This window comes from Lathyrus oleraceus, chromosome 5 (assembly GCF_024323335.1).
Source record: "Lathyrus oleraceus cultivar Zhongwan6 chromosome 5, CAAS_Psat_ZW6_1.0, whole genome shotgun sequence".
In the NCBI taxonomy this organism is placed as follows: Eukaryota; Viridiplantae; Streptophyta; class Magnoliopsida; order Fabales; family Fabaceae; genus Lathyrus; species Lathyrus oleraceus.
This window is the reverse complement of record NC_066583.1, coordinates 449722138-449794226: the sequence shown is the minus strand read 5'-3', so window position 1 is coordinate 449794226 and position 72089 is coordinate 449722138. Positions and strand designations below refer to the sequence as shown.

The following is a 72089-nucleotide window of genomic DNA, read 5'->3' as shown; positions in this document are numbered from 1 at the left end:
GTTCCATAACCAACAATAAAACAATTAAACATCCCGTCCCGATGTTACATCTATCAGAGCATGACCCACTAAAACCACTCTAGACTTCGAGCACTAGCTTCTACTCAACTCACTGCTCGTTACCTGAAAAATATAACTGTAAGGGTGAGTTCCTCAATCGATATAACAAATATTATAAATCATCATGTTATGTTAAGTAACTTTACACGTTAATCACCCACATCATATCATGCATTCAGTAGCAGCATATTCAACTCAACATCATATTCAAACACAACGTAAATGCAACTCAAATGAGACTCGACTCTTCATGCATGTGGTACCATTTGGAGTAAAACTCCCAACTTAAAATCATTGCCAGTTTAGTGGGCATCAAGGCATAAGCCTTCAACTTTCAACTTAAAAATTTGCCAATCCAGGCCAACGTGGTGTGAGCAAAAGCCCCATAATTTTGCCAATCCAGGCCAACGTGGTGTGAGCAAAAGCCCCATAATTTTGCCAATCCAGGCCAACGTGGTGTGAGCAAAAGCCCCGACTTAATGCATATGAATGTATATGGCATGTACGACTTGAAAGTTCAACAACATAAAACAACGACAACATAACAGCGTTTCCAGCAACAACAACTTAAAATCAACTTTGGCTCCTCAGCCTACAACTCAGCATTTTCAACAAAACAACTTATATTCAACTTTGGCTCATCAGCCTACAACTTAATATTTTCCACAAAAGCAACTTATCAACATATTTGCATCAACATTTCACAACATAGACTCCACGAATTTATTTATCACAATTGGATACAATAGGCCAATCACCAATTACACTTACATCATAAAAATCAACCATTTTTACATACTGCAACAGTGTTAACCGGTTAACGCTATAGGTTAACCGGTTAACGCAGGAAAATTACACTTCCAGGCAAAACGCAACAGTGTTAACCGGTTAACGCTATAGGTTAACCGGTTAACGCAGGCAAAACTCAACATTTTTCACAATTTATAACAGTGTTAACCGGTTAACACCCTGGGTTAACCGGTTAACGCAGGCGAAACAACAGTTCCTGCGCTAACACAAGGCAGAATGCAGAGTTTCCGCATTTTCCGCCGTTGGAGGACTTCCGGACCTCCGATTCAACTTCCGTAAAAAGCTATACGCTCAGAAATTCACAATACACTCAAACACAAATTCAATTTCAGCTTTAATACAACTTATTCAACATAATTTCTCAGCATTCTAAATCCCAATTAGGGTCAATCGACGGCTTATCACTACCCATTACATGTTAATCGATAATACCCATTAAACGACGATAAACCCCCCTTACCTGAGATAATCCGGCAAATCTCTAAGCTTTAGCTTCTCCGTTCCTCAACCGTGCTTTTCGGCTCTTTGCCCTTCTTCCTCTTCTCTGCAGCTTCTCTGTTTCTCCCGTGAAACCTTTTCCAAAAAAAATGAAACCCTTTCCTTATTCCAACTTATATATTTTTCCAATAATTATTATTAATAATAATAATAATCCAATAATTCAATTTTATTTAATTAAATTAATAAATATATTATCAACTTAATTAAATAATTCTTTTTCTTTATTTGGGGTGTTACAGTGACCACCTTCGCCGGGAGCGACTTCCGGTGTGGTGGCCCGTGGCGTGTCCGGTGAAGCACTTAGGATAGGGAGAGCGCGCGTATTCAGCGTTCAAAATCGGTTGACTTGGCCAGTCAACACCTCTGGTATTGGATTTGGTTGTGGTTGGGCTTTGGTCATTCCAAGCCCAGTGAAACTGCTTACTCACACACGTTTCACACTTACACCCCATGGCCAAAACGGATTGTGGTTTGGGCTTGGCAGATGTCTCACTACGCCAGGTTTCACCTTTGCACACCTTTTCAGTGTCTGCACCCCCCTTGTCCCATGTTCTTTAATTACCATCAATTCCTTTTTTTATTTTTGTTTTGATATTTTGTTAATTGTTTTTTAGCATTTTTTAATTGGTTTAATTAGGAAATTAAGCTAATTAGGCTTTTGTGGTTAGATTAATTTTAATTAGAATTTAGGGCTTAAGTATTTTTTTTAATTAGATCTTAATATAGTTTTAATTAGATTAGAAATTAGAAAGTAATTAGATTTTGGTTAATTTTAGAATTTAGTCAATTTTTGAACATTAGGTTAAAGTAGATTTTAGGACTTAATCAATTTGTAGTTCTAATTAGATTTTAATTAGAAATAAATTTGTGTTCATGATTGGATATTATTGTGAAAAGACCTTTTTACCCTTTAGTGTGATTCTTATCCCGTAACTATCAAGTTTATTCCACTCTTTCAATCAATCCACCATCTCCTATTTCCTCCTTAATCATCTTATTTTCAGCCCTAGTGGGATGAACTACGAAAGCTCTAATTTCCTTATTGCACTATAAGGATATGTAGGCAAGAGAACCCAGATTCTTCGCGAGCTACCCTATTTATTAATCCATCATTCTTTCACCAATCAATACCATCTTTTTGAGATCGAATATCACTTTTCCTTGGTTTTCATGCTCATCCTTTTAGGACGCCTAATGAATAGTCTGCCTTGTGAACCAAGAGTTGTTTGCCTTATTGCCAGACATTTAATTCCTTATTTTTGGTTATTCCACTACAGTGATACCATGCCTCAGGCCCTTCAGTTGTTGGTTTACCTTTACTCTTCGGTTCAGAGTTTATTCTTGATGGATCCAAGATATCATTCCCTTTGATCTCAAATTGTTTGTTCCCCAACAAGAGATATATTATTTCCTTGTGCCAATCAATACTTCCCTTTGGGTTCCATACTCACCCTTTTAGGACGCCCTAATCAATGTTCATCTTTGTATCAAGAGTTGTTTGGCTTATTGCCATACATTTAACTCTCTTTATTTCCAATCATTCAATGACAATGATACCATGCTTCGGGCCCCTCACTTATTGGTTTGTCTGTTTACTCTTTGATTCAAAGCCAATTTGCCTTTGTGGATTTCCCACATTACCATTCTGTTGGTATAAGTTACATTGTTCATCACTTCAATCATACCTTTTTAGTTGTTTGTCTTGTTAGACCTCGTTGCTTAGACAAACACTATTTTGCTTCTCTTTGTTTTTATGGTTCCAGGAACTACGATTGCTCTGACTTTCTCATTGCACAATGTGAATACGTATGCACGAGGATGCGAATCCTTAGCGAGCATACTTCTAATTACTCCCTCCTCCGCCTTAGGGCATCATCCATATCTTTCATGATCCATTATCTACCTTCGATCATAAATCACTCACCCCAATTACACTTTGTTTCTTTGAAATCAGATGCACTTTCTTTGGATACCCACATATACCCTTTTAGGACGCCTAGTGAAAAGTCCGCGTTTGTACCTAGAGTTGTTTGGCTTGTACCCAGACATTTAATTCCTTCTTTTTTCGGCCCAACCATATAGTGATACCATGTCTTAGACCCCTCACTTGTGGACCATGCCATGTTTCCCTCTATGGAACAAATCTCATTTCTCCTATGGATTCCATTACATCTTTTCCTTCGGTTTCAAATTATACATCTAGTCACTCATTCCCAAATCTTCAATTATGTGGCTTTGGACACTTCATTCCATTCATCTCCATGACACATTCACATTCTACCTTCATTCACTTCATGTGATATACCCTTGTTTTTTAGCGAAATACGGTATACCTTTGAGCTCCATTTTGTGCCCTTTGTGAACCAAGAGCAGTTCTGTTTGTCTTGTCAAACCTTCTAGCTTAGTGTCGCAACTGCGAAAAAAACAACTGGCCGGAAAAGAACAGAAGAGTCGCCACCGTTCGTTATTTATCCCAAAGGAGGGAAAGGAAACGATCGAAGAAAACCTGAAGAGAAGGAAAAGACAAGGTCTCGCAACCAAATCTAAGGTTCGGGAGTCGATTATGCGAAGGAAAGGTATTAGCACCCCTACGCATCCGTAGTACTCTACGGGATCCACTCTTGTTGTTCTAGTCTAAAGGGTGTATGTATATCTAAAGTACTATCTGCTAAAGGAAGGTCGAAAGAAAATGACTCGCAAGGATGTCGCATCCACTGCCTACGTATCTCACCTGAGTATGAGAATCAGAGTCTTCGTAGCTCGGCTACCTATGGGCTAAAGATAAGTGTGCTCGATAAGACATCGCGTCTTATGCCTACGTATCTCATCTGGAATGAGAATCAGAGCAAAACGTAGTTCAGCTAACTACGGGAACAAGGGTCTCGATTGCAACTAGGGCAAGAGAAAGGGAAGGTCTCGATCGCAACGAGGGCGAGAGAGAAGAATCGCAGCAAGGGCGAAAACAAGCAAAGATTAGTTGTTAGTCATCAGTCAAAACTCGGCAAGACATCGCATCTCGTGCCTACGTATCTCATTTGAACATGAGAATCAGAGTTTTCGTAGTTCGACTAACTACGGGTTAAGGATTGCCATCTGAACATGGACTTACAAAAGAGGACACCAGTTGTGTCAAAGGAAAGTGGGCAATATGTTCAACGTCCTAGCAGTAGGTGTCGCAGATCGCTGAATCAAGTCTTAGGCAGTTACCTCTTTGCAATAGAACGGACTGACATGTCACAAGATCGGAGATGCACGGGAGGTCTAAAAGTGGGGAAGCTCTGCCCTAGAGTTGTCATGCAATGTGGACCTATGTGTTAGGATTTACAAATGGGAACATCTACCTAATGTTAGCATGCAAATAATAAGGGAATTCTACCTATGTTATCATACAAAGGGTTCTACCTAATGGGTGCTATCTAAACGGAACAAGAGTCGACGGATGGAGCAAGGAGAGGAGCCACGGATAAGGGTAGATGGCGATGCCTGAGACAATCGACTTACAGGTAGATGGAGATGTCTGAGGCAATCGACTTACAAGAGGATGGATGAATGCGTGCTGGTTCTGTTAAGTTTTGAAAATGATTACTCGACGTTGGATCGAGCTTTTGATCTTGTTTTGAAATGATTATCAGATGTTCGTTTTAATTCTTGTATTAACAGACGAATAAAGAATGAAAGAATAAATATTATACACTTTATGGGATAGGGGTACATTTGTTACGAATGGGGATGGTTCATGCCAATCAAACAATAAGAATATATGTCTCAATCAACATATAAGTAGGCAACAGTTATCAATCAAATCAGATAAGTAAACAGGTATATAATCAAATCAAAGAATCAAAGAATGAAATAATGGAGCATTAAACAAGTCATGGAAAGTATGAACATGTTAAACAATCAAGCAATAGTGAGCATGGATGAAAGAAACAAGTGTAACAGATAACAGATGAATCAGACGGATGAAAAGATGCACAAAAAGGGTCCACTGAAATAATTAAATCAGGAAATGAGGTAAGGATCAAATAAAATCAAGATAAAAGGCCTCTAATACATGGCATATGAGATGAACAAGGGAGGATCAAAAGATCTCTTCAATTGCCATAAGCAACCCCTAAGTCAAACATTGATCATAAAGAAATCAACTAAAAATTCGAGCCAAATTAAAAAATATCAAATAAATAGAAATTTAATCAAGAAAATTATGAAAAATTAAACTAAGTAAGGTGGGGTCAGGACATCATCATCCCCCAAAACGATTTTTAAAATAATGAAAATTGGTACATGAATCAGTTGAAATAAAATAGAGGTCAAACCAAAAGTCAACCAACCAAACTAGGTTAAAATTAAATCAAAAATAAAATGAAAAATGTGAAATAAAAATCCAAGAAAAAGTCAGGTTGACCATGGGGCAGTGGTCAACCTTCATCCCAAAAATCAGAAGCTAAAATTAATTTTAAGTTATAAAAATAAAATCAAGAATTTAATGTATGCTAAAATAGACACTTAGAATAAACAATTAAAATAAAATATTAATATTAAATAAATGCAAAAATAAAAATTAAATAAAATTAAATAAGGCATCAAGAAATACGGAAAATATTTTTGGATATTTTTATGAACAAAGAAAATATTTTAAATAATTAAAATCGAACCAGAAATAAAAAATGGGAATTAAAATGAACATGAAAAGAGGGGGGTGTATCAGTATTTTGATTGAACTGGAAAATAAATGATGCTAATGGGCCATGAAAGAGGGGGTGCAAAGCGAACAGTAGAAGCCCATAGTCCAAACCAAATATTAAATCAGGCGTGACACAATGAAATAACGTTTTATTAAAATAATCATGTGAACATGTTATCAATTGGTCACATTTACTTAAAACACTAAAAGACAAAAAATGAGCGGATGGTCGAGATTAAAACATACGCGCTGGATCCAACGGTTCTCAAGATGACACGCGGTCATCTTCTTCATGGAACCAAACCCTAGCGCCATGTTCATGCAGAAACGCGGGCAATGCAGTGGGTTTCTCTCAACTTCAACAACAAAATGCGACCACCATAGTGCATCAAAAGACACGAAATAAGGCCCAGATCTCAAGTATAAAATGCAAGGATTAACATGGTAACTTTGTTTAACTGAAATTGTAGCTTAATCATGGAGAAAAGTTGACAACAAAGTGTCAACATGAACACGGGTATGAGCAGAAAATTAACAACACAAACTCAACATCATGAACATTGCCTCGTGTTAAGGGCTTCAGAAATAAGCACAAGCATATGATTGGCATGGTAAACAGTAATGAAGAAAGCATGATAATGGCATAGATGTGTCAATAAATGGCTATGGAAAAGGGACAAGAAAGTTACCTAGTGGAAGTCTAGTCCACTGCTTCTTGATTGTGGAGAGAATGGAAGGAAATGGTGTTGCCTTGGTGCTTCAACTTGAGACCTTTGCTGAGAAATGGAAGTTGACTTCAATGAACTTGCCTTACTTGCTCGAAAATTCCCAGCCTTCCTTTCATGTTTAGGGTTTATGGCTTTAAGCATGGTGGGTCAAAGATTTCTTAATGGGCTCTGAAATAATGATTTGTCCATGAGGTGAGCACATGAGGTAAGTTGGTTGCAATTGGTGAGGTGTATGAGAAATAGAAAGAGGGCAGGTGAGATGTTGTTATTTTGGGCAAAACTTAAGTGAATGAGAATATGTTGCATGGCTAAATGAGGCAAACAAAATATGGGTTGTGTAATCTTGCAGCATGGCTTGGTCTGGTTTGGCAAGCAAGAAATCAACTCAAAGGGGTGACTTTGTGGCAACCTAACTTGATGAACAAACCACCAATTGATGAGATAATGCAAACAGTAGAAAGATATTATGGAGCTTGGCATGTTTCATGTTGAGCGTAAGTGGAAATAATGAATGGAAGAAGATGAAAAATGGCCTCAAGTTCATGTCACACCATTGCAAGATTGGTTGGGCAAGTTAGGCATAAAATCTGCCTAGAAATTTCAAGTCATGGTGCCAACTTTAAGTGAATGTATCTCTCAAACCATAGATCCAAATGAGATGATTCCAAAGTGAGGTGAAAGAGGACATGAAAAGGTATAATTGTTGTGAAGAAAATATTTTCAATTGGTGCCTTGAAGTGCAAGAAAACTGGCCAAGAAGTTTTTACAAAACTTGAAGAGTTTTTAAAATTAGAAATTTTTCTAAGTGTCCTAAGAATATGCCTTACTTTGACCAAGCATAACTTTCTCAATTTTAATCCAAATGGAGCAAACTTTATATTTCTAGAAAGCTTTGAACAAGAGGAACAAATTTCATGTTGGAGAAATTTTCAAATGGAGCTTTTATCTTGATGGAAAATGGGCTTGAAGTGAGTGAAAAAACCATAAAAACTTGCCCAAAATGGAAAGTCAACCATTTCCAAATTAAGTAACTCTTCCAATTCCTGATTAAATGATGAATCCCTGATCCAACCTTGATCAAATTTCACATGTAGGCTCCCCTAGGCATGAATTTTGAGATTCCACTCTCAAAAAGTCAGGAGTTGACTTTTTTGGCCCCATAGTTGACTTTTCCCAAACTATCTGATTCCTGATTCCAGTGATCAATTGAAGCACTTCTGGCTCAAATAAAAAGCCGATTTTTTGTATGTAGACCCTTGTAGACATATGGAGGGCCATGGAAAAGAGTTTCACCCAAAGAATCAGAAATAAATTGATTTTATACCAAACCCTAATTTCAGGGCAAAGTTGATCGGGAACTGATTGCACTGCTTGCCAATGGATCTTTCTGTGATAATTGTGAGTCTTCCTAGGCCAAGCTGCCTCTCCAATCATGACATGGATGAGCTCCTCTACTTCCAACCAAACATTTCCTGTTGCAGGTAGCCATGAAACCCTAATTTCACTGATGGATTAAGGATCATAATAAGATGCCTAGAGCCACCTGAGACCCTTGAGACTTGTATACTTAGAGAATGAAGTCCAATTCTCAGTCTTGCTTTGTGTGGGGTCCTTCTGTTAAGGAGTGATCAATCAAAACCTGATTTCCATGTCACTAATGCAGTATGCAATGAGTATGACCTAGTATGATGCCAATGAAGTGTGAACATAATCCCATGCTTCCAGGAAAAATTGTAGGGTAAATTTTGGGGTATTACAGTTGCCCCTATTCAATCAACTGGAAACCCGAAATGAAGATAGCAACGGCTTTCGCATTTTCGAGGTATCAAGGGATTGAATACAATAAAAACCCGAAAATTTACACTGAAGTAGGAAAGTGAAAAATAAAGTAATAATGCCTGTCAGGATCGGCAAAGAGGTGGTCTTGAGAAAAGAATTCGTCTGGTACGGTGAGAGTCGGTCTAAACACCGAAAAAAGAAAGTTAGCCTGAATACCAAAATAAATGGTAACACAGAAATAACCATGGCCTGAATGCCGCTCATCAATCTAAATACTGGAAATGACTTTGATCTGAGGATCGGAAGATACTAGATTATCAAACATCGGTCTGAACACCGGGAAATTGGCCTGAGCGCCACTTCGATCTGAATATCGGAAACTGGCGTGAATGCCACAGGTTGCATCGACCTGAACGTCGGAAACTTCTTCGATCTGAACATCGGAAAACTGGCTTGAGTGCCACTTCGGTCTGAATACCGGAAACTGGCCTGAATGCCACAAGTTGCATCGACCTGAACGTCGAAAACTTCTTCGATCCGAACATCGGAAAACTGGCCTGAATGCCACTTCAGTCTGAATACCGGAAACTGGTATGAATGCCACAAGTTGCGTCGACCTGAACGTCGGAAACTACTTTGATCTGAACATCGGAAAAATGGCATGAATGCCACTTCGGTCTGAATACCGAAAAATGGCTTGAATGCCACAAGTTGCGTCGACCTGAACGTCGGAAACTTCTTCGATCTGAACATCAGAAAACTGGCCTGAATGCCACTTTGGTCTGAATACCGGAAACTGGCCTGAATGCCACAAGTTGCGTCGACCTGAACGTCGGAAACTTCTTCGATCTGAACATCGGAAAACTGGTTTGAATGCCACTTTGGCCTGAATACCAGAAACTTGCATGCCTGTCAGTATCGGCAGAAATAGGGAAAATGATAATTGAGGCGACACGTGGGCCAACGACCCCTGCTGGGAATAATAAAGGATAAGTCATGAACAACCTTCTGTCTGAGTACTTGAAACAAACTTCTGGCTTATCACTTGGGATACCGAGAATGTCTTATGCTTTACATGCGTATGTTTGAATTTTTCAATGGCGTAATGCTCCATGAAAATGGAAATGCTACGCGATTCGAGAGGATGCAATGCGATATGATTCTACATGCAGGGATGCGAAATGCTAGGTTAGAGAGAACACCAAGCTGAGGCAAGGAATTTTGCTGGGGAAATGATCACGATCTTCTGGACCCAGGCAATGCTGTTGGAGATGCACAGCACAATGAACTCTGCGGGGAAATGACCAGCCACGCGGTGTTCTGGCAATAACAAAATACCGAGACTCTGACTGGGGAGAGAATGGCACTGAAAGCTTGCTGATAAGGAAAGCGACAGTGGTTTTGGCAACCATAATCTGCGAGAGAGACGCCTCAGTGTCGCAACCTGAAAAATACAGTGCGCGAAAAAATAACCGGCGAAAGAAAATGACAGAAGAGTCGCCACCGTGCGTTATTCATCCCAAAGGAGGGAAAGGAAACGCTCGAAGTAAACCTGAAAAAGGAAAGGACAAGACGGGGTCTCGCAACCAAATCTTGGGTTCGGGAGTCGGTTATGCGAAGGGAAGGTATTAGCACCCCTACGCATCCGTAGTACTCTATGGGATCCACTTTTGTAGTTCTTGTCTAAAGGGTGTGAGTTTATCTTGTGTTGTTTACCAAAAAAAAAATGTTAAATGAAAATGACTCGCGCGGATGTCGCATCCACTGCATACGTATCTCATCTGAATATGAGAATCAGAGTCTTCGTAGCTCGGCTGACCTATGGGTTGGGGGGATGTGTTCGCTAAGACATCGCGTCTTATGCCTACGTATCTCATCTGGCCTGAGAATCCGAGCAAAACGTATTTCGGCTAACTATGGGGTTATGGATTGGGTTTTGGACGAACGACGTCACTACGCAATCTACCGGATGCTCGACCTTTGGAGACTTACCTGCCTGTAGTAGAAGGAGTTAACGTGTTGCTTTGGGTTTTAGGGTTTGGGATGCTCAAGGGCTAAAAGGCAGTTCTTGACGAAGGAACCGCGCTACCTGCAGGGATACGAACACATACAAAACAAACATGTATAAAGTAAATGTGCCAACAAGGGGCTCAGAAGTAAATAAACAAAAGAAAACAAATGCCTCCTATCGAGGTCTTCCAACTAAGAAAGCGATAAAATGCGGAAAAGAGGTAAAAGTACCACACGGATAAAGATCCGAAGTAACAACAATTAAAGGAGTAAGAAACCCAGGGATCTCCCAAGCTAATGCCATCAAAGAAAGGTGAGTCAGTACAGGTAATCAGAATGAACCTCCAGGGGGTATCCCACAAATAAAGTGGGAAAACCACGCAAACCATCTCTGCAAGAGTCTATGAGCCCTCACAAAAACTCAACAAAAGGGTTAGTGAAACACGATAAGCATTTTTTTCATGGATAACAGTATGGTTTCAGAAACCTCAAACCCTGTGGCATACATTTCAGAAATCATGTGATTAAACATTCAAGGCATAGGTTTCACCCATTCATGCATAATTAAACCCGTGGGCAAAAACATAATGAAATTCATCCATCATACCTCATACATTCAGATGATCCAAATTAAGAGCATAAAATCATGGGAATGAGGCAAACCTGATGGGAGAGACCGGTTGAAATCAAATGGCACAGCTGGGTTTGCAAGGCAATGTTAGGGTTTGCGTGAGATGAAAGTGTGTGAGTCGGATTGAATTTTTCAGAGCTGCCTGGGGGTTGCTCTGAGTTCTCTGTCAGGTTTCTCTCCAGGTTTTGTCAAGGGTTTTGTTTCAAGGAAACCTCAGAGTATTTTGCTTCTCTTCCTTTTTCTCAAGTGAAGCCTTGGTATTTATAGACTGAATTTCATGGCTTTGTGGGCTCAAATGATAGAGACCAAAGTCCAAAATTTTTTGTTATATTTTATTTATTTATTTATTATTATATTTATTTATTTATTTTTTTTGTTAAATTTTTTTATTTATTTTTTTTCGTTTTTTTTTTATTATTATTATTATTATTTATTTATTTATTATTTTTTTTCTTTTTTTTTTCTTTTTTTTTTTTTTAAAGTTTCTTGGATCTAGTTCTGATTGACATGATGAAATGCTAAATGAATGCATGAATGAGGAGGGCAAATTTTGGGGTGTTACACTCAGCAGGGGAAGCAAACACCAATACGATATCGAGATTCTGTTTCAAGGAAAGAGACCATGGGTCTAGCGTCGAGATCATTGATCTGGCATCGAACTCTAAGGAGCAGCCGCTTCTGCTGGGAAGATACAGTCTGACACTGTCGACCCTACTGGGGAATGTATAATTTGAAACGAATGCTTGGGGAAATACAGTAGTGAGAACCTGCTGGGGATTGAAGAATCCAATGCTTAGACCAACCTTGCAGGGATAAGATACCAAATACCAACTGTTGAAGAAAAACATCCTCGATCATCTGCTGGGAACCTTAAGGAAATGCCCCGAGTGTACCTGTTCTGAATAGACGATCCTGTCAGACCCCAATTTTGTCCCTAAGATCCCTCATGGCATCATAGCATGGCATTGCATAGCCTCAAGGATCATTGAGCATCTTGGCTCTTTTTCCCTTTGGGTAGGGATCTCCTGTGAGTGGTTTGAGATCACCAAGCATGCTTGAATTTTATATCATTGCTTTTCTTGTTTTATTCACTAACCAAAAGCATAAATATATGTCACTAACATCTGTTGTTTGTAGCTTAAGCAATCACCAAGTCAAGAGCTTCAAAAAGATCCTTTGTGCAAGAGATGAGATATTTTCTTGGGATGAGGACCACATGATTATTATAAGGAGCTTACATGAGCTAGGGTTTCATTTTGAAGCAAATTTCACCAAGTGGTAGAGGCTAAAGTCAATCAAAACATTTCAAGGTCATCTGAGGACCAAAAAGTCAACTGTGCAATCAACTGAGGGCTATGAGGTGGGGAAATGAGTTGAGACACCTCAATCATGTTCAAATAGGGTCTATTCATCATTCTTAACATCCATCTTGAAGATTCAAAGGTCATGGCAAAAGTTACTAAAAATGGAGAGTCACCTGTAATTCAAAGTTTCCAAATTTGGCAAGTTTTTGGTCCACATTCAACTTGACTTTTCAATATCAAAGAAGTTTCAAATGGATTTTTGGTGAACATGGAAGTTGTAGATCTTTGTCTCCCCTTTCCAAAAACTCCTAATTCATGTCCATATGATGATTAGTTGTGGAGTTATGGTTATTTGATCACAAGGTGTACATGGAAATTCAAAATGGCATAACTTTTGATACAATGCTCCAAATTGGTTCATTCTTTTTGCAAAATGCTTCTCAAGTTCAAGGCATCTCAAAATGACCTCATTTGTCTCAATTATGCAAAGGAATCATGGCCAAATTCTCATTATTTCACATGTGTTCAAATTGAAGAAATTATTCATCATTCCGTTTTGGCTTATGATACAAGCAAATTGACATTCCAATGATGATCCTTGGTTGCTATTGAGTGAATTCCAGCCATTGCATGAGAGGTTGCACGTGGATTATGGCCTTGGAAGCTTAATGTGCATTTTTTGCAAATGGATTCATATCTCACTAATTATGATTAATGGATGGCTAATTTGATTTTCAGTGTGATTAGCAAGGGATATAAATACCAAAACCCTAATCCTAACTGCCATAACAAGCATTTTCATATCCAAATTCAAAAACTCCCTCCAATTTTCTCTCTCTTCGAATTTTGATTTTCTCCACACAAACACAAAAAATTCTTGCAGATTCTTGATCATCATGCTTCATTGAGCAAGAATCAACCACTATTTTGAGCAATTCAGCTAGATTTTGAGCAGTTCATGAGCATCCACATGGCAATGGAATCTGAAAATTGAAGTAGATCCAGGTGGTTTCAACTGATTCTCTTTGCACAAAGCTTCAAGGCAAGGTCAAAGGAGTAGATCTGGAGCTTCATAGCCTGTGAGATCGTGAATTCAAGAAGCTCCAATTTCAGGTGAGTTGAAATTCATTCTCTCCTTTTGCTGTTTTATGATCATAGATGTGAAGAGCATGTTGTGTAGGTTATGTAGATATGTTTAGAATTAAAAATGGTTGAGAATTGAGCATGTATGATGAACTTTAAGTTTAGATCTAGAAAATGTTTTCATTCGATCTGGAAAATCCATGAGGAATTAGGAGATTTGGATAGCATATTTGGAATGTACATGGCAAGGCGATTCGAATGATGTAAGCCTTGATGATTTCTGGAAAATTTTGGTCTGAACTCGCCGGAATCGCGCCGGAGAAGACGACCGGAGACTGTAGCTCCGGCGTCTGAGTGAACTTAGGGTTTTGCCATGTGTGTTACCATGTGTTTGCTACGTGTATGAATGATTGGTAGCGATTGCTTTGACCATGCCATGCGTGTTTTGACTGCTGATGTGTGTATGCTGAGTCATAAATGAAACGGTGTGTTTCAGGCTTTTGAATGTGGACCTTCGAGTTGTTTTTCGCGCCAGATCGTGTGGATGTGATTATTCTGATTTGATTCAAATAAAATACATTTCCCTCCATTTTCTATTTTCATTTTATTTGTTTAGTTCATTTTGTAAAATTCATAAAAAATGAAAAAATGATCCAATTTAATCCCAATTTTTTTCATAGATTTGTGTGGATGTCTACTATTTTTTGGTGCTGATTTCATGATTTGTTGATGTCTGGATTTTTATTTGTGAATTTTTGATTGAACATTGTGCTAATTTGATCTATTGCCTTCAATGCATTGTGAAATTTTCTATGTTGAGCTTCTTGATCCAATTTTTTGCATGCTTGACATTCACACATGATATGAATTTTTGATCATTGGTTTGGAATTTTTCTCATATGATATCATTATTTTTGACACATGGAGAATAATGTGACAATTTGTGTCACATTTTTGACATTGATTGGATGTATTTTTGTTCATATATCATTTGAACCTTTCTGGATTTGATCTTTTGCATATTGATTGTTCATGGCATGTGGAACTTGTACAAAAAATATCAAGGTCATTGCATGCATTTCTGATTTGATATGGATTTTCTAAATTGCAAGCTCATTTTGTGCATATTTCTTGGTCATTGCATTACATAGATCATTTGAGATACTTTCTTATTGATCTGATGCTGGTCCTTTTGAGGACATTTTGTGAAGTGTTTGAATGTGCATTGTGTAAAAGATTGGGTTCTGTTTTGGTAATTTGATTTGGTTTTGAATCTAGTCTTTGCACTAGTGTTTTGTACATGAACTAACTTGGTTTTGTGTTTCAGGTTTGGACACTTAGCATTGATGGTTGATTTGTTCTCACTTTGTGAGATGCAAAATGACATTGAGTTCTAACCTATGTTTGTTTTGTAGGATTTTAAGTGATGTGGTTAGCTCATGAGTTCATTTGAGTGCTTGGGCATTGTGCATTGAATTGTGTAATTGTTGGAAAGTTTCACTGTTTGTCTGTTGGTTTAATAAATGAAGTACTGACTGTTTAGTCCTTGTACAGGTACCTTAGTTGCTTGCTTGCTTTAGCTCTTGCTTGAGCTTTGGATTGTGGTTGATACACCACTCAGGTAGTTAGCTTCTTACTTCATGTAGTCTGAAGTCCTGTCACCTTTTTGGCAGGCATTTTGCTGGCAAGTCCTCCTTCAGAGGCTCTGTTTGTGTTTGTTTATGATTGTGCCCAAAGACCTCCAAGATGAGGCATGTGATACTTGATAAGACCTCCAAGAGTTGAGGCAATTGACGGATAAAAGGGATTAGTAGCCAATCCCCCGTTATTCAGTGAGTCGTTCTTTATGCTCGCACTACGTGCTGATGCTTCTGAACATGTGCCCAAGATCTTTGTCCTGAGTCTGTCAAGTGGAATAGGATCCCACTTTCTGGATCCCCATGCTTTCTTTGTCACGAGCTCACCCTGGCCAGGGTTAAGAGCATGAGGTCTCATCCTCATTTACACTTTGATCAGCTTCACCCTAACGTTCAATGTTAGTGGTTAAGAGCTACAGATTACCCATTGCAGTTTGGCTTGTTTGTCGAGGTTGACATGACCCCTCTTGACTAAAGCCCACCCATTGTTTGAGCTTCTTGTTTGGACATAGTGTGTGATTTTTGTTTACTTGTGAGCTTTTGATGTGTGTGCTCTTGAACTAGGAGTTTCCATTTGAGCTTAATTTGAAGGATCATTACCATGTTCATTCTAAGTGGAGGATACAAGGTACATTGAGGATCTCTTATGAGACTTGTGTGATTGCTTATGCTTTGTGATTGCTTATTCCAAAGGATGGGATCTACTTGGATCATCTATATGATCTCAAGAGAGGAACTCCTAGTGTGGTTTCATTTCTTATCCCTCACCTTAGGACTTAACCCTTTGTTCCTCATCTCTCCACCATAACCCAAACCAAAAACCTTTTGTGCATACATTTCATTTGTTTTCAACATTAGAAACCTAAGCCTTATGCTTTTGATTTTCATACTTTCTTTTCATAACACTCATTTTGAATTGAATCTTTAAGTCAACTTTGACCATTTTGTATATACTTCTAATTGGTAAATATAACCCATTCAAATTTCTTTTGTGGTTCCAATGTCCACTTCTTAATCAAATTTTTCATAACCTTTAGCTATTAGGTTTGAGTTATCTTTGTGGTAGATGTAATACTCACCTTTGTCCTTAGTGATGGACAATGAGCCTTCCATGCTTATTATAGGGTTAACCCCTCACTAGCATCTTGAAGCTATCCTCACATGGTGGACTTATGGTTTTGGGTTGAGTTTTCTCCCTTTGATAACAAAAGACCTTAAGGCTTTTGGACCAATCAATACACTCATTTGTTGTTTCGAGATTTTTACCCCGAACTACGAGGTTTTGATCCTAATCTTTTTATAAGAGGGTACGTAGGCAATGGGTTTATCCATCCAAACACAAAAATGTAAATAACTTGTATATTCTCTTCTCATATCTTCAATCATGTTTGCACAAATAAAATTTTCACTAAAACAATAACCTTTGCAACAAGTATGAAAAGGGCTCCCTAGGAGTACCTAGGATGTTTTGGGTGCCTAACACCTTCCTATTGCATAACCAACCCCCTTACCCAGATCTCTGTTTCTTTTACTAGTTTTGTTTGTAAAACTTTTAGGTTTTTGTTCGCTTTCTAACCATTCCTTTGGATAAATAGAAGTGCGGTGGCGACTCGACTTTGTATGATTTACCTTGGATTTAGTCAATATCTCCAATGGTAACGAATACCCCGCTACAGAAAACTGGCGACTCTGCTGGGGACTGAAATTCCTAGTGGGTTTTGCCAACTTTTCACACTTGTTGTATTATATTGTTTTGTGACATATTTTTGTGCAATTTGGGATTACTGTATTGTATGTAATGATTGAATTGCTTGATATTAATTCCTTGCATGCTTGGTGATCTTTGTGAGATGAGTTCTATACCCGAACTCGAGTGCACTTAGGATAGGAGAATGGCGTAGTCTTGTCGACTTGTGTGGAGTTATTCCTTAGTAAGTTGACTTGCAAGTCCATTCACTTGGTGGAGGTCATGTTGGGATCAATAATGTCACACAAGTAAGTTGTGGTTAGACATTACTCTTTCCAATATAGACCTTAGAAGCCAAGGACCTTAGTTTACCAAGCCCATCTTGGCCTATTTTTAGGATGTAGTGCGGAAGTCGTTCAAATGTAAGATTTGATACGATTGTTACACGATACTACACTCATAAGAGTCTCTCTTGAGAATATATTTGGAATACGAGTAGTCGTTTCTCCGATAATATTCGAAAGATGGGATGATGACTATGGGAACCTCTTGTAGAACATGTTCGGCAGGTTTAAACCCTAGTACATTCCCTTTGGGTGGTTCTTAACCGAGACTCCATGCTCGTGACTTGCAACAAACCCTTGATTCATGGTTGATCCGTTCATGTATCCTTAATATCAATGGAACTTGGGTGTTGATAAGGTGTAAACCATAATCCACCAAAATGGATGATTGATATTAAGGATAATATGATCCATCCCATGACCTTTGTTTGGTGTGCTTTGCTTGATCCTTGAGTGTGATTGTTGCATTCATGCATTCATGCATCCATTTGCATCCATGTCATCGATAATAAAAGAAATTTTCAAGGAACTTAAGGGGTTTATTTGCAAAATTTTCAGACATGGAAAGACAAAGAAGGAATACAAAGAAGTACAGCTTTAGACAGCCAGATTTGAAAGAGTTAAGGAATCTGACATCCTATGTATTAGATCCCTTGGGTTTCAAGGCTCGCTTTGGGAAGCTTCTTCCTCTTCTGACTACTCAGGTGGATGAAGGGTTGATGAGTGTATTGGTGCGGTTTTATGATCCCTTGTACCGTTGCTTCACGTTTCCGGACTTTCAGCTTTTGCCTACCCTTGAGGAGTATGCTTATCTTGTGGGTATACCTATTCTGGATCAGTTGTCGTTCAGTGGCTTGGAGAGTATTCCTACTTCTCAAGAGATAGCTGACCTGTTGCACATAGATGAATCTATGATTGGTGCTCATATGACTACCAAAGGTGGAATTCAAGGTCTCCCTTCTGAGTTCCTCATTGCTCAAGCTACTGTCTATGGGAAGGCCATGAGTGAGGATGCCTTTGAAGCCATTTTTGTACTTCTCATCTATGGATTGGTATTGTTCCCCAACATCGACAAGTTTGTGGATGTGAATGCTATTAGGATCTTCTCCGCTCTTAATCCCGTTCTGACTCTGTTGGGTGATACCTATTTCTCTTTGCATACGAGGAATGCAAAGGGTGGTGGTGTCATTGTGTGTTGTTTGCCTCTGTTGTATAAGTGGTTTATTTCTCACTTACCTCAGACGGTCGCCTTCAAGGAGAACAAGGGATGTCTACGGTGGTCCACGAGACTTATGTCTCTCACTAATGATGATATCTCTTGGTATAACCGTGTATATGATGGTGTGCAGATTATTGACTCTTGTGGTGAATTCTCCAATGTACCTCTTCTTGGTACATGTGGTGGGATTAACTACAACCCTGTTTTAGCACGACGTCAGCTTGGGTTCCCCCTAAAGGATAAACCCAATAACATTTTGTTAGAAGGTGTGTTCTTTCAGGAGGGTAAAGATCCTCAAGGCTTGAAGGGCAGAATGGTTCACGCTTGGCGCAAGGTTCATAAGAAAGGAAGGAAAGAGCTTGGTCCGAAGAATTGTATTGCTTTGGAACCCTATATCTCGTGGGTAAGGAAGAGAGCATATGAGTATCTCATGCCTTACGAATATCCGAGACCTACACCTTTGGTTGTGGTTGGGCCTTCAACCCTCCCTAATCAAGGAGTAGAGGAGTTGAGAGACGAAGACCTATCACGTGCCTGGATCCGTGAAAGGGAAGAGTTGCTTCAGCAGATTAAGGAGAAAGATGATTTGATAGAGTTCCTCGAGCATCAGGTTATTGATGATCCTAATGATGCATGGACTTCTCTACTTCCCCAGTCTTCCAATTTTTGGAAGAGGAGGTATGATCGACTCGCCAAAGAGAAGGCAGATATGGAGGCAGCTTATGAGAGGGAGGTGAAGAGGCTTCGTGCAGCTTATCTTCCTGTGTCCTGAGCTTCAGATGATTGTTCCTAGGGATCCATAGGATGATTATTTTCCTTTTCTCTTGTATATGATTGACAAATGTTGTACTTCTTTTCCCTGATATTATTTGATGAGATATTTCCATATGCAATAAAATGTTAAATATTTCCAAAACTTGCAAATAAAACCCTAGAGTTCATTTAAAATAAAAACAAATCATATGCACCAGCATTGCATGCATCATATGCATAAGCAGGTTTTGTTCCCGGCTTCTGGTCCTGTGGTCTAACTCTGTGTTCTTCATTTATTTTGAAGACAAGCTGACTCACCGGTACTACACTATAGCCAACTCTTCAAGACTGATGGATCATCTAGAGCAAGAGAACCGTGAACTCAAAGAAGAAGTCGCCAGACTGAGTGCTTTGATGGAATCGTTCCTGCCTGCCCAGGGCCAGTCTTCTCCGACGCCCTCAACTCCTCCTCAGAGGACAGTCATCTCTGAGATTGTTTCCTCAACTGTGCCTGCTGCCAGTGCACACTTTGTAGCGACAGCCATGCCAACCGGGTTTCCGTGGGGGATGCCTCCTAATTTCATGCCTGAGGGCCCTGCTCCGACTTTTGCTTCTATGCCGGCATCTAGCCCGGTCCTTGTTGTTCCTCCTCCTGTCGTGCATACCGTGCCTAGGGTAGACGACACCATCTATCATTCTGAGCCATCTGAGGACCCAGATGTTCATGAGAAGATGGACGCTATGAAGGATCAATTTCTTGAGCTTCGCAAGGAATTGAAGACTCTTATAGGAAAGGATCTCTTTGGCAAGTCTGCTGCCGAATTGTGCTTGGTTCCCAATGTGAAGATTCCTGTGAAATTTAAGGTCCCTGACTTTGAAAAATACAAGGGAAACACCTGTCCTCTCAGCCACCTGGTCATGTATGCCAGGAAGATGTCAACCCAGACTGATAACGACCAGTTGCTCATCCATTACTTTCAGGACAGTCTGTCCGGTGCCGCTTTGCGCTGGTACATGGGGCTAGACAGTGCGAATATCCGATCCTTCAACGACCTTGGCGAGGCCTTCGTCAAGCAGTACAAGTATAATGTGGATATGGCTCCCGATAGAGATCAGCTAAGGGCCATGTCCCAGAAGGACAAGGAAACATTCAAAGAGTACGCCCAGAGGTGGCGAGAGTTGGCATCACAGATCGTGCCTCCGCTGGAAGAGAAAGAAATGACCAAGATATTTCTGAAGACCTTGAGTTCATTCTATTATGAGCGGATGATTACTAGCGCTCCTTCTGACTTCACCGAGATGGTGAATATGGGGATGCGGTTAGAAGAAGGGGTTAGAGAAGGACGTCTGACCAAAGAAGAAGGCTCTTCTGCCAAACGTTATGGGGCGTTTGCAAAGAAGAAAGATGGAGAGGCACATGTTGTGACCTCCCATGTGAAACCTTGAAGACCCTCTGTGAGGAGGAAGACCGTGCGTCCCGCCGGTAACCAGCACCAGGTGGCTCATATAGCACCTATTTTCAGAGATAATCAACAGTATCAGCAACATAATAACAATCAACAATCACCTCAGCAATATCAACAACAACAGCATCGTCCGCAACAGCAGGCCTACCAGTCTCGCAATAGTAATCAAACCAGTACGAGTTACGAGAGGAAGAAGATCACTTTTGATCCTATTCCGATGACATACGTAGAACTATATCCCTCTTTGATAGAGAGGAAGTTGATTACTCCGAGAGACCCACCAGTTGTACCTGCTAACCCTCAGTGGTGGTATAAGCCCGAATTGCATTGTGTATATCACTCTGGTGCTCCCGGCCACGATGTGGAGAACTGTTATCCTTTGAAGACCAAGGTTCAAGACCTTGTGAGGTGTGGCATTTTGTGCTTTGAGGACGTAGGTCCTAATGTGAAGAAGAACCCATTGCCCGAGCATGGGAAATCTGTCAACATGGTCCAGGGTTGCCCTGGCATGTACAAAGTCAAATATGTCAGTCATATCCGACAGTCGTTGGTCGAGTTGCATTGTTTGCTGTGTGATTATAGTCACTATGAGCACGATCATGATAGATGTCGAATTTGCCCTGTTAACCGATTGGGTTGTCGCCAGGTGCGCAAAGATCTTCAGGAAATGCTGGACGAAGGAGTTATCGAGATCCTTCAGAATAGGAATGTTGACGAAGATGAGCCAGAGGTCAACGTAATTTCCCCGGTATTCAGGATGCCCGAGCCTGTTATCATTAAGTACCATGGTAGCAAGCAGAAGGTCTCTCCTTCCTTTATCATTAAGCCTGCCGGTCCAGTGCCGTATTCTTCCGAAAAGGCAATTCCCTTTCGTTACAACGATGTTGCTGTAGAAGATGGGAAAGAGATGCCTTTGCCATCCTCCTCTGTTGTGAATATTGCTGACGTAAGTGGTTTGACCCACAGTGGTCGCGTGTTTTTCGCACCACCGAAGCCTCAAGCTAAGGCTGATTTTGTTGAACGCCCGATTGGGAACGCTGTGAGCACCCCGAATTCGGCACCTGTTGTTAAACCATCCTATGTACTGAACACTCCTACTTCTATTGTCCCTAGTGGCAATGAGAAAGAAAACTGTGATGAGATGCTGAGGCTCATCAAGAAGAGTGAGTACAATGTTGTAGACCAGCTTCTACAAATGCCATCCAAGATATCCGTGTTATCATTGCTTCTGAATTCAGAACCACATAGAGAGGCTCTACAGAAAGTTTTGGATGTGGCATATGTAGATCATGATGTCACTATAGAACAGTTCGATAGCATTGTTGCAAATATTACTGCTTGTAACAATTTGAGTTTCTGTGACTCTGATCTCCCTGAGGAGGGAAGAGACCACAACTTGGCTTTACACATTTCCATGAATTGTAGAGACGACGCCATGTCCAATGTGCTGGTGGACACTGGGTCATCACTGAACGTATTGCCAAAAACCACTCTCTCAAAACTGTCTTATCAAGGGCCTCCCATAAGGCAGAGTGGAGTAGTTGTGAAAGCTTTTGATGGGTCGCGTAAGACTGTGATTGGGGAAGTTGATCTCCCGATCAAGATTGGACCAAGTGATTTCCAAATTACCTTCCAAGTTATGGACATTCACCCATCGTATAGCTGTCTCCTAGGCAGACCATGGATTCACGAGGCTGGTGTCGTGACATCCACCCTACACCAGAAGCTGAAATTTGTGAAGAACAAGAAACTGGTAGTGGTAGGGGGAGAAAAGGCTCTCCTGGTTAGCCACTTGTCTTCCTTCTCATACATAGATGCTGAGGATGAAGTTGGAACTCCTTTCCAAGCTTTATCTATAGCTGGGCCTGTTCAGAAGAGAATTCCTTCATTTACTTCCTATAAAGATGCGAAATTGGCCATTGAGTGTGGTGCAATTGCTGGTTTAGGAAAAATGATTGAGCTGGAAGACAATAAGTCACGGGCTGGCATTGGCTTTTCTTCTGGGGTCTTCAATGAGAAAGGGTTGTTCAAATGTGGAGGTTTCATCCATGCAGGTCAAGATGAGGAAGTTGCTGCTGTCTTGGAAGAGGATGCAGAGGACTCTGACAATTTTGTCATCCCTGAAGGGGTCTGCAACAATTGGGTCGCTGTGGATATTCCTACAGTTGTCCACAAGTCAACGTAATGATCACTTTGTTTAAAAACCCTTCTCCCATTCCAAAAGGAGAAGTGATGACATTATTGGCAACATAAATACAATGATATTTTCATTCAATAAATTCATGTTAAATGTTTGTTTTTCCAATTATTTTCCCTTTTTGCTTTTTGCATGAAATTGGTGATTACATAAAACCCAAAAAATAGAATAAAATCAATCTTTTCATCTGCATAATGATTTGCCTTGTTTAATTTCTAAAAGCTTTTCATATCCAAAATTATTATGCAGGTTGATTTCTAAACCCATTGAACATAATGATCCAACGCCATCTCCCAATTTTGAATTCCCTGTATTTGAGGCAGAGGAAGATGATGTTGAAGAGATTCCTGACGAGATTACCCGTCTACTTGAGCATGAAGAGAAGATCATTCAACCGCATCTTGAGAATCTGGAAATAGTCAACTTGGGGTGTGAGGATTGTGTGCGAGAAGTGAAGATTGGGGCACTCCTGGAAGAGTCTGTTAAGAAGGGGTTGATCGAATTGCTACGAGAATATGTCGATATCTTCGCTTGGTCGTATGAAGACATGTCGGGTCTAGATACTGATATTGTGCAACATTTCATGCCTTTGAAGCCTAAGTGTGTTCCTGTGAAGCAGAAGCTCAGAAGAACTCATCATGATATGGCAGTGAAGATCAAAGAAGAAGTTCAGAAGCAAATTGATGCGGGGTTTCTGGTGATTTCTACATATCCTCAATGGGTGGCCAATATTGTGCCCGTGCCTAAGAAAGATGGAAAAGTCCGAATGTGTGTAGACTATAGAGACTTGAATAAAGCTAGTCCGAAAGATGATTTCCCTCTACCACATATTGATATGTTGGTAGACAATACAGCTAAATTCAATGTCTTCTCATTTATGGTCGGATTTTCCGGATATAATCAGATTAAGATGGCACCCGAGGATATGGAGAAGACAACATTCATCACACCTTGGTGAACATTCTGTTATCGAGTGATGCCCTTTGGTTTGAAGAACGCCGGAGCCACGTATCAACGAGCTATGACCACCTTGTTCCATGATATGATACACAAGGAGATCGAGGTATATGCTGATGATATGATTGCTAAGTCGAGAACGGAAGTTGAACATGTAGAGCACTTGTTGAAGCTTTTTCAGCGTTTGAGGAAGTACAAGCTTCGTCTGAATCCTAACAAGTGTACATTTGGAGTCCGTTCTGGCAAGTTATTGGGCTTTATTGTCAGTGAAAGAGGTATTGAGGTTGATCCTGCAAAGGTCAAAGCAATACAAGAGATGCCTGCGCCCAAAATTGAGAAGCAAGTCCGAGGTTTTCTTGGCCGCTTGAATTATATTTCCAGATTCATATCCCACATGACTGCCACATGTGCGCCGATATTCAAGATCCTCTAGAAAGATCAGTCTCATGATTGGACCGAGGATTGCCAGAAAGCTTTCGATAGTATCAAAGAGTATCTGTCTGAGCCTCCAATCCTGTCTCCGCCTGTAGAAGGAAGACCTTTGATCATGTATCTGACAGTTCTTGAAGACTCGATGGGTTGTGTCCTTGGTCAGCAAGACGAATCAGGGAAGAAAGAGTATGCTATTTACTACCTGAGTAAGAAGTTCACTGATTGTGAGTCTCGATACTCAATGCTTGAAAAGACATGTTGTGCTTTGGCTTGGGCCGCTAAGCGTTTACGCCAGTATATGATAAATCATACAACTTGGTTGATATCCAGAATGGATCCAATCAAGTATATCTTTGAGAAGCCTGCTTTAACAGGGAGGATTGCCCGTTGGCAGAGATGTTGTTATCTGAGTATGATATTGAGTATCGAGCTCAGAAGGCTATTAAAGGTAGTATCTTGGCTGACCACTTGGCACATCAGCCGATTGAAGATTATCAGTCAGTTCAGTATGACTTCCCAAATGAGGAGATTCTGTATTTGAAGATGAAAGATTGTGATGAACCTACACTCGACGAAGGGCCAGAGCCTGGTTCCAAATGGAGTATGGTATTTGATGGCGCTGTAAATCAGTACGGAAATGGTATTGGGGCAGTAATTATTACTCCTCAGGGCACACATATTCCTTTTACAGCAAGGCTAACTTTCAAATGCACGAATAATATGGCTGAGTATGAGGCCTGTATTATGGGATTGGAAGAATGTATTGATCTAAGGGTCAAACATCTCGATGTTTATGGTGATTCGGCCCTCGTTGTCAATCAGATTAAGGGTGAATGGGAAACGAATCATCCTGTCTTATTCCATATAGGGATTATGCGAGGAGGATTTCAACGTTCTTTACTGAGGTTGACTTCCATCATATTCCTCGAGATGAGAATCGGATGGCAGATGCTCTCGCCACGCTTGCTTCGATGATTGTGGTTAAGTATTGGAATGAAGTTCCCAACATCACTATGATGCGCTTGGATAGACCAGCTCATGTATTTGCAATAGAAGAAGCGAAAGATGACAAGCCATGGTATTATGATATCAAGTGTTTCCTCCAGAACCAGGTTTATCCGCCTGGGGCATCTGTGAAAGATAGGAAAACTTTGAGGAGATTGTCAGGCAGTTTCTACCTCAATGGTGATGTGCTTTATAAGAGAAATTTTGACATGGTTCTGCTCAGATGCGTGGATAGACACGAAGCAGACCTGTTGATGACTGAGGTCCATGAGGGTTCATTTGGTACTCATTCCAATTGACATGCCATGGCTAGAAAGATGTTGAGAGCAGGCTAGTATTGGCTGACAATGGAGTCTGACTGCTGCAAGTATGTGAAGAAATGCCATAAGTGTCAGATTTATGCGGATAAGATTCATATTCCCCCGACACTTCTGAATGTGATTTCATCACCATGGCCTTTCTCCATGTGGGAAATTGACATGATTGGCATGATTGAGCCGAAAGCGTCTAATGGACACAGGTTTATTCTCGTAGCAATTGATTACTTCACTAAGTGGGTTGAAGCGGCATCATATGCAAGTGTGACCAGGCAGGTGGTCGTGAAGTTTATCAAGAATCAACTTATATGCCGTTATGGTGTGCCAGATAAGATCATTACTGATAATGGATCTAACCTGAATAACAAGATGATGAAAGAGTTGTGTAGTGAGTTCAAGATTGCACACCATAATTCTTCTCCTTACAGACCCAAGATGAATGGGGTTGTTGAAGCTGCTAATAACAATATCAAGAAGATTATCCAGAAGATGGTTGTCACGTACAAAGATTGGCATGAGATGCTGCCATTTGCTTTGCATGAATATCGTACATCTGTCCGCACTTCAACAGAGGCAACCACTTTCTCTCTTGTTTATGGCATGGAGGTCGTACTCCCAGTAGAGGTAGAGATCCCATCAATGAGAGTCTTGATAGAGGCCAAGTTAACTGATGCTGAATGGGTTCAGAGTCGTTATGACCAGCTGAATTTGATAGAAGAGAAGAGGTTGACTGCCATGTGTCATGGTCAGTTATATCAGCAGAGAATGAAGCAAGCTTTTGATAAGAAGGTCAAGCCTCGTGTGTTCCGAGAAGGTGACCTTGTGCTCAAGAAAGTCTTGTCTTTCGTGCCCGATTCTAGGGGCAAGTGGACTCCAAACTATGAAGGTCCATATGTTGTTAAGAGAGCCTTTTCAGGCGGTGCTTTGATACTTACAACTATGGATGGGGAGGATTTCACTCGTCCTGTGAATTCAGATGCAGTCAAGAAATACTTCGCCTAGAAATAAAAACAGAATGGCTCGCTAAGTTGAAAACCCGAAAGGGCAGCTTAGGCAAAAATGGGCGTCTCGGTGGATTAAAAACTCGAAAGGGCAATCCAGGCAAAAATAGAGACATAAAAAATGAATATATGCATCCCGCTAGATTGAGTACCTCATCCTGGGGAAATCTAGGCAAAAATCAGGGATTTGGCAAGTAACTGCATCCTGACAAGACTGTGTTTTACAGCTGTCGTCCATCAGAGATTCTTGTTCATTCGTCGTCAACCAAAGCTTCGAATACATCAAATCCAGAATTGGTGGAGAAATGGTCATTATGTTCAATGTAGCCCTTTTCCAATATATATCACCAATTTCAAACTTGTAAATATCTATGGAGTCTTGCCATTTGCAGGCTACCATTCCATCAAATAAATTCGAGCCTTTTATCCAATTATTTGCACTCTTATTTGTTTCTATTCAACAAATATTTTGGCATGTTTTAATTGAGAAAATATCATTGTTTTGAATAAATGAATTTTTCATAAATTGTTTTTTAAACAAAGTGAACATTCACAATGACAAAAGGATACTTAGGAGATCCTCAATGCTCTCCCAAGGGTGGTATGATCCCCAACAGGGTAAGACATTTGTTTATATCCCTGGCATAACTGTATCCTCTTCTCCCAGAATATGTGTTGTGTGGTTTATCCCACCAGGTAGAGTGCTTGTTGAGATGTTCACCACTCTCCCCTTCAGCAAAGCAGTGATCTTTCCTCCTCAGTAGCTGTGTACTCTTTGGAAGGTTCGGTATTTGGTTGTTGATCCCCAGTATTCCTTCATTTCCTCAGAAAAATCCCCAGTAGAGTTGTTGGTGTGGTGGATTTTATCTGTGATGGATTCCCCAAGTAGAGTGGCTTGGGTGGCAGATTCTACTTGTGCATTAAGCTATTTTCCCCAGCTGAGACTTATGGTTCATCCCCGAGTGGTATGCTTGTTGAGATGTTCACCACTCTCCCCTTCAGCGGAAGAGCGATCTTTTCTCCTCAGCAGGTGTGATCTCCTTGGTGAGTTTGGTATTTGGTGGTTGATCCCCAGATTTCCTCTTATATCCCTCAGATGGATTCCCCACTAGAGTTGCTTTTGTGGCAGTTTCTGCCTATGCAATGAACTTTGTCTTTACCCAGCCGGATTGACTGATGATTCATCCCCCAGAGATTTTGTGATTTCCTGGTATCTCTGATTCTCCGGCAGATTGGATACTCTCCGTTGGAATTTTGGGCTTCCTCCCTTGAGATGTAGTACCGGACGGCTGTGTGCCTTTTCCTTTGGAGTTGTTTGTGTTAGAATGTCTGTTTGTCAGCATTCATCAAACATAAACCACCCATATGTGCATATATAATTCATAACATTTAGATATTCATGTTTCATTTTTTTCCATATATCAATTGTTTGTTATCTCCTGATATCTGGTGATGTATATCTCCCCAAGTAGATGTCTGTGTCTGATCCCTCAATATAGAGTCAGCCCCTTTAAGCAGAAAGTGTTTATCTTTCCTGCCATATTCCCCACTGAGTTATATCCTCGTGGACGACGGTTGTTTCCGTTTCCTCCCAACACATATATTGGGATGGGTTTCCCTATTGAGTTATATCCTCGTTAGGATGAGTCTCGATTCAGTTTGCCTTTTTGGTTTGATCCTAAATTGGCCTCTCGTGACTGTCTTTGGTGTTCCCCTTTGATAAAATGAATAATTGCTCAGTAATCAGTAATTATTCACCTTATCCTCAGTGGAGTTTGTGGTTTTCTACCCTTATATCGGTAGTTGTAAACCCTATTTTCCTCCCCAACGGAGTCTGTGGTTTTCTACCCTTATACCGATAGTTGTAAATCCTATTTTTCCCTCCCCAACGGAGTCAGTGGTTTTCTACCCTTATACCGGTAGTTGTAAACCCTATTTTTCCCCTTTGCAGAGTTAACCCTTGTTGTTCATCCTAGTTGATGACGGTTAATCTTCCGTGGTTTTCTACCCAGTATCCGGTAGATGTAATCCCCTCTTTGACGGTTATCATTATCCAATATTCGGTATTGATATTCCCTCCTTCTCTTGGATAATTGCTCTGATTAAGCAATTTTATCCCCAGCGGGTCCTCTTTCATTTACCGTTTGCCGGTAATGTTTGTTGCTCCCCTTGATTGGTCATCATTATATACCTAGTTTTGGTATCCCGATGCCTTTCTCTGTTCGGTCGATTTATCCTTTATTAACCCAGTAACCGGTTGTGGATAATCTTCCATGCGAGTATATTATCTACGTTCCGATGGTAATAGATCATATATCTCATGCACTCTTTGGTCGAAGCCTTTTGTTCTTCCCCAGTTGAGTAAGATTCGTGTCCCTTTTGCGGAATCGAATATCCATCCTACCATTTGCAGAGTTAACCATTGTTGTTCATCATAATCGATGACGGTTGCTTTTCTGTGGTTTTCTACCCAGTTTCCGGTAGATGTAATCCCCTCTTTGACGGTTATCATTATCCAATATTCGGTATTGATATTCCCTCTTCTCCCTGGATAGTTGCCCTGTTTACGCAATTCATCCCCAGCGGGTCATCTCTCGTCTACCCTTTTGTTGTTGATGACGATTGTTTCTCTCCTGGATTGTTCATCATTATATACCTAGTTTTGGTATCCCGATGTCCTTCCTGTTCGGTCGATTTATCCTTTATTAACCCTGTAACCGGTTGTGGATAATCTTCCATGCGAGTATATTACCTACGTTCCGACGGTAATAGATAATATGTCTCATGCACTCTTTGGTTGAAGCCTTTTGTTCTTCCCCAGTCGAGTAAGATTCGTATCCCTGTTTTGGAATCGAATGTCCATCCTATAAACGAGTTTGCGTTCTGCCCTCTTTTTGGGTGATGAGTGTTTTGGGAATATTCCCCAATTCATGCTTTGGTTGGTCACCTCTTATATGCCCAGTAACCGGTATCCCTGGTGTTCCTTCCTTCTACTCCCTATTATGACTTTGGTCCCTTGTGGAGTCAGATTTTCCTGAGTTGAGATATACCTTTTAGATCTTCCTCAGATGATTTGGTTGATTGATATCTCTCACCCTTATACCGGTCTTAGATATTCATTCTTCCCGAGCTTGTTGTTCTCTCACCCTCATACCGGTGATCAGATCACATGTCTCATTGAGCTTGTTATCCAGTAACCGATAACACCTCATCCCGCTGCTTCCCCAGGAGAGTCTTTTTAGACATCCCCAGCGAAGTATCTGTTGTGGATAGTTTTACTGTGTTGGCATATTCCCCAACACATGCATCTTTGAGTTAGCTCGAGTCTTTCCAACGGATTTATTCCCTTTGGAGACTCTTTTCCCCAGCTTTGAGTCGTGACCTGCTCACGCGGTTTCAGTCCTTTACTCCCCAAGTTTTGAGTCGTGCCCTGCTCACGTATTTCTTTCTTATCCCCACAAGAGTCCCTGGTGGAGTCTCTATTCCCTAGTGAGTGTATTACTCCTATGGATTGTCAATTTCTCCGAATGTCTTCTTTGTGGACCCATATCCCCACAAAGTTTGTTTGTTTTACATACATACATTTGCATTATGAGGTCTCTTAGGGACCAAAATTTGTCTCTTTGTTATTATTTAAGCCCATTCTACCTCGTCGAGACGAAGATTTTAACCTTCACTTCTCCAACTAGAATGACCTTAAATAGGGGCATCTGTAAGACCCCAATTTTGTCCCTAAGATCCCTCATGGCATCATAGCATGGCATTGCATAGCCTCAAGGATCATTGAGCATCTTGGCTCTCTTACCCTTTGGGTAGGGATCTCCTGTGAGTGGTTTGAGATCACCAAGCATGCTTGAATTGTATATCATTGTTTTTCTTGTTGTATTCACTAACCAAAAGCACAAAAATATGTCACTAACATCTGTTGTTTATAGCTTAAGCAATCACCAGGTCAAGAGCTTCAAAAAGATCCTTTGTGCAAGAGATGAGGTATTTTCTTGGGATGAGGACCACATGATTATTATAAGGAGCTTACATGAGCTAGGGTTTCATTTTGAAGCAAATTTCACCAAGTGGTAGAGGCTCAAGTCAATCAAAACATTTCAAGGTCATCTGAGGACCAAAAAGTCAACTGTGCAGTCAACTGAGGGCTATGAGGTGGGGAAATGAGTTGAGACACCTCAATCATGTTCAAATAGGGTCTGTTCATCATTCTTAACATCCATCTTGAAGATTCAAAGGTCATGGCAAAAGTTACTAAAAATGGAAAGTGACCTGTAATTCAAAGTTTCCAAATTTGGCAAGTTTTTGGTCCACATTCAACTTGACTTTTCAATATCAAAGAAGTTTCAAATGGATTTTTGGTGAACATGAAAGTTGTAGATCTTTGTCTCCCCTTTCCAAAACGTCCTAATTCATGTCCATATGATGATTGGTTGTGGAGTTATGGTCATTTGATCAAAAGGTGTACATGGAAATTCAAAATGGCATAACTTTTGATACAATGCTCCAAATTGGTTCATTCTTTTTGCAAAATGCTTCTCATGTTTAAGGCATCTTAAAATGACCTCATTTGGCTCAATTATGCAAAGGAATCATGGCCAAATGCTCATTATTTCACATGTGTTCAAATTGAAGAAATTATTCATCATTCCGTTTTGGCTTATGATACAAGCAAATTGACATTCCAATGATGATCCTTGGTTTCTATTGAGTGAATTCTAGCCATTGCATGAGAGGTTGCACGTGGATTATGGCCTTGGAAGCTTAATGTGCATTTTTTACAAATGGATTCATATCTCACTAATCATGATTAATGGATGGCTAATTTGATTTTCAGTGTGATTAGCAAGGGATATAAATAGCAAAACCCTAATCCTAACTGCCATAACAAGCATTTTCAGATCCAAATTCAAAAACTCCCTCCAATTTTCTCTCTCTTCGAATTTTGACTTTCTCCACACAAACACAAAAAATTCTTGCAGATTCTTGATCATCATGCTTCATTGAGCAAGAATCAATCACTGTTTTGAGCAATTCAACTAGATTTTGAGAAGTTCATGAGCATCCACATGGCAATGGAATCTGAAAATTGAAGTAGATCCAGGTGGTTTCAACTGATTCTCTTTGCACAAAGCTTCAAGGCAAGGTCAAAGGAGTAGATCTGGAGCTTCATAGCCTGTGAGATCGTGAATTCAAGAAGCTCCAATTTCAGGTGAGTTGAAATTCATTCTCTCCTTTTGCTGTTTTATGATCATAGATGTGAAGAGCATGTTGTGTAGGTTATGTAGATATGTTTAGAATTAAAAATGGTTGAGAATTGAGCATGTATGATGAACTTTAAGTTTAGATCTAGAAAATGTTTTCATTCGATCTGGAAAATCCATGAGGAATTAGGAGATTTGGATAGCATATTTGGAATGTACATGGCAAGGCGATTCGAATGATGTAAGCCTTGATGATTTCTGGAAAATTTTGGTCTGAACTCGCCGGAATCGCGCCGGAGAAGACGACCAGAGACTGTAGCTCCGGCGTCTGAGTGAACCTAGGGTTTTGCCATGTGTGTTTCCATGTGTTTGCTGCGTGTATGAATGATTGGTAGCGATTGCTTTGACCATGCCATGCGTGTTTTGACTACTGATGTGTGTATGCTGAGTCATAAATGAAACGGTGTGTTTCAGGCTTTTGAATGTGGACCTTCGATTTGTTTTGCGCGCCAGATCGTGTGGATGTGATTATTCTGATTTGATTCAAATAAAATACATTTCCCTCCATTTTCTATTTTCATTTCATTTGTTTAGTTCATTTTGTAAAATTCATAAAAAATGAAAAAATGATCCAATTTAATCCCAATTTTTTTCATAGATTTGTATGGATGTCTACTATTTTTTGGTGTTGATTTCATGATTTGTTGATGTCTGGATTTTTATTTGTGAATTTTTGATTGAACATTGTGCTAATTTGATCTATTGCCTTCAATGCATTGTGAAATTTTCTATGTTGAGCTTCTTGATCCAATTTTTTGCATGCTTGACATTCACACATGATATGAATTTTTGATCATTGGTTTGGAATTTTTCTCATATGATATCATTATTTTTGACACATGGAGAATAATGTGACAATTTGTGTCACATTTTTGACATTGATTGGATGTATTTTTGTTCATATATCATTTGAACCTTTCTGGATTTGATCTTTTGCATATTGATTGTTCATGGCATGTGGAACTTGTACAAAAAATATCAAGGTCATTGCATGCATTTCTGATTTGATATGGTTTTTCTAAATTACAAGCTCATTTTGTGCATATTTCTTGGTCATTACATTACATAGATCATTTGAGATACTTGCTTATTGATATGATGCTAGTCCTTTTGAGGACATTTTGTGAAGTGTTTGAATATGCATTGTGTAAAAGATTGGGTTCTGTTTTGGTCATTTGATTTGGTTTTAAATCTAGTCTTTGCACTAGTGTTTTGTACATGAACTAACTTGGTTTTGTGTTTCAGGTTTGGACACTTAGCATTGATGGTTGATTTGTTCTCATTTTGTGAGATGCAAAATGACATTGAGTTCTAACCTATGTTTGTTTTGTAGTATTTTAAGTGATATGGTGAGCTCATGAGTTCATTTGAGTGCTTGGGCATTGTGCATTGAATTGTGTAACTGTTGGAAAGTTTCACTGTTTGTCTGTTGGTTTAATAAATGAAGTACTGACTGTTTAGTCCTTGTACAGGGACCTTAGTTGCTTGCTTGCTTTAGCTCTTGCTTGAGCTTTGGATTGTGGTTGATACACCACTCAGGTAGTTAGCTTCTTACTTCATGTAGTCTGAAGTCCTGTCACCTTTTTGGCAGGCATTTTGCTGGCAAGTCCTCCTTCAGGGGCTCTGTTTGTGTTTGTTTATGATTGTGCCAAAAGACCTCCAAGATGAGGCATGTGATACTTGATAAGACCTCCAAGAGTTGAGGCAATTGACGGATAAAAGGGATTAGTAGCCAATCCCCCATTATTCAGTGAGTCATTCTTTATGCTCGCACTACGTGCTGATGCTTCTGAACATGTGCCCAAGATCTTTGTCCTGAGTCTGTCAAGTGGAATAGGATTCCACTTTCTGGATCCCCATGCTTTCTTTGTCATGAGCTCACCCTGGCCAAGGTTAAGAGCATGAGGTCTCATCCTCATTTACACTTTGATCAGCTTCACCCTAACGTTCAATGTTAGTGGTTAAGAGCTACAGATTACCCATTGCAGTTTGGCTTGTTTGTCGATGTTGACATGACCCTTCTTGACTAAAGCCCACCCATTATTTGAGCTTCTTGTTTGGACATAGTGTGTGATTTTTGTTTAATTGTGAACTTTTGATGTGTGTGCTCTTGAACTAGGAGTTTCCATTTGAGCTTAATTTGAAGGATCATTACCATGTTCATTCTAAGTGGAGGATACAAGATACATTGAGGATCTCTTATGAGACTTGTGTGATTGCTTATGCTTTGTGATTGCTTATTCCAAAGGATGGGATCTACTTGGATCATCTATATGATCTCAAGAGAGGAACTCCTAGTGTGGTTTCATTTCTTATCCCTCACCTTAGGACTTAACCCTTTTTTCCTCATCTCTCCACCCTAACCCAAACCAAAAACCTTTTGTGCAAACATTTCATTTGTTTTCAACATTAGAAACCTAAGCCTTATGCTTTTGATTTTCAAACATTCTTTTCATAACACTCATTTTGAATTGAATCTTTAAGTCAACTTTGACCATTTTTCATATACTTCTAATTGGTAAATATAACCCATTCAAATTTCTTTTGTGGTTCCAATGTCCACTTCTTAATCAAATTTTTCATAACCTTTAGCTATTAGGTTTGAGTTATCTTTGTGGTAGATGTAATACTCACCTTTGTCCTTAGTGATGGACAATGAGCCTTCCATGCTTATTATAGGGTTAACCCCTCACTAGCATGTTGAAGCTATCCTCACATGGGGGAATTGTGGTTTTAGGTGGAGTTTTCTCCCTTTGATAACAAAAGACCTTAAGGCTTTTGGACCAATCAATCCACTCATTTGTTGTTTCGAGATTTTTACCCCGAACTACGAGGTTTTGATCCTAATCTTTTTATAAGAGGGTACGTAGGCAATAGGTTTATCCATCCAAACACAAAAATGTAAACAACTTGTATATTCTCTTCTCATCTCTTCAATCATGTTTGCACAAATAAAATTTTCACTAAAACAATAACCTTTGCAACAAGTATGAAAAGGGCTCCCTAGGAGTACCTAGGATGTTTTGGGTGCCTAACACCTTCCCATTGCATAACCAACCCCCTTACCCAGATCTCTGTTTCTTTTACTAGTTTTGTTTGTAAAACTTTTAGGTTTTTGTTCGCTTTCTAATCATTCCTTTGGATAAATAGAAGTGCGGTGGCGACTCGACTTTGTATGATTTACCTTGGATTTAGTCAATATCTCCAATGGTAACGAATACCCCGCTACAGATCCAAAGCACTTAAAATTTACAACAATTTTAAATGTTTATTAAGCATGTACCCATAAAGCTCTTATGTTTCATGATGCAATGTTTATCAAAAATTCGGACGTCATTTTTGCAAACAAACACTACGCCAAATAAGGGAAAAGAGGGCGCTTATTTTGGCCTATAACAGCGCTTTTAAGCGCCCTCTAATCTGGCGCTGGCATAGGTAAAGACAGCGCTTTGTTTTCCTGGAGAAAGCGCTGTCTAAAGTGGCCACATTATAGTGCGCTTTTAGAAAAAAGCGCCCTCTGGAGTGGTCCATAAAGGGACACCTTAGAGGGCGCTTTCTGGAAAAAGCGCCCTCTAAAGTTGTCAATGTAAAGTGTTTAGAGGGCGCTTTCAGGAAAAAGCGCCCTCTAAAGTTGTCAATGTAAAGTGTTTAGAGGGCGCTTTCAGGAAAAAGCGCCCTCTAAAGTTGTCAATGTAAAGTGTTTAGAGGGCGCTTTCAGGAAAAAGCGCCCTCTAAAGTTGTCAATGTAAAGTGTTTAGAGGGCGCTTTCAGGAAAAAGCGCCCTCTAAAGTTGTCAATGTAAAGCGTTTAGAGGGCGCTTTCTGGACAAAGCGCCCTCTAAAGTGTTAGTTATTTTAAAAAAATTTGTTTGAAAAACAGTGGATATATATTTAATTGGTAACCTGTTCGCATGCTGCAAAAGTGTAAAATTCATATTGATTTTATCCTTTAATTCAATGTTATACACCATTAATCCATTGATATATACAACATGAATCCATTTATATACAACATTAACCCTCCATATATACAACATTAATATATGATTCTTTGATCAACAATATACAACAACATATTCATGATTTAGTAAAAGTACAACAACAATATACAACATATATACAACAACACAGCATACAACAACAACATTCCATACATATATTCATCCTTCATTTCATCCAAATGAGCTCTTGTAGCTGGTCTGCAGTGAATTTATTTTCATCATACAGCACATGATAATGCGTTGGTCGACTAGTCCCCTGCAAAAAGAACACGTCCAAATGCAAATAACACAGAACTGTCAAAAGGCGATTGAGCAACAAATAGTAAACAATGGCATAAAGTTAAATGACATAGCTAATATTACCTGAATTCCTGCATGGCTGTTAAGGTAAAAATCAAATTCCCTACGGTGACAAATGCTGGTGTCTACCACGGTTCCTTTGACAATTTAGAACAACAAAATCAGCAAAAAGTGATAAATTCAAATGATAATATATACCAGCTGCGTTGAGAAATATATTGAAAAAACCTGGCATAATATTTCCACTTCTATCGGTCTCTTTGGGGTTGACAGGAAAGAGACGGGTGTGATGTCTCTTTTGGACCACTACAAAAGTAACTTTAGGTAGATACCCATCCTCTATTGAGACACAATTATCACATGTAATCGGAATATGTTGTCGAACAAGGAAACCAATGTACCTTATCTTTTGAAGATAGAATTGATATTTGTTTAGATGGACATGTTCCATTGTCGTAGAGGGATACTTTCAAATATCCAGCATCATCATCTACGCGAATGAGGCTTGACGACAATAGAGCATCTCCATCTAAACAAATATCAATTTATCATACTTTCGAGCATCCTTTGCCCCTTGCACGAATGATTGACTTCATAATAGCCATTTTACCTGTAAAAAAGAAAACAATTAAAATCAGATGACAAATGTAAAAACAATTAAAATCATAAAAGTCATTTTACCTGTAATAAAGAAAACAATTAAAATCATTTGACCTGTACCTTTTTCACTAAGTTCTCTTTCTTTTCTTGGTTGGAATATGTTCTACATGTCTCTTAACAACACGGACGGTTGGATTGATCCAAATACCCTCATTATGATTATTTCTAATATATGAATCATTTGATATAATATTCTCATCTTGATCATTTCTGGTAAACGATTCAATCTCAACATCAATATCACCTTGATCTCCAGTGTTTTCATCAATTACTTTGTTGGAAAAAAGAACTATAGACCATTTCGTACTTTTCGGATCATTGACATAGAACACTTGTCTAGCTTGAGAGGCTAGAATAAAAGACTCATCTTTGTATCCCACCCTATTAAGATCCACTTGCAAAAATCCTGACTTATCCATTCGAATGCCGTTATTATTTTCAACCCACTTGCAACCAAATATAGGAATCTGAAACTTCTCATAATCAAACACCCAAATGCGCTCGATAACACCAAAATACGACAGATTTGCAAATTTGGGGTTTAAGTCCTTCACACTTGATATGTGCATTGCTTCAGCTACCACGGTGACACCACTATTCTGCATAGTACTTTTATCATCTTGTTCTTTGGTATAAAATGTGTATCCATTAATCGCGTATGCGCTATAAGAAAAAACATGGAAACTTGGACCATATGCTAAGCATCTCAACCTTTCTGTTATTGAAGCGGGATCTGAATAATACTTTGAATAAATATGATCCTTAAACCAAGGTATAAAACATCTATTGTGCTCTCGTACTATCCAATTTTCATTTCTATTGGGATTTAAACCTCGGAGAACATCCTTGTGAATTTCAACATACGGCTCAACCTCATTCTCATTGTGCAGAACATACAAATGCACTTGATCCCGTTCGACCCTTGATACTGCCACGATTTTATTTCCAATTAGATTTTTTCCTTCTTTCTTTTCGACAAGCTGAGACTTGGGGAGTCCGATTGACTGAACATTAGACAAATATTCAGTACAAAACTCAATCGCTTCTTCAACAACGTATCTTTCAACCATACAACCTTCTGGTCGACTTCGGTTCTTCACGTACCCTTTTAATATTTTCATATAACGTTCAACAGGGTACATCCATCTCATATAAGCTGGTCCACACAATTGTGTCTCTTTCACAAGATGAACAACTAGATGTACCATTATGTCAAAAAATGATGGAGGAAAAAACATTTCAAGCTCACACAAAGTAATAACGATTTCTTTTTGCAACATTGGTAAGATCGCAGGATTGATCACCTTACTGCAAATTGACTTGAAGAAAGAACACAACTTAGTTATAGAGCTTCTTACTTTTTCTGGAAGAATAGAACGTATACCTATTGGGAGAAAATGTTCCATTATAACATGGCAATCATGGGTCTTTAAACTCTTTAACTTGAGGTCTTTCATAGACACAAGTCTTCTAATATCTGAAGAGTACCCTTCTGGAACTTTAACTTCACTTAGAAACTTACACAATGTTTTTTTCTCCTTTCTAGATAGAGTATAAGCAGCAGGAGGTAGATATGTTCGTTTTCCTTTCTTCAAGGGTCCTAATTCAGTTCTTATTCCCGTCGCTATCAAGTCCTTTCTTGCCTTAAGGCCATCCTTAGACTTTCCTTGTATATTGAGTAACGTGCCAATAACACTTTCAAATACATTTTTTTCAATATGCATAACATCAAGAAAATGTCTCACATACAAGGACTTCCAATACGGCAATTTAAAAAAAACTGACCTCTTCTTCCACCCACTTTTGACAAGTGTGTGGGCAAAAGGCTTGCCAAACTGAGTATCCAAATCTTTCACCTTTTCAAAAATTTGATCACCCGTCAATATAGGTGGAGCTCTGCCTTGTTCTGTCTCTCCATTGAACGCCTTTCTCCATCCACGGTAGTGATGATTTGAATTTAAGAATCTCCGATGACCGAGAAAGACATTCTTCTGACCAAACTCCAAGCGCTTCCAATCTGTTTTATCTTCACAAATAGGACACGCACATTGACCTTTTATGCTATACCCTGATAGATTTCCGTATGCTGGAAAATCATTAATTGTGCCAAACAACATCGCCCTCAAGTTGAAACTTTCTTTCCTATATCCATCATAAACCTCCACACCGGTCTCCCACAAAATCTTTAAATCTTCGATTAAGGGCTTCAAGTACACGTCTATGTCATTCCCTGGTTGTTTAGGTCCAGAAATCAACATAGACAACATCATGTACTTACGCTTCATACATAGCCATGGAGGTAGGTTATAAATCATAATAATCACAGGCCATGTACTGTGTGAGATACTCTGGATACCGTGTGGGTTCATTCCATCAGTAGATAATGCCAAGCGAAGGTTTCTTGATTCTTCTCCAAATTCAGGATAATCATTATCAATTTTCAACCACTGTGGTGAATCTGCCGGATGTCGATACTTTCCATCTATAATTCTTTCATCTGCATGCCAGGTCAAGTGTCTTGAATCGGTTTCACTACGAAACATGGGTCTAAATCTCGGAATAACAGGAAAATACCACAAGACTTTTGCTGGAGACAACTTGTTCTTATATCGCGAGACACCGCATTTAGGACACTCATTTAACGATGCATACTCATTTCGAAACAAAACGCAATTGTTTGGACATGTATGTATCTTATCATAGCTCATGCCAATAGAGCACAACATCTTTTTGGTCTCATATGTTCGATTGGGAAGAACATTATCCTCAGGAAGCATATCTTTCAAAAGGGCTAATAACTCTGTGAAACTTTTATCCGACCACCCATTGCCCGCCTTTAAGTTGTACAACTTTAATACCGCAGACAATCTTGTGAATTTAGTGCAACCATCATACAAAGGTTTCTCTGCATCACTTACCAACCTCTCAAACATTTCGGGACAATCCTTAAGATCTCCTTCAAGTGCTTCTGCAATCTCTTCAACTCGATCACAATCGTATGTATCTGCGCCACTATAGTTTGAGGCATAGGTCGTACTATCCCCCGGTTCAACATTATCGTTACTTTTCTCACCATGCAAATTCCAACATGTATAACTTCGATCAATTCCATGCCTCATTAGATGCGATGTCAAATGAACTGCGTCAACCCGTTTCCCATAACAACAACCCAAGCAAGGACATATCATTCTACTGGGGTCTTCGGCGTGCGCAACGGCAAACTTAACGAATTCTGATACCCCATTCTCGTACTCTCTCGACAATCGATTGGAAGACATCCATGTATTATCCATTACTAATTAGAATAAACAAAAAACAATTTCAGAAGAGTTCAAACACATTCGGACCTAGGTTTCTAATGATATTGGTGTTGACACAAAATCATATGTTCATAGGTCGTATAACCCATTGCATCCGCTATCATGGTCACTAAAAACCAACCGTCAATTTCCTATTGCATCCGCTATCATGGTCGAAACAAACGTAGAAGGAGGAAACGCGCAGTAATAAGGTAAAACAGAAATTGGGCAAAGCTAAAACAAAGCAATAACATAAAACAGAAATTGGGAAAAGCGTGTACCTTTGATTGGTAGAAGGAGGAAACGCGCATGTAGATCTAACAGAGGTGGAAGGAAAACGCCTCAGAACCCTAACGTGAAAAAGAACGCTAATAACAGATAGTGAAATAACAAAACGCGCAGTATGTTATAATTTTAATGTTTACTAAAGGGGACATTAGAGGGCGCTTGTGGAAAGAAAGCGCCCTCTAAAGGGGGCCTAAGAGGGCGCTTATGAAAGCGCTCTCTAAGGCTTTCCAGAAGCGCTTTATAAGCTGGAAATGCACGTGGACTTATAACAGCGCTTTATTAAAAGCGCCCTCTAAGGGTAACCTTAGAGGGCGCTTTCTAAAAAGCGCCATGTATTGTTGTCCCTCTATCTCCTCCTTATTTTTTCGTTTCACCTTAGAGGGCGCTTGTGGAAACAAAGCACCCTCTAAAGGGGGCCTAAGAGGGCGCTTATGAAAGCGCTCTCTAAGGCTTTCTAGAAGCGCTTTATAAGCTGGAAATGCACATGGACTTATAACAGCGCTTTATTAAAAGCGCCCTCTAAGGGTAACCTTAGAGGGCGCTTTCTAAAAAGCGCCATGTATTGTTGTCCCTCTATCTCCTCCTTATTTTTTCGCTTCACCTTAGAGGGCGCTTTGTTACAAAAGCGCCCTCTAAAGTGCGCTGTCTATTGCTCCTTATTTTTTCGCTTCACTTTAGAGGGCGCTTTTGTAATAAAGCGCCCTCTAAGGTGCGCTGTCTATTCCAGTTTTTGGCGTAGTGAATACAGTAAAGTGAAAATGAACACAAAAATATACTAAATAACATGATTTTATTGATTGAATGGCCTCTGAATAGGCATTTACATCAGAAAGCAATCCCTGGAAAGAGGTAATTGCACAAAAGATAAAAACAGAAATTAATCTAATGGCAATGTGAAATGGATTTCTATCGGGTTCCAATTCTGCTATGACCCACTCGTCTTCAAGATCCTCCAAATGATCAGCTTTCTGAAAAAGGTGATTGGACTGTTTCCTATCCTTCAAAAGTTTCCAGTTATCGACACGAGATGGGATTCAGAACTATTCAGAACGCAGTCATTCGCTTAATTCCTAACTTTTGCCTGGATCGCCCTTTCGGGTTTTCAATCCACCGGGATACCCATTTTTGCCTAAGTTGCCTTTTCAGGTTTTCAACTTACCGGGTGTACAATCTTTTCATTTTTAATCCCTAACTTTTTCCCGAACCTTTTTCATTTTCTTGGTTCGCCGGGATGCCCATTTTTTGCCTGGACTATTCTTTTTATTGTCCAACGGGTCTATTTTATGCGAAGTATTTTTTAACTGCGTCTGAGTTCACATGGGAAGCGAAGTCTTCACCATCCATAGTTGCAAGCATTAAGGCTCCACCATCAAAAATCTTGGTGACAATATATGGTCTATCATAGTTAGGAGTCCACTTGCCCCTGTGATCTGTCTGAGGAGGAAGGATCATTTTCAACACCAAATCTCCGACTTGGAAGCATCGAGGACGCACTTTCTGATCAAAGGCTCTCTTCATACGACTTTGATACAACTGCCCATGACAAATGGTTGCCATCTGCTTCTCTTCGATAAGACTCAACTCATTGAACCTTGTTTGAATCCATTCAGCTTCATCTAACTTGACATCCAGCAGGACTCTTAGAGAAGGAATCTCCACTTCAACAAGTAGGACTGCTTCCATACCATACACAAGGGAGTAAGGGGTTGCCCCGGTCGATGTACGTACTGAAGTACGGTACCCATGCAAGGCGAAGGGTAGCATCTCATGCCAATCTCTGTATGTAACGACCATCTTATGCACAATCTTCTTTATGTTCTTATTTGTTGCCTCAATAGCACCGTTCGTCTTAGGACGATAAGGGGAAGAATTGTGATGCTGAATGTTGAAGTTCTTGTACAACTCCTTCATCATTTTGTTATTGAGATTAGAACCATTATTAGTAATGATTCTTTCGGGAATCCCATAACGACAAATGATTTCTTTCTTAATGAATCGGGCAACCACATGTCTGGTGACCTTCGCAAATGATGCTGCTTTGACCAACTTGGTGAAATAGTCGATGGCAACAAGGATGAAGCGATGCCCATTGGAAGCAGTCGGCTCAATATTTCCAATCATATCAATGCCCCACATAGCAAATGGCCACGGCGAAGACATCACATTCAGAGGATTTGGCGGCACATGCACCTTATCCGCATAAATCTGGCATTTATGACACTTCCGAGCATATTTGAAACAATCAGATTCCATGGTCATCTAGTAACAACCCGCTCTCAACAATTTCTTAGCCATTGCATGTCCGCCGGCACGAGTTCCGAAGGAGCCTTCATGAAATTCCTGCATTAACATGTTCGCTTCGTGTCTATCCACGCATCTGAGCAAAACCATGTCAAAGTTTCTCTTATACAGCACATCGTCTTTGTTCAAGAAGAAACTGCCTGCCAATCTTCTCAAAGTCTTTCTATCATTGTTGGATGCCCCTGAAGGGTACTCTTGATTCTTCAGAAAGCACTTGATGTCGTTATACCAGGGCTTGTCATCAACTACCAGTTCAGCAGCAAACACATACGCGGCCCTATCAAGGCGCATAACATCGATCCTGGGGACACAGTTCCACCGAATCACTTTGATCATGGAGGATAGAGTAGCAAGAGCATCTGCCATCTGGTTCTCATCACGAGGTATATGATACAAAATCAACAGGAACAACATTTGCAAATTCTTCCACATCAACGGCATCTTCAGACAAGAGAGGATCAACATTTGCATTCTCAAACATCTCTTCAACAACCCCTTCAACATACTTTTGGGCAGACAAGTCTTCAGCTTGGAGGATATCATCATCAAGCAAGGCCTGGATACCCTATTGCAGCTTCACACAACCCCCACTCTGTGCAACATAACCCAAACAACCTCTTCCGCAACCGGGGAAAACATCTGCCTTTAGCAAGTATTCTTTAATTTCCAACATCGGAGTCTTCAGTTTCAACACATCCTTGACTGATTTGACTTCTCCTTCAACCATGTTAACATTTGCTCTACCATGCTGCGGCATAGGATTGTTGACAATATTAGGAGCCGGCACAAAGTTAATGGCCTTTGAGTCAATAAGGTCCTGAACTACGTGCTTAAAAGCTTTGCAGTTTTCAATAGTGTAGCCAGGTGCCCAAGAGTGGAAATCACACCTAGCATTGGCGTCATAACCTACTGGAAGCCTTCCAATAGGAGGAGCCAAGGTGCATAACTGTACAAGTTGCAACTGTTGAAGGTTGGGAAGCAACTAGGCGTACGACATCGGAAGAGCGTCAAAACACCTATCCATCATCCTCTGTCTCTGTTGGTAGGAAGGTTTGTTACCCTGTTGTTGTTGGTACTGATTTTGTTGAAGCTGTGGTTGTTGTTGTTGCACTGTTGCTACTGCCGGAATGGTCACGACTCCAACATAGGGTTGCTGATGGTAATTCTGAAAATTATTCCTTCGGTTACCCCTGCTCTGATAAGAAGACACGGAATTTGCATCCCCCTCTCTCCTCTTCTATCCTCCTATGAACGGCTTCTTCGTCCCCGAGGATAATCCAACCCCACTTTGGATCTTACACGCTTTCAAGTAGTTCTCCACCCTCTCACCGGTAGAGACCACATCAGCAAAATTGGAGGCGTTGCAACCCACCATACGCTCCAAGTAAGACCTGGGAAGAGTGTTCATAAACATGTTGGCCATCTCTTTTTCCAACATCGGAGGCTGAACACGGGAAGCCATCTCTCTCCAGCTTTGAGCATACTCTTTGAAGCACTCATTGCTCTTGAGAGACAAATTATGGAGTTGAGTCCTGTCAGGTGCCATATCCGCATTGTACTGATACTGTTTCACAAAAGCCTCAGCCAAGTCTCTCCAGCAGCAAATATGGGCTCTGTCCAGCCTCATATACCACTCCAAGGATGCCCCAGCTAGACTGTCCTGGAAGAAGTACATGAGCAGCTTCTCATCATCGGAATACGCAATCATCTTGTGGAAGTAAGCTTGCACGTGAGTCTTCGGGAAAGAGTTGCCATTATACTTATCAAAAACTGGAACTCTGAACTTTGGTGGAACTCTCACACCTGGGACCAACCCCAAGTCAGCAACATCCACACCAAGAGCATTCTTCCCTTCCACTGCTTTCAACCTTTCCTCCAACCTCCGAAACATAGGGTCCATACCATGGCCCATGCCAAAATATTCCTGAAGCAGGGTGAATTGATCCTCCTGATCATCATGGATGGGTTGTTGATCAGGATTGACACATGGGATTGGGATAGGCCCCCGTCCGTTGGGTCCATTAGTTTCTCCAGCTGGAGGATCCATCACAGTCTCCGGTTGAGTAGTAGGGGGATTCCTCTGTATCAATAGTCTAAGCTCCTGCTGTCCCTGAGCCACTCCTTGGACCACGTCCATGAACTGATTCATGTGAATCCTCATCTCGGCGAGCTCTGCTTATAGGCCTTCCATTGCTCTATGTTGATTCCTTCGGGTACCATATCGGTGAATTCCTGAGTCAGCTATCCTGCTAGTGGAATACCAAACAAAATGAGAACACTGCGGCGGTACCAGTTATGCAAGACATGCTAATGGATATGCAAATGCAATGACATGTTTATCAATTCCAAAGGGTATTCTACCCCTTGATTCCAGTCTCACATCAGATAAGCAGTGTAAGAAGATTGAGCCATGGATAAACTTCTGAGACCAAGATGCAATAAAGAAAAACCGTCGTACAAATGAGTTCAAGGAGAAGGGCCTTAGCCAACAGTACATCAAAAGAGGATCTCCACAACAAGCCTATGGATCATCACTACAAAGCAACAAAGAAACACAACAAGTAAAAAGAGGAACAAAAATCAGGAATCAGCCTCTTGTATACAACCCATAAGGACTGCTCCTAACTTCAGCCAGCAGTGCCACTGTGTCAGGATGATCTGGAGATTCTGTCAAACGCCGGATAAGCAAATTCCTCTTGTGAATAATCGCATCCAATTCATTGATGTGCTCTATGTAATAATTCTCATTATCCTCCCCGAATACCTCTTCAAGTCTAGATTTCTTCAAACCCGCCAGCACTTTGAGCTCTTCAATCTGTTCTTGAGCCTTGTCGAGTTGATCTGTGATGTAACCATTGGTTGTACGGGCACACAGGAGCTCATTGTTCTTCTCCTTCAGCAGAGTCTTCAGCTTCTCCATCTGACCAGTCAATTGGGCCACCATCTCCTCAGCTTTTGCCTTCCGAGCAGCTGAAAATGCATCCCATTGTTCTTGCCACCCAGCTAACTTACCACGGGCATCTGTTAACTGCTGCTTGACTCGCCTTAACTCAGAACCGGATGACCCCAAGGCTTTGTCAGTTTTCCTGAAGAAGTTCACCTCCACAACCAATTTCCTTTCCGCTTCCTCTTGCAATCTGACGGCTTCCCCCTTCTGATATTATGCCTCATGGTATAGATGCATAAAGTCTTGCAACTTCACACTCAACTTCGAGTTTTCAGTTTGAAGCTCCTCCATGGTACCCTTCAATTTGTCATAATCCTCTCGGCTCACCATTGTTGACTACTCAGGAGTAGGTGGATATAAAGGTTATTCAATAGGAAATGGCAGACTAAACTCTTCGACTCTTCCCCAAAGCCAATCTTCATACTGAGGGTAAGTCCTGCAATCCCCCTTTCCAAGCACAGTCCTTCCTCTCTTGATTACCTTGAGCCAAGCCTCAGCTGCCTTATGGGATACAGTCAGATCAGATGAAGAATGGAAAAACATAGATTCTTCCACATCGTTTTCCAAAGGCGGAGTTTTTAAAGCATACCCAAACTGTCTGACTGCTAGAGAAGGATTATAGTTGATTCCTCCACTTCTTCCTACCAAGGGCACATTCGAGAAATTCCCGCAACTGTGAATAATATCCGCCCGAAGCAAGTTCCGGTCAGCCCACCACGAAATATCTTTAGCTCTTATCCCCATCAACCTCTTCGACCAATTCAACGAGTCCTTGAAATCAATGAACGCTCCCGACTTGGGTAGGTGAGAACTGAACCACTTATAACAAGGGTGCACAACAAGAAAAACAATCCTCCTTTTCTATTCTCATTCCTGTGATGCACTGAATGAAAGAAATCTCCAAGCAAGGTCGGCACTGGATTTCCCAACACGAAGAGACGTATTGCGTTTATGTCCACAAATTTTGCAACATTAGGGAACAGGACAATCCCGTATACACAAAGAGTCAACACAGCATTGAAACACCTCCGATCACCATCTTCAAGCTTCTTCTTGGCTTCTCCCACTAAGAAACTCAGATGAAAACCACTGACTCCTCCTTTCTAACACATATTAGACTCCAAGACTGATTTCCCCAAATATGTGGCTGAAGCAACCATGCTGAAATCAGGCAGAAACTCGGAACTGTAGAATAGCAACTGCGACTTGATAGGAACTCTGAGAAAACTGGAAATCTCCTCCAAAGTAGGGACCAAGATATAATTTGGGAATGTAAAACACCTCAATGGAGGGTCATAAAATTGCAGCAATGTAAAGAGAGCATCGTGTTGATCTTTGGAGAGAACCGTAACGAAACTTAGAATCACCCCGTAATCCTTTCGGAATCTTTCTAGAGAATCATGATCCATTAACTTCATCAGCTGTTGAATGGGATCCAAACAAACCGCAGAAAATTTGTAGGCGACATGTATTTTTCTGCCAATATCCATCTTAGGAGAACCAGAAAACCCCGACTAGAATCAAGAAGAAGATATAAAACCCTAGTAATAGATAAACATGTGTTAAATGATGTGAATGCAAAATGATGTGATGCAATGTAGTGACATGGGAATCAGGATTGCTGTATATGCTTGAACAACTGTCAGGTCGCACTGTCTGAAGGGAAAACCACTGAGGAACATGTAAGAGATCAAAGCTCTTCTCCAACAAGAATACCAGAAAACCGGGTTGGTTGAAGGTTAAGGTTTCCTGAATTTAGCCCGCCCCTCACTGGTAGGTTCTAAGAACAGAAGTTTGTCAGCTTCTAGCCCTTCAGTCGAGAATAATATGTTCACCGCTGAAGGTTTAGTATTATTACGAGACAAAAGACCTACACTGACTCCCCTCAACATGACATCCTAAAAGCAAGTTCCCATCCTTGGGTCCTCGGGCTGAGCAGCGAGAATGCGCCCACCAGAGCTAACATAATCGCGTCTCGGAGGAGTGCCTCGACTGAGTCCCCGGGAAATGGTCACCAGAGTCGACGATTTCTAAAGGAACATCCTGTCGTTACGGAACACCCGTAGGACAGAATATATCCAAAAGAAACCTCATCTGGGTGTGGGTCTTCATGAACGAATTAACGTAGCAACATGCTACGCAATCCTCATGACTATCCACTCTAAAACCTGTGTGTACGCTCAAGCCTGGGTAATGGGATTATCTCTCATAGAACAACCCACCCCAAAAAACAACCACCCCAACAGATCCAGCAGATACAACAATCATATGTACACAATGCAATAAGATAAAGCAGATAAATGCTGAAAGTAAATAACTGTACAAAAGAATAAACACCCAACAAACAAGAAACCCACAAAAGCTAGGAGGGACTCGCATAGGGAAACCAGGGTCCCCAGCAGAGTCGCCAGTTGTCGCAACTGCGAAAAAAACAACCGGCGGGAAAAGAACAGAAGAGTCGCCACCGTTCGTTATTTATCCCAAAGGAGGGAAAGGAAACGATCGAAGAAAACCTGAAGAGAAGGAAAAGACAAGGTCTCGCAACCAAATCTAGGGTTCGGGAGTCGATTATACGAAGGGAAGGTATTAGCACCCCTACGCATCCGTAGTACTCTACGGGATCCACTCTTGTTGTTCTAGTCTAAAGGATGTAGGTATATCTAAAGTACTATCTGCTAAAGGAAGGTCGAAAGAAAATGACTCGCAAGGATGTCGCATCCACTGCCTATGTATCTCACCTGAGTATGAGAATCAGAGTCTTCGTAGCTCGGCTACCTATGGGCTAAAGAGAAGTGTGCTCGATAAGACATCGCGTCTTATGCCTACGTATCTCATCTGGAATGAGAATCAGAGAAAAACGTAGTTCAGCTAACTACGGGAACAAGGGTCTCGATTACAACTAGGGCAAGAGAAAGGGAAGGTCTCGATCACAACGAGGGCGAGAGAGAAGAATCACAGCAAGGGCGAAAGAAAGTAAAGATTAGTTGTTAGTCGTCAGTCAAAACTCGGCAAGACATCGCGTCTTGTGCCTACGTATCTCATCTGAACATGAGAATCAGAGTTGTCGTAGTTCGACTAACTACGGGTTAAGGATTGCCATCTGAACATGGACTTACAAAAGAGGACACCATCTGTGTGAAAGGAAAATGGGCAATGTGTTCAACATCCTAGCAGTAGGTGTCGCAGCTCGCTGAATCGAGTCTTAGGCAGTTACCTCTTTGCAATAGAACGGATTGACATGTCACAAGATCGGAGACACACGGAAGGTCTAAAAGTGGGGAAGCTCTGCCCTAGAGTTATCATGCAATATGGACCTATGTGTTAGGATTTACAAAGGGGAACATCTACCTAACGTTAGCATGCAAGGAATAAGGGAATTCTACCTATGTTATCATACAAAGGGTTCTACCTAATGGGTGATACCTAAACGGAACAAGAGTCGACGGATGGAGCAAGGAGACGAGCCACGGATAAGGGTAGATGGCGATGCCTGAGGCAATCGACTTACAAGAGGATGGATGAATGTGTGCTGGTTCTGTTAAGTTTTGAAAATGATTACTCGACGTTGGATCGAGCTTTTGATCTTGTTTTGAAATGATTATCAGATGTTCGTTTTAATTCTTGTATTAACAGGTGAATAAAGAATGAAAGAATAAATGTTATACACTTTATGGGATAGGGGTACATTTGTTACGAATGGGGATGGTTCATGGCAATCAAACAATAAGAATATATGCCTCAATCAACATACAAGTAGGCAACAGTTATCATTCAAATCAGATAAGTAAACAGGTATATAATCAAATCAAAGAATCAAAGAATGAAATAATGGAGCATTAAACAAGGCATGGGAAGTATGAACATGTTAAACAATCAAGCAATAGTGAGCATGGATGAAAGAAACAAGTGTAACAGATACCAAATGAATCAGATAGATGAAAAGATGCACAAAAAGGGTCCACTGAAATAATTAAATCAAGAAATGAGGTAAGGATCAAATAAAATCAAGATAAAAGGCCTCTAATACATGGCATATGGGATGTACAAGGGAGGATCAAAAGATCTCTTCAATTGCTAAAAGCAATCCCTAAGTCAAACATTGATCATAAAGAAATCAACTGAAAATTCGAGCCAACTTAAAAAATATCAAATAAATAGCAAATTAATCAAGAAAATTATGAAAACTTAAACTAATTAAGGTGGGGTCAGGACATCATCATCCCCCAAAAAGATTTTTAAAATAATGAAAATTGGTATATGAATCAATTGAAATAAAACAGAGGTCAAACCAAAAGTCAACCAACCAAACTAGGTTAAAATTAAATCAAAAATAAAATGAAAAATGTGAAATAAAAATCCAAGAAAAATTCAGGTTGACCATGGGGCAGTGGTCAACCTTTAAACCAAAAATCAAAAGCTAAAAATAATTTTAAGTTATAAAAATAAAATCAAGAATTTAATGTATGCTAAAATAGACCACTTAGAATGAACAATTAAAATAAAATATTAATACTAAATAAATGCAAAAATAAAAATTAAATAAAATTAAATAAGGTATCAAGAAATATGGAAAATATTTTTGGATATTTTTATGAACAAAGAAAATATTTTAAATAATTAAAATCAAAACAGAAATAAAAAATGGGAATTAAAATGAACATGAAATGTGGGGGGGTGTATCAGTATTTTGATTGAACTGGAAAATAAATGATGCTAATGGGCCATGAAAGAGGGGGTGCAAAGCGAACAGTAGAAGCCCATAGTCCAAACCAAATATTAAATCAGGCGTGACATAATGAAATAACGTTTTATTAAAATAATCATGTGAACATGTTATCAATTGGTCACATTTACTTAAAACACTAAAAGACAAAAAACGAGCGGATGGTCGAGATTAAGACATACGCGCTGGATCCAATGGTTCTCAAGATGACACGCGGTCATCTTCTTCATGTAACCAAACCCTAGCGCCATGTTCATGCAGAAACGCGGGCAATGCAGTGGGTTTCACTCAACTTCAACAACAAAATGCGACCACCATAGTGCATCAAAAGACACGAAATAAAGCCTAGATCTCAAGTATAAAATGCAAGGATTAACATGGTAACTTTGTTTAAATGAAATGGTAGCTTAATCATGGAGAAAAGTTGGCAACAAAGTGTCAACATGAACACGGGCATGAGCAGAAAATTAACAACACAAACTCAACATCATGAACATTGCCTTGTGCTGAGGACTTCAGAAATAAGCACAAGCATATGATTGGCATGGTAAACATTAATGAAGCAAGCATGATAATGTCATAGATGTGTCAATAAATGGCTATGGAAAAGGGACAAGAAAGTTACCTAGTGGAAGTCTAGTCCACTGCTTCTTGATTGTTGAGAGAATAGAAGGAAATGGTGCTGCCTTGGTGCTTCAACTTGAGACCTTTGCTGAGAAATGGAAGTTGACTTCAATGAACTTGCCTTGCTTGCTCGAAAATTCCCAGCCTTCCTTTCATGTTTAGGGTTTATGGCTTTAAGTATGGTGGGTCAAACATTTCTTAATGGCCTCTGAAATAATGATTTGTCCATGAGGTGAGCACATGAGGTAAGTTGGTTGCAATTGGTGAGGTGTATGAGAAATAGAAAGAGGGCACGTGAGATGTTGTTATTTTGGGCAAAACTTAAGTGAATAAGAATATGTTGCATGGCTAAATGAGGCAAACAAAATATGGGTTGTGTAATCTTGCAGCATGGCTTGGTCTGGTTTGGCAAGCAAGAAATCAACTCAAAGGGGTGACTTTGTGGCAACCTAACTTGATGAACAAATCACCAATTAATGAGATAATGCAAACAGTAGAAAGATATTATGGAGCTTGGCATGTTTCATGTTGAGCATAAGTGGAAATAATGAATGGAAGAAGATGAAAAATGGCCTCACGTTCATGTCACACCATTGCAAGATTGGTTGGGCAAGTTAGGCATAAAATCTGCCTAGAAATTTCAAGTCATGGTGCCAACTTTAAGTGAATGTATCTCTCAAACCATATATCCAAATGAGATGATTCTAAAGGGAGGTGAAAGAGGACATGACAAGGTATAATTGTTGTGAAGAAAATATTTTCAATTGGTGCCTTGAAGTGCAAGAAAACTGGCCAAGAAGTTTTGACAAAACTCGAAGATTTTTAGAATTAGAAATTTTTCTAAGTGTCCTAAGAATATGCCTTACTTTGACCAAGCATAACTTTCTAAATTTTGATCAAAATGGAGCAAACTTTATATTTCTAGAAAGCTTGGAGCAAGAGGAACAACTTTCATGTTGGAGAAGTTTCAAATGGAGCTTTTATCTTGATGGAAAATGGGCTTGAAGTGAGTGCAAAAACCATAAAAACTTGCCCAAAATGGAAAGTCAACCATTTCCAAATTAAGTAACTCTTCCAATTCCTGATTAAATGATGAATCCATGATCCAACCTTGATCAAATTTCACATGTAGGCTCCCCTAGGCATGAATGTTGAGATTCCACTCTCAAAAAGTCAGGAGTTGACTTTTCTAGCCCCATAGTTGACTTTTCCCAAACTGTCTGATTCCCGATTCCAATGATCAATTGAAGCACTTCTGGCTCAAATAAAAAGCTGATTTTTTGTAGGTAAACCCTTGTGGACATATGGAGGGCCATGGAAAAGAGTTTCACCCAAAGAATCAGAAATAAACTGATTTTATACCAAACCCTAATTTCAGGGCAAAAATTGATCGGGAACTGGTTGCACTGCTTGCCAATGGATCTTTCTGAGATGATTGTGAGTCTTCCTAGGCCAAGATGCCTCTCCAATCATGACATGGATGAGCTCCTCTACTTCCAACCAAACATTGCCTGTTGCAGGTAGCCATGAAACCCTAATTTCCTGATTAAATCCATATGAAAACTCTGATAGCTCTGAATCCTTCACTGATGGATTGAGGACCATAATAAGATACCTGGAGTCACCTGAGACCCTTGAGACTTGTATACTTAGAGAATGAAGTCCAATTCACAATCTTGCTTTGTGTGGGCTCCTTCTGTTAAGGAGTGATCAATCAAAACCTGATTTCCATGTCAATAATGTAGTATGCAATGAGTATGACCTAGTATGATGCCAATGAAGTGTGAACATAATCCCATGCTTCCAGGAAAAATTGTAGGGTAAATTTTGGGGTATTACACTTAGACAAACATCTCCTTACTTGCTTTGTAACCATATTCAAGAAACCCTTCTTTTTCGGTTATTCCAATACAGTGATACCATGTCTTAGACCCTTCACTTGTTGGTTATACCAGTTTACTCTTGGGTTCATATTTTCACCCCTTGTTGGAGTCCAAACAACATAATCCTTTAGTTTAAACCATACTTTTATCACAATTTTTTCATCTCTCACCACTAGTTCTTTGAACTACGGAGCTCTGAATTCCTTGCAATATGAGGATACGTAGGCATGAGGGCCCCAATCCTCACCGACCACTTTATCTATTTTTTTCCTTTTCCTATTCTTTCGCGAGTAATCTTTAGATATAACACCCATTCAAGCGAGAATAATCAAAATGGTTCCCGTGGAGTACCATGGATGTTAGGGGTGTTAATACCTTCCTCTTCCATAACCGACTTCCTTACCCAGCATATCTCTTTCCCCTGGGTTTTATCCATGTTTTCCCTTTCCTTTGGGAATAAATAAAGTTTGATGGCGACTTTGTTGTATGTTCGAGCATGCGATACGTTCAGGTATATTTCCGCTAGCTTTAGAGAGTTTCATAATTCTATAATTTTTTTTGCTATTTTGAAGTCAGACAAAACTTCTTGCCTGGTGTTAGTACCAATTCTTTTCATTTGATTAAACTGAACCGATTGGGGTATTAAGTCCTAAAATAAAAATTAGAATATTAAAATAGACATTCTAAGTTTTCCATAATATATTCATTTTCTTGATTCTGACTCAATTCTAGGTGATGTGCTTAACGGAGGTGTCTCCGCCACCAAAGATGACCTCCAGCACGGCGGAGGGAGAATGAGGTTAAGACGAGAGAGACGCATTCAAATTGTTTTTGCTTTAAGTTCTTTTTAATCATGTGAACCACATTTGTTTTTTAATCTTTGACTCTTTAATCCCATGTAGTTGTTGAATCACTGCCAACTCAGCCAGCTTTATCCATTGCATATTTTCAATTTCTTATTGAGCTCTGTGTGTTTGGGCTTTTGCCATTTTATTGCATGTCACACCTCTTACTAGAATACCCACCCCCCCCCCCCCCCGGGATGATGAATATATGAATGGGCTTTCACTTTGGGCTAGGCGTATGACCATTGTTTGCACCCCTATTGAAACAATTCTGACCTCCCTGTTTGGTCCATTTTACATGATTTTATTGCTATTCTTTGTACTATTTTCTCACCATATTTTCCACTTATTTCTTCTATATCTTGACATATGTTTTCACCATGAAAATCTTGATATATTTTCCATGTATTGTGTTAATTGCCATTAGAAATTTTGGTGGGTTTTTATTCATTTTGATGTAGTGATTAAACTTGAGTTTAATGAACATGTAGAATACCATGAAATCTTGATCAATTTGAGCATGTTTAGATTAGAGTTTTAATTGATCACTTTATTACTTTGTATGGTTAATATTTTAATTGTTGACCATGAGTTTAATTGTCAAGATTGATCCATATGATGTTCATGTTTTAATTAGGTTTAAAATGTGGCATGAGTTGATAATCCATGTTAATTCCCTTTATTAAATTGATTCATTGTATGCCATGTTTGGATTATTTTTTAACCTTAGGTTAGCTCCATTTAATTGTCAATTGGTTTGTGGTATCTTTTTAAAATTGAAAATGTCATTTCAATTTGTTTGATGTATGCCTTGTGTATGTAATTTATTTCACCATGATCATGTGATTCATCTTTGATATTTGTCCATATTTATTCATTCCCATTTGAATTGATAAATTCCATTGAACATGTTTACTTTGATTCATTGTTTTCTATTTTCCTTGATTTGATACTAACTTCATCTGCTTGTGTGTTTTCCATGATCATGTGACTTCAAGTTAAATCCAAGTTACATTCTTATTATGATCATGGCTTATCATTTGTCGTGTATTATTTGTTTACATGTGAGGACACCATATCACTTGATTGTTTTAGGCATGGTACTTGGATTGTAACTTGTATGGTTTCCATTCCATTGCCTTGTATTGTTTGGTATCATCCCCCCATTGTGGGTCATATGTCCCCCTTCCCATAAAAGTGCAATAGCTTAGGTTTACATTTACTTTAACGGTTTCAATGCATGCTAACTAAAAAGATAAAGTCAAACGATAAAAAGAAACTTTTCAAAAGACAAAAAAAAAAACACTTGATCCAACGTCAAGTGTTTTCCAAATCAAACTCACTTTAAAGCAACGCGAGTGCTTGATCCAACATCAAGTATCTCACCATCATCATTATCCATTTCACTGTCCCATATCTTCTCAACCTACTTCTATCTCAATCCTTTTCTCTTCACACACTTTTTCACAATAAAATTCCAAACACTCGATTCAACGTCAAGTACCTTTTTTAAAAATCTTTTCTCAATAAATTGGAATGCAGAAGTTGGATGTACGTACTTGTACACAACACTCAAGTACTTGGGTTGTTATCTGTACTTATCCTGTGGCCCAATGCTTGACTTCCATTCAGAACACCTAACAATAAAACGAGTTCAATTTGGTGCTCTAAGAGAGAAAAAAAGTGGTTAGGATGCCACTGTCCTCTCAACTCCCAAGTATTCTGCTTGTTGGTTGTACTTAGCCAAGGGTTAGATACTTTTCTCCCTCTAAGTACCAATGATGAAACTCGCCAAACCATTTCATAATCAAAAACTCTTTTGGATGAAAAGGAGTGGTTAGGATGCAAATGTCCTCTCAACTCCCAAATATTCAAATTGTTGGTCATGCTTAGCCAAGGGTTAGATACTTGTCTCTGCACTAAAATCAACCACAACCAATCAAACCAGTTTTCTGCCTTAGGGCATCTTTCAAACCTTCCTTTTTGGAAATGGAATGTTACTTCCATTCTACCGTGAATGAAGCTTAAGCCTCTCATGCACGAGCATACAAGTAATATTTAACTGCAAAAATATGATCCAAGCACATCCATTCTACCGCAAACAAACAAACACGTAAGTCTTTCATGACGCGAGCATACAAGCAAAGTTAACCGCTAGAACATGAACGTTAACATTGTCCACTAAAACAATCAAACAAATACTTTGTTTGTGATCGGAACTACGAAGCTCTAACTTCCTTATTGCACGAATGAGGATGCATAGGCACAAGGGTTTGAAACCTTGGCGAGAACACTAATTTAAAACTTATTTTCTCATCTTATTACCCGATAGCAAGTAACATTCAGATAAACAACATTCATATGCATTGATACAAGCATAATGGTTCCCATCGAGTATGATGGATGTGAGGGGTGCTAATATCTTCCCCTTGTATAACCGGCTTCCGAATCGGCTCTTGGTTATGAAGAACATTATCTTGGGGTTTTATCTCTATTTTCCCTTTCCTTTAGAATAAATTAAATCTGGTGGCGAATCTATATTTCTCACGGAGCGACAGTTTGTAGCATCATGCATCATGTATATCGAAGATTAGCTTAGGACTTTAGTCCAGCATTATAGGACTTTGGTCCAGTGTTAAAGATCCCTTAGTAACATAATTCTGATATCCAGTATTGTAGGACTTTGGTCCAATGTTGTAGGATAGTACCACATGCATGGGAGTAGAGGAATTACACATTGCATGATAATTGTATGTTATACATTATGTGGAATGATTAAATATTGATGTGGATTATCCTTGTTATTTATACATCATTAACATATGTGAATGTATTATCACCCCTTGTTTGTTTCATGTGTTGTTCTTTATGTCTATGGTGCAGATACTCATGTAGAACCCAGAGAGGATTATATGTTGCTTAAGTTGGAGGATGACATAGTTGGCCTTCTTCATTTGTTATTTTTGTGTTGTTTAGTTTCCGCGAGTCACTCTGATAGTGTAACACTTCGGTTGGGATTATTTGATGATGTTTTATGCGAGTTGTTGAGTTTATATGACTTATAATTTTAATAAAACTGAGTACTATTTCATGAGATAATTGAATATGTTTTTAATTTTTTATTTCGCTGCGATTATATTTTGAGAAAGATGTTATGCTGTGAAAATGTGACACCCTTTTTTAGTTTTATTTCTGCATTATGTTTTAAAATCATGTGTTGGGGTTTAGGGTGTTACAAATTGTCCCATGAGGAAAGATGACATTACTACAAAAAACACATGTAACATCAGACGCAAAGTTTTTCGTTTTTTGGTAGCAAAGGGCGTCATAAAAAGCTACCACTTTACCCGTCGATTTAAAAATAATTGAGTAGTTAGTTTAAATGGTCATGGGTTCGAACCCCAATAATAAAAAACTTATATTTTCCTAACTAACACCATATACCTCTCGGTTTAATAACAAAACCAAGGGGTGGGGTGTATATATATATATATATATATATATATATATATATATATATATATATATATATATATATATATATATATATATATATATATATATATTAAAATACTCATTACATTGGTTACACACAATATTAATAAATTAATTTGTTTACAAACTATATTGTTTACACAAAATATTAAAGTAAAAATGTTGTTCTTCATCATCATCGTTGTCGGTGAAGAACAAATGATGGATATCTTGGAAAAGATTAAATGTTGGGGATCCTCGTTTAATTGATCTTGAAGAAGATCAAATGTCTGATATAAAAAAATAGATAAATAAAATAAATATTCAGTTATATGATTATTTAAGAACACAAACCTTGAACTCGAATAATTTTTTGCTCTTAAAATCCATCTTTGAGAAATTTTCCTAACACAATAATGAGAACCCATTTTGCCTTTTTAAGTTTCAAAGTTTTCATGTCAAATGTTTCATTATCAATTTTTTATCCATAATGCTTTTATTATGAGGGTTTTAGGCTTCACGAGAATCATTAATGGTAGTGTCTTAAGTGTTAATACTCATTAAATGGACAACAATGATTTGTTTAAGGACGGTGAAGAAACTGAATAAATTCGCTTATATTTTACCTCGATTATTACTCAAACCTGAGGTTAATTGTGTTTCTTTTTAAATAAATAAAAAGACTTAATACATGCTTTAGTCCCTTAACTTAATTTAATGTTCTGCTTTAGTCTCTTAACTAAAAAAATGTTACAAGTTATTTCTTAACTTCACTTATATTACCTTATTAGGTCTCTTTCGTCAATTTCTGACAAAAAAACATTAAGTTCTGGTGATGTGGCATGATAGCAAGGTCATTGGTACAAGTATGAATCAGCATTATAGTTAAAAACTTATAGACTATTTAAACTGATGGGGTTTTATTTTCGGAGGTTTTTAACCTCCAAAAACAAAACCCCCGAAGTTTATACAAGGTATTAGTTTTTAACTACATATGTTGACTCAAATTTGTACAATTGATCTTGTTGTCACGCCACGTCACCAGAACTTAACATGTTTTTGCCAGAAATTGACATAAGGGACAAATAGAATAGCAAAAGTGAAGTTAAGGGGCAAATTTGTATATTTTTTAGTCAACGGACTAAAATCGAACATTAAATTAAGTTAAGGGATTTGGTGACTAATTATGCCTAAAAAAAATATGTTTCAACCCAAGCGTCACATACCTCTCGATTTCTATTGAAAATCGAGGGAAAATACCTTTATTTTTTTATATTTATATTATTTACACATAATATTAAAATAAATTATTTAAACAAATCAAGAGTTTGATAATAGATTTAATCTCAATTAGATATCTTCTTCTTACTTAATTTAATCTTCATTTTTTTAAACAAAACTAAATAATAATTCCAAAGAATGATGAGATTTTTACCAAACCCGGGGTTTTTTTTAATGGAAAAAATAATAATATAAAGAAAAGAAGTACAACAAAAGTGGATGCAAAACACAAGAAATGTCAGAATGAACAAATATAAAAGATACACTAAAATAAAGAAATAAACATCAAAACGGTAAAGGCCCAAGTTACTAGCAAAATCACCTCGCTTATAATAAAGGAGTTTCTTAATGGATCGTATAATTTTCTACCGCACCACGCGAATTTCCATAAATGCCCCTTATTTGCGGAGATGAATCTTCGGAAGCACCACAACACACACTCAAGTAGGACCATTCATAGTGACACTATTGTTTTGTTTATTTTATTCCGGAGATGCATCTCCAAAAATTTCCCGTAGTTACATTTCCGTAAGCCAGAATCATTAGTACCAGATCCAAAAACAAGATATTTTTCCAAATTAAAATTAATATTCATAAAATAAAATTATGATTATATAGATGAGTTCAACATAAAATGCAACATTACAGTTCAATATTTAGGTGGATGCTTCAACATCTTCAGAATATCTTCGAGCGGAACTTTTATTTCGAAATGGAAAAACGTATTCCACATAGGCCTTACATTTGCTTGCGTCTTAAGTTCAAATTTGCTAAACTCGGTCTTCCCTCTTCCAATTAGTGCAAACCTCATCAATTTTTTTTGTCACCAAGTTTTACATTTTTAGCAATAACATAAGCACATGGGAGACCATATGTTTTCAAAATTGTGCATCCACACTTTGTGCTATCGGAGCCTACCTTATCATCTCATTTAGCATCGTGAAAAATATAGTTCAAACCCGCCCTAGAAATGTTACTGATCAACTGAGAATATAGAGTCTTGTCTTTAAATATGTGTTCCAAAATTGTGATGCTCTGACCAAATGATGTATGTATCTCATTATGCTGGTTTTGAATCATGTGGTTCACACAACCTTAGTCTCTACACAAATCACTCTTACTATTTCCCAACCAATTTTTCAAAGTAGCATGGGCAAACTCAACTCTGTTAGTTGTTGTATTTCTGAGGTGTCTAACATTATCAGTCCATGCACAAATAATTTTCTCCTTCACCTGGTCAAGAATTGTGCTTTCAATATATTTCAACAAATTTGGATACTTTTCACACACTTTTCTAAAATGCATAACGAGATTGGCATATAGTTCTTTTGTGGAAGAATTTATTATACGATTCCATGCATCCATTATTTTTCTCACAACCACTCCCGCCTTCACCAATTTTCCATCTTCTGACTCTATTTGTTTTTTCCTTACAGTGGGTTTAACCTGACTTCTCATATTCTTTGTTATGTGATACATATAAAGTAATGCATTAGAAGAAGGAAATACATTTGTAACTGAATTCATCAATATGTTATCGCGGTCGGTAACAATCACTTTAGGCATCTCACATTGATCCTTCAACAGTGTCTGGAACACATCTAACACCCAAGTAAAGTTGTCCTTTTTTTCACACTCAAGAAATGCAAACCCATCAAAATATGTGTTCTCAGTTGAGGTAACATAAACTATCTCCAATAATGGAAGTCTATACCTTTTGGTCTTGTAGGTTGAATCAAGTATGAGCACCGTAGGAAACGTGTTGAACAACTTTATGGAATCGGGATAAGTCCAAAATATATCTCTAACAGTAACTTCATCCTCGTACGTTCGGTACCTAGACATGTAACTATTATCATCCAACAGTTTTAAGAGTTGTTGCATCCCAGTTTTATCCCTCCCCCCCCCCCCCCCCCAAGCACCTTGCTAGTCAAGTACCGAATATTATACACTTGCTTTATATTTGATATATTTTCGGGTCATTTCCGTTTCAATGTTGCAAGTATATAGTCAAGTACCGAATATTATACACTTGCTTTATATTTGATATATTTTCGGGTCATTTCCGTTTCAATGTTGCAAGTATATTTTTCGATTGAACCAAATTCAAGGTAATGTAATCAATATATTCCTTCTCTTCCGACATGAGTTGACACACACTAGAATGGCCGGCTAATTTTTCACACAAATCATGGTATGTAAACCACATATGACATTAAATCTCCAGTTTTTGTTTGCCAACATAATCCCGTCCATAATTCCGGAGATGCATCTCCGAAGTTTCTACTAAACTGGTAATTACCTAAGGTATTTCTTAAAATATTCTGGAGATGCATCTCCGGAATAAAAATAACTCAACTTGTAGGGCGCCTCTCAGAATGACCTATGTTGAGTATGTAAGAGGTGTGTCCGAAGATGCATCTCCGAAAATAGAGAATATTTTTTAAAATGTGTGTGGTGCAGTAGAAACATATAGAGTGCGTTAAGAAGCTCCCTATAACAATTTTGACAATCGATCAGTTTGGGTTGGATTCAGACTCAAAACTAAAATCCAACTCAAATTGTGGTCCATTTGCTAAGTCCAATTATGATCATAAAAATTCCGATCTTTATCGATTTCGGTTAAAATGGTTTTGTAGGTTGATTGGGTGGATTCAGTCGATTTAAGACTTACCAAAATAATTAACTCATTTTTAAAATTAATAAAAATTAAAAACAATTTTTGCTTTTTTCTTTTTTTAAGATTTTACAAACTATTATAATACTTCAGATAAATTAATCTAACATAAATGAAATAGCACAAAACATCTAACAAATACAAAATTTATAGATTCTATAATAATTGTTACTTTCATCCAATATGATTCTACAATAATTGTTAGTTTATAGTCATCCATAATCAAAACTAAAACTATACATATAAAAATACAAATCAGATCCATATTCAATTGCACAATTCTTCAGGATTTCAACTGCAAATTCAAATCTAACTTCTATCCTTTATAACTAAAAAAATCACAATAATAGTAAATGATATTACACACACTAATAAATAAATACAAAACGCAACATAAAAATTTACTCAAATTAATATTAATAATTAATTCTATTTGTAAACAACAACACTATATCAAAAAATATCAATATCGAAAAATATTATGCATAGGATTATTATAGGATCAAAATAATACAAATATCAAAGTATTGACTTAGATGGAGACCATAGTAGTATGATGAACCTCTTTCTCAAATTGATACCAAAAACATACAAATAAATTGGTAAATAAAAAACATACAAGTATTATAAATCTGTAAATCTACAAAATACTAAATTAGTAAAAAGAAAACAACATAATATTATGACAATAATCACTTGACAAAGTTAGAGATCTAAAAAAACAATTAAGAAACTAAAAAGATAAATACAATTTTTTTATTTACTCCAAATAAAGAGATAGAAGTTATACAATGATAAAGATGAAAATAAAAAAACAAAATAAATATTTTTTAGTTTAAAACATAAGATTATAACATATCTAAAATTGACGGATTTAAAAAATAGTTTTAAAAGAAAAATAGAAAATAACATCTAAAAAATAGTTTTAAAAAAAAGATGAATTGAATAACAATGTACTTGAATATTACAAGATAACAAAATAGAAAACAAATATTTATTAGTTAAAAACACAAGATTATAACAATATTAAGTTTTAAAAGTTATAGATCTAAAAAAATAACAAATCTAAAAGTTAGTTTTAAAAAAAGAGATAAGGAGACAAGACAAAGAACATGATTTAAGAACATACGTGATCGGTGGTGGCAAGTTCGAGGAGTGGTGGTTTGTGGTGACTTGATGGTGCTCGAGGATTGAAAGAGGATGACGAATGGACGGCATCGACGATGGAAACAAAAACCTAGCACATAGAGAGATGGAAACGAAACCCTAGCACAAAAGAGAAATTGAAACTATGATTTTTGGACTAAGTGACTCTAAATCTGATTAGTGTGTTTTGTGTTGATTTTTTTATTTTGGGCAAAGAGAAACGAGTGACCATCTTGAGTCAACCCATGATGAGCTCAGTCTACTTAACCTCAAAAAAAATCTCACAAACTAATAACCATCATACAGGATCGGTCGATTCTGGATTTCGTTGGTCCCAAACAACCCATCTGAATTTGGCTGGTATAACCCATCTAAACCCATTCCTGGCCAAACCGATAATCCAAAAAATCTGTCAAACTAATATGTGTTGTAAGGCCTCGTGGATAGGTCAGATTAATTGGTTTGCAAATTTTTGTCCAACGCTAAGATCCACCATCAATAGATCAGATCCCAAAAAAAGAGCACGAAAAATAACATATCCAAAACCTACCTCTGAACCAAGGCAAACACTCGATCCGCTATAGGTGTAGGCAGAGAATAGGATTTTGAAGCCATTCAATGAAGATGTGGGAGTTCATCCCTGATCTACCCTAGAAACCATTTACAGGCCAAAAGAAATACTCTTCTCTTCCATATTTTTGTGTTGATTTTGTGACTCTTTTAAAAATAACATCATTATGGGCTTTCAAGATAGACTGGATTACAATGTGTCAAACGATAGGATAACCACCCTTATACATACTTTTACCCCCTAAAGAAAGAAAATACTAAAAAAAACACCTTATGATCATTAGGGGTATAAGCGGATAAAAAAACTAATTAAATTGACAATTCAAACCTAACTAAACCGAAAATAAGTCGATTGTTTTTGGTTCCGAACCAAGCCAATTAAAATCGAGTTGGTTTTGTTCGGTTCTCAATTTTAATATTTGGAACCGTCAAAACGATGAATCGAATCGATGATTATAAATATCTACTTAATATTTTATTTAGCTCATTATTAAGCCCAAATTTTATATCTGTCCAACACTTCTCCATCTTTTTTACACTTCATTTCTTTGAACATAATATGTAATTAAAACCAAACTCCAAACATTAAAAAATAGAAATCATAAGCCATAAAAATTTGCTCTCACCAAACTGTTACTCTAGTTGTGTGCCACCATTGTTTCTCTCACTTTCGCCATTCTTATAGGCTATGGTTACCTTATTTGTGTTCACGTTTTCTTCATTAGTTTTCATCTTTTTTTACCTTTTATGTTTCTTCTTCAACGAATTTTCTTCTAGTCTTGTTACAAAATAGTTTTTATGTGCGTTTGAGGTGTGAAACATGTTAATTTATGTGTATTGAAACCTTTTGTCTTTATTGTTATTTTATTTGTTAAATTTTCAAATCCCTTCCCAACCTTCTCATGCAAAGTTCCAACTTTTGTATTCGATAGTGAACTTATTTCATGACGTATGAAAATTATGTCAATGTTTCGTATGGACTAAGAACAACTTGTAAGTTGTTTGAAAAGTAGAGCATGAAATATATTATATGAAATCCATTGTTTAAAAATAATAATAGCATAAAATACACCGAAAAACATGATAGCAAATAGTACACAAATGAATATAATCTTTAGAAAACAAGTGTTGATTAACCAAACCAAACTAAAATGAACCAAACCAGTTAGTTTGATTTGATTCCATTTTTAAAAATACTAAAAATCAAACCAAATCAAACTGATGGAGATATCATCCGTTGAGACAATTTTTTGACCAAAAAATGGTCCAAACTGAACCGGTTACACCCCTAAGGATTATTAGACATGATTATTTGTCACTCTTAACCACTTAAAAATAATACAGCACACTGACGGAACAAACTCACAGGTAACAAAGAGATAGGATACCGACTCAATCAAAAAACCCAAAAAGAACAAGACATAGTAGAATAAAAATATCTTAAAAGGAGTCCAACTATATCAGATAAAGGGAAAGATCTAACTCTAGACTTGAGGAGTCAAATAAGAAATCGAGATAACCCTCTAAACATGATAAGTGGAGGCCGCTGAAAAAGTTTCATCTTCCACTACTCTCAAATCAAATCCACTTATCTATATCCAAGAAGAGGGTAACTTCTAGAAATAGAGAGAGAAACTCTTCGACGAATAACTCTCTAAAAAATAGAGATAGTTGTCACGTGAGATCCCAAATCATGATCATGTTCCATCAATCCAATTTTTCTCATCATCCCATAAAACTGTATTACCCTAACCAAAGATCCTTTCAAAGGAGGTAAGACTATTTGATCCTACTTTCTTAATGACACCGTCAATAAATCAATTTGAACTATCATCTTCTTTACACTCAGAGGGACAAACCCCTTTTCCACCAAAAAAATATAAAACCCCTTTCTCCTAAGAAGTATCATCTTCTTTACACTCGTAGAGACAAACCCTTTTCCACCAAGTAAAACCCGACAAACCCTTTTCCACCAAGTAAAACCCCTTTCACCAAGAAGTAGAACGGAAACCCCTAATCTTTCTCACATAAAGAGAGGAGATTATTTTTGTCTAAATTTCTTTGCTTGGCTTGTTTAGAAATGAAGAGAAAGATGTAGAGATGATGAAGAGGAGAGATGATGATGTTACCAAGGTCTATGAGACTGATAGTGATGATGAAAATGATGTAGGTCTATGAGACTGATAGTGATGATGAAAATGATGAGGTTCTTGGCAGCAGCCTTGAGGTTCTTTCGCTTCACCCTTCCGGGACGTCCACCACCAAGGGGACTTGTTAGTGAAAAGTCAATATGCTTCTGTGAGTCAACTCTCACCATGAAAGATGGGATGTTAACAACCTGTCTTCCAACCCTACAAAACAAAGACCAAAATTACTCAATCCCAAGGTTATTTCTTGCAAATTGAGTTTCTACTCGAAAATCAAAAGAAAGAAATAGTAAAACAAGACAAATATGTATTGGGTATTTTAGTCAGAGTCAGTTATCAATCCGATTGTGAAATCACTTGTTTTAGGTTGTAATTGGGATGCTTTTGAGCAATCAAGAATGAAAGAGCAGGATGTCAACATGATTGCTCAAAAGCATCCCAATTAAAACCTTAAACATTCGATTTCATCGCAGACTGTCTGGCTCCTTGGCATTCCGATTATCTAGAATAGAGAAAGCTTCAGGATAGAGAAGCTATCCACCAGGATTGACAACTCTGTTTAAGAAACAATATCAAATAAGTATGTTAATCTTATAATTTAGAATTAAAAATTAAACAGATGCTAAAATTTGACTATTTACTATTATTTGCAATCAAATCAAACAGATGCTAAAATCAACTCCAACAATGATACAGATCATGTGCAAAGAACAACAACACAATTATTAACACAAAAGGAAAACAAATCACAAAAATCCCAATGTTGATGAAATGGTCTTTGAGACCATAAGTGTGTAATGTTGGTTATTATAATCAATAACTTTTTAATAAATTAAATCCCCAAATTACAACTATTTAAAATCAACTAAGTCCCTAACAATACTATTTATAATCTAGAGATAAATGAGTAAATATCCACAACTCCGGGTACCTATTAGAGACCACCATTCAAAATCAGCAACAATTATAAATTAAATTAAATAACGGTTAAGGGTTAAACCTGATGTGCCTCTGTCTGATGAGAACCCTAGCATGATGAATAGATTTCGCCATACCAGATTTAAAAACAAGTGTCTGAAGGCGACGTTCCAGAAAATTCTCAACAGTTAAAGCAAGAACATAATCAAGCTTATTATGTGTCTCATCAAGTAACCCATAACGAAACATTCTTCGGAGCAAAGCTTCACCTTCAAAAATCCTACGAGGATTCTTCTCATCAAGAGTGAGAAGGTTTCTAGCATTGTTCCTGATTCGACTGAGAGCGTACTTCACTCTCCAGAGTTCACGTTTGCACCTGAGTCCGTACTCACCGACGAGCTTCAACTCAGCGTCTAAACGCTCCTTCTCGTATGGACGACGAGGTTTCTTGAATGTTTTCCCATCTAGATCATAAACGAAATTAGGATTAGGTTTTGAAATCTATAAAAAAAACATTGATACGATGAGTATAGAGTTAACGAAGGTGTAGATCGAAAGAGACTTACAGTTGCGGTAGAAGGAGACGTGAACCATGGTGCTGTTCGGCCGAGCAGAGGGTTGCTCTTCGTTGATCTCTCGCGCCTGTGAGTAGAAGAATTGTGTTACGTTCTGTTTTGGCTTTTTAAGGGAGGATGGTTTCAAATGGTTTTGAGTTGAAGCGAGCCTAGGCCCAAACATGAATAATCTACTCCAGTCCAGTATGGTTTAAAGCCCGGCCCAAGTCTACACATATGAATTTCCTTGATATATATGACACAAATAACTTCCGTATTTCTATTTTATAAACACAAATATATGTAGTAACATATAAACTATTATTGAATGAAATGGTTATGATAAATTTTAGGTTTAATGTTTAATTTAATGATTTATTTTGATCTCTTATTTAATAAATATTGTTTTTTTAGTCTTGTAAAAATTATTTTATCATTTAATTTAATTTATTATGTTAACTTTTAACTTTAAAAAGGTGAAATAATATATTTGAATGTTCATCCTACATTTTTTTTTTAATTTTAACCATTTGACCATTTGAAAGTTTTAACGAATTATACACTTTTAGATCTTTAGAGTCTATTAATTATAACGGTATACCATCAACATCTAATATATTTTTTTATCTATCTTCATCTTTTTCATCCTTCTTCATCTTCACATTCATCATCGTCTTCATAAATCTTCATCCAAAACCCACAAAAATTCCAAAAAAATAAAATAAAATTCCAAAAATCAATCTTTCTTCCAATAACATAAATTTACAAGAATCATTTTAAACATTTCATTTCTATTGAAGCACTTTTCTAGTTTTGGATCTGTTGATTTGTTATATCAATTAGATTTATTCATAACCTTATGAGTTAGATATACGATTGAATCATATCTCTTATACTCATACTTGAATACAATTATTACAATGAACGTGGAAACGTAACTGAGATTGTCATTGGAAATAGTTGAAGGTTACCGAGTATGTGATCTTCCAATCATAGAGTTCCTTATGACTCCTTAAATCTCATCTGATGGGGATGAAGAGAGAATTTTCCTGACGAGACATTTTTAATCACTCTACAAATAGGGACCATAACCCCTATAAATAACATTAGGGTTATTTCTTTGTTTTTAATATTCTAATTTGCCCCTCATCAAATTAGATATTAACTTATGGTATCTATACAATAATCTCATATTTCATGACATTTATGTTTTTAGTCACATACTTAGTATTAATTAGACCACTATAGTTTTGGATAATTAAATAATGGGCCTATCATATGCAATATTACATTTGTGACCCAAAAATTCTAACAAAATCCCACTGATCACATGTAACTTTACACATGTGTTGGACTTTATGAGCTCAAAATTTTGCATTATATTCTTTAACCATATCCAAAGTATCTCGTCCAATAGTCATGTCAGTATACAAAACCAAGGTGATTTTTGTTATATCAATCATAACTAAACTCATCAATGATCACCAATAGTGACACAACTAAATGACATAGATTCATCATAAAATGTGCAGCATGAAAATCACATGAAGTTGATATGTATATGTCAATTTTCAACTGGTCCTACTTTACTTTAGTAAGATCATTCAATAACTTTATTGTACAAAATGTAAACTGCTGAATATCAAACTTTATTAATTGAAAAATATCCAAAATCATAGTATGCATGCATAATACTAAAACACATAACATAAAATTCATAATCGACAAACTCCTACTAAACCAAAGACTCGTCTAATAGTAAAACATGCATGTGAGCAGTGTGTTTATGAAAGACCTTAGATGGAAGACCTTTTGTAAGAAGATCTGCTATCATGGAGTTTTTCTCCAAGTATTCTATGGAAATCTGTCAAATATGTACCTTTTCCTTAACAATTAGGAACTTGATGTCAATATATTTTGACTTGGTTGAGCTCTTATTATTGTTGGAATATAGGACAGTTGATTTGTTGTCATAATATAACTTAAGTTGCCTTTCAATTCCTTCCATTATTTATAACCCATTGAGAAGATTCCTCAGTCAAATCCCATGGTTGAATGTCTCATAACATGTTATAAACTCTACTGTCATGGTGGATGAAGTCGTAAGATTTTGCTTGGTATTGCACCAAGAAACTGCACAATCAGCAAACATATGGATATAGCCTGAAGTGGATTTTGCTTGCTTGTTCTTCATGAATTTCCAAATCATATTGAGTTGGAGGGATTCCAACAATGTCTTGTAGATGCTCGATACTTGCTTGACCAAAGAAACTATATGAATCAGTTCTGAAATTATTATCGATTATTCTTCTATGTCAAAGTCTATATCTTGATTCTTCCCCTCAAACTCAATATCGTCTCAAACATTAAGTTTAATTTGGGATCGTGAAATTTATAGCCCCTAGATCTTTCAGAATAACTAATAAAGTAGTTGCTCACTATTCAGGATTTCAATTTCTTTTCATTTGGCCTATAAGGCCTTGCCTCGACTGGACATCCCCATACATGAGAATGTTTCAGACTGGGCTTTCGCCCAGTCTAAACTTCATAAGGTGTTTTGGGAACTGCTTTTTCTGGTACTCTATATAGAATATAACTTGTAGTCTTTATTATCTCTCCCCATATTGACGATGGCAAGGTAGAATGACAAATCATACTCCTTACTATATCCTTAAGAGTATGGTTCTATCTTTCAGCAACATTGTTCATGCTAGGTGATCCTAGCATGGTGTACTATGGGATGATTCCATATTCCTCTAGGTATTTGGCTAAAGGCCCTAGGCGTTGTTCACATGAACCATCATGTCTGTTGTAATATTCACCGCCATCATATCTCCTGCATAGATGTATCTTTCAACATCAATTAACTCTTGCTAGTCCATGCAACCCTTTATTGAAACACTAATGTTAGCATTTGCACCTGAGTTTAACCACAAAGTGTTTCTAAGCACTGAAGATAAATTGACCTCAGAACACACCAAAGCATGACTCGTGCAATTGGAGCGATCTCACATCTCATAATCTTTCCTTTTTTCAGAGGTACTAGATTATGAAGGGGGGTGGTTGTTTCTTCCTTAATGCAAGGATAAGATCCATGCAGTCAAAAACATTTCTATGTTCTCATTCCAATCCTTAAAATTTATCCTATTAAGGACCTGAACCTTATTCATAATAGCATATATTGAAGCAATTGTAGCTGAAAAATAGAATATAATAAACATTATAAATATACTCACTGTCGCAACCTGAAAAATACAGTGCGCGAAAAAACAACCGGCGAAAGAAAATGACAGAAGAGTCGCCACCGTGCGTTATTCATCCCAAAGGAGGGAAAGGAAACGCTCGAAGTAAACCTGAAAAAGGAAAGGACAAGACGGGGTCTTGCAACCAAATCTTGGGTTCGGGAGTCGGTTATGCGAAGGGAAGGTATTAGCACCCCTACGCATCCGTAGTACTCTACGGGATCCACTTTTATAGTTCTTGTCTAAAGGGTGTGAGTTTATCTTGTGCTGTTTACCAAAAAAAGGGTTAAATGAAAATGACTCGCGCGGATGTCGCATCCACTGCATACGTATCTCATATGAATATGAGAATCAGAGTCTTCGTAGCTCGGCTGACCTATGGGTTGGGGGGATGTGTGCTCGCTAAGACATCGCGTCTTATGCCTACGTATCTCATCTGGAATGAGAATCAGAGCAAAACGTAGTTCGGCTAACTACGGGGTTATGGATTGGGTTTTGGACGAACGACGTCACTACGCAATCTACCGGATGCTCGACCTTTGGAGACTTACTCGCCTGTAGTAGAAGGAGTTAACGTGTTGCTTTGGGTTTTAGGGTTTGGGATGCTCAAGGGCAAAAAGGGAGTCCTTGATGAAGGAACCGCGCTACCTGCAGGGATACGAACACATACAAAACAAACATGTATAAAGTAAATGTGCCAACAAGGGGCTCAGAAGTAAATAAACAAAAGAAAACAAATGCCTCCTATTGAGGTCTTCCAGCTAAGAAAGCGATAAAATACGGAAAAGAGGTAAAAGTACCACACGGATGAAGATCCGAAGTAACAGCAATTAAAGGAGTAAGAAACCCAGGGACCTCCCAAGCTAATGCCATCAAAGAAAAGTGAGTCAGTACAGGTAATCGGAATGAACCTCCAGGGGGTATCCCACAAATAAAGTGGGAAAACCACGCAAACCATCTCTGCAAGAGTCTGTGAGTCCTCACAAAAACTCAACAAAAGGGTTAGTGAAACACGATAAGCATTTTTTTCATGAATAACAGTATGGTTTCAGAAACCTCAAACCCTGTGGCATACACTCAAAAATTAAACGGTTAAACATTCAAGGCATTGTTTATACATTCATATACATATTAAACCCATGGGCGAAAAACCTAATGAAATTCATCCATCATACCTCATACATTCAGAGTATTCAACTTCAAAGCAAAAGGTAATGGGAATAAAGGCAAACCTGATTGGAGAGCTTGATTGAAATTGAGTTGCACCCGTGAGGTTTACAAAACAATCTTCAGGGTTTATGTGAGGCAGAGGTGATTCTGTGTAGTTGAGTTCTCTTCGGGGTTTGGAGGCTGCTCTGAACTCTGTTAGGTCTTCTCTCACTATCTTTTTCCTCAGGGTTTTGTTCCAAGGAAACCTCAGAGTGTTTTGCTTCTCTCCCTTTTTCTCAAGTGAAGCCATGGTATTTATAGACTGAATTTCATGGTTTTGTGGGCTCAAATGAGAGAGACCCAAGTCCAAATTTTTTTTTTATTATATTTTATTTATTTTTTATTATTATTTTTATTTATTCATTTTTTTTGTAAAAAATTATATTTTTTTTTCTCGTTTTATTTTTTCATTTTTTTTTTCGTTTTTTTTTTCCATTTTTTTTTTCGGATCTAATTCTGATTGACATGATGAAATGCAATATGAAATGCTAAATGAATGCATGAATGAGGAGGTCAAATTTTGGGGTGTTACAGCTGCCCCTATTCAATCATCAGCTAAACCGAGTAGGATGAAAGCGAACAGCTTATCAGACAAATGGGGTGAGCTGTGATTGAATACCAAAGACAGACCGAAAATTTGCGCTCCGAGAACACCACAAAAACGCGGAAATACACCGTGCTGTTTATTTTTCTTCCGATCCTCTGGCTTAATCTGGAGTTTCGATCCTCTGGCTGTACCTATACTCAATTTAATCCTCTGGTTGGATATTAATTTTGATCCTCGGGCTGGATACGATTTTGATCTTCTGGCTAGATCTTCTTCGATCTTCTGGCTAGATCTCCTCCGTTTCGATTCTCTGGCTGAATCTATTTCCTTTGATTCTCTGGCTGAATCTACTTCGATCTTCTGGCTAGATCTGAATTGTTGCGATTTTCGATCTTCTGGCTAGATCTTCTTTGTTTTGATTCTCTGGCTGAATCTACTTCGATCTTCTGGCTAGATCTGGATTGTTTTGATGATAAATTCCCATCATTAGGATCCCGCATCTGAGGCATGCGCTGGTTGACCCTCTTTTGAAATCTACACCCAACCTTCATATTAGATATGCAGCTTCGAGAATATTCCACT

At 38.3% G+C, this 72089-nt stretch overlaps 1 protein-coding gene and 1 pseudogene across 1 annotated transcript; one reads left to right on the top strand and one right to left on the bottom strand.

Moving 5' to 3' along the window:
• The first annotated feature begins 24313 nt into the window (after positions 1 to 24313).
• Positions 24314 to 56637, top strand: LOC127081279 (uncharacterized; annotated as a pseudogene).
• Positions 56638 to 63971: 7334 nt separating this feature from the next.
• LOC127085369 (40S ribosomal protein S9-2) lies at positions 63972 to 66685 on the bottom strand. The gene is made up of 3 exons (XM_051025884.1): positions 66522 to 66685; positions 66038 to 66419; positions 63972 to 65241 (listed from the first exon to the last, which is right to left on the bottom strand). Exons 1-3 carry the CDS (start codon positions 66547 to 66549, stop codon positions 65016 to 65018), a joined length of 636 nt encoding a protein of 211 aa, XP_050881841.1. The 5' UTR covers positions 66550 to 66685; the 3' UTR covers positions 63972 to 65015.
• Between the last annotated feature and the right edge of the window lie 5404 nt (positions 66686 to 72089).

Coding starts and splice junctions, on each gene's coding strand:
- LOC127085369 (XM_051025884.1), bottom strand. CDS start 66,549: ATGGTTCACGTCTCCTTCTACCGCAACT. Junction 66,420..66,521: donor CGTCTCCTTCTACCGCAACT/GTAAGTCTCTTT, acceptor TTTATGATCTAG/ATGGGAAAACATTCAAGAAA. Junction 65,242..66,037: donor ATCAGACAGAGGCACATCAG/GTTTAACCCTTA, acceptor TTTGTTTTGTAG/GGTTGGAAGACAGGTTGTTA.